This window comes from Oncorhynchus keta, chromosome 10 (assembly GCF_023373465.1).
Source record: "Oncorhynchus keta strain PuntledgeMale-10-30-2019 chromosome 10, Oket_V2, whole genome shotgun sequence".
Classification (NCBI taxonomy): Eukaryota; Metazoa; Chordata; class Actinopteri; order Salmoniformes; family Salmonidae; genus Oncorhynchus; species Oncorhynchus keta.
Window position 1 is genome coordinate 23,150,188 of NC_068430.1, and position 58,383 is coordinate 23,208,570.

Below are 58,383 nucleotides of genomic sequence, written 5' to 3' on the forward strand. Positions count from 1 at the left end.
TTGTAGGTAAGCATTTCACTGTAAGGTTTCACCTGTTGTATTTGGCGCATGTGACAAATAACATTTTGATTTGTTTAAAACTAACACTTCTCAATGTGTTGATAAACTAACACCCCCAGAATGTTGGGTCCCTAACACTGTGGATGTTGCAAATTCCAACTTAATTAACACTTTATTAGAGCTGATGCTGTTACACTTTCTCAGTGTTGGTGAATAACACATGTAGTGTTTTTTTTGGTTATTCATCTAAGTGTATTTTTCAGGTGGCAAAGCAGTCAATGACATTGTGACTTAGTTGCCCAAGAAGTTCACCTTCAATGGACATGGCTGCAAGCCTTTTCTGACCCATTGTCTTACGCAACCAGGAGTGCAGCCGGCGCAGTGCACTAAAGGACCTTTCACAGGAGCAGCTGCTCACTGGAATTGTGAGGGCAACCTGAATGATTTCCTTCAAAGAAGGAAACATATCATCATCCAGGAGGTTATGCACAGCAAGCATGTGTTTGGAAGGACATCCAACCCCCCCTTTCAGGGCAAGTAAGTTTCTGGCCACCAACATCTCTTCTCTTTTTAACATCAATACCGTAGCAAACTCAGTTAAGCATGATGTATCTGGGATGTTTATTGAGTTGGGGTTGCATGCCTGTATGCCTTTGAGCAGACTTGCGTCTACAGTCGAGAATATCTGGTCAAGCTCACAAACCATCCTGTCCAAGCAGGGGTGCAACAACTCTGTTTTCGTTGTTTGGGAACATGACAATTCTGTGCCTAAACCCAAGGAGGTCTCCACCACAAAATCTCCCATTTTCCTTTGTTTGCATTTTGTTGCTGCATCTGCCTCTGGAATACTGTGAATTTCACAGAGTGCTTTGGTTCTGTCATAAAATTATTTGGCAAATGTATCTGTGCGTTTGCCTATCAGTGTGTCACATACAGCTTATTTGCCGAAACAAGCTTCTGCCAGGTCTACAGTCTCTTTCTGGAGGAACTTATGAAGTCCCTCAGTTATAGAAAGAGGGGACTGAAACATCAGTAGCAAATACACGGTGGAGAACATATGAAGCTTTGCTCTCAGACCGACAGCCGTGGGGGATCCAATGGCAAAAAGACAATCAAAAATAGCAGTTAGTGTCCAGGACTGCATTTAAGGACCGCAGCTGGCATGCCCAGAGAGTGTTTGAGAGCTGTCCAAGTTCAGCTGATGCTATTCCAAGTTTGGACTGAGCTTCTTTGAACTTGTGGTGGTTAACTAGGGATGTACAGAAAAATGAATAAACATTCTCCAAGAAACTGAAAACTCAGCAGCCTCCAGAATAGCCCTGCATGTATGACTCAACACCAAATTAAGCTCACAAGCATAGCAATGTACATAAATTGCCTCCGGATGCAACACTCTGAATTGTGTTTGCACACCTCCATTGGACCCACTCATAACAGCTGCACCATCATAGGTCTGTGCAACGCACTTTAGGCCTGCTACCCCTCTCATTTGGAGCTGCTGTTGCAACTAATATGCTATCGATTGGGCATCAAATGACTTGATTTCTGCTAGTGCTAGTTAACTCTCCCCTCTGTCACATACCTAACACACAGAGCCAACTGTTCAGACTGTCCATCCCTGGCCTCATCCTCCATAATGGTATACATTCCAGACTTTGACATCTCAGAGGCCATGGCGTCCATAATCTCTTGAGCACAGCATTCGATCATGTCATTCTGAGATTCTGGAGAGAGAGACATCGCATTTGATGGAGTATTGTACTCCTTCAAAAGCTCTGTACATTCAAGAAAGTTCCCTCTATTTGTGCTTTCACTAGATTCAACATTGGCACGGAAAGAGAGTCCCTGTCTTCCTAACATTGAGGTGACCGCAACAATTCTCCTCAGATACTCCCTTCTCACTGCAGTGTCACTAGCATGTTAAAATCTGAGCCATGTTCCAGTGATTTCTAGTTGCCTGGTAGCTTTGCCATGCCACAATACTGTCTCTGTGTGTTTGTGCCATCTCATGTTTACCAAAGATAAACAAAGCTTTTTTCCAATTTTTACAGCCGTCACTGACAAAATAATTACATTTTATGTTTTTGCCAAAAACTGGACATGAAAGCAGAAAGCTGCGTTTTTGTGGACAGAGTACACTACCCAAATGTATTTCACAAACCATCCGTGTTGAAATGGCCTTTTCTGTGTCCCAAAACTTTTGTGTGGGTAGCTATTCAACTTCACTTGTCTGGGCCCAGTGTCTTTGTCACCTAAATCGCTCTCATTTCTGGAAGGAGTTGCTGCAGCGGCTTGATTACTTTCTTCCTCTGGATCTGTTTGTTGTCCCTCCCTCTCTGGATCTGTTTGTTGTCCCTCCCTCTCTGGATCTGTTTGTTGTCCCTCCCTCTCTGGATCTGTTTGTTGTCCCTCCCTCTCTGGATCTGTTTGTTGTCCCTCCCTCTCTGGATCTGTTTGTTATCCCTCCCTCTCTGGATCTGTTTGTTGTCCCTCCCTCTCTGGATCTGTTTGTTGTCCCTCTCTCTCTGGATCTGTTTGTTGTCCCTCCCTCTCTGGATCTGTTTGTTGTCCCTCCCTCTCTGGATCTGTTTGTTGTCCCTCCCTCTCTGGATCTGTTTGTTGTCCCTCCCTCTCTGGATCTGTTTGTTGTCCCTCCCTCTCTGGATCTGTTTGTTGTCCCTCCCTCTCTGGATCTATTTGTTCTCCCTCCCTCTCTGGATCTGTTTGTTGTCCCTCCCTCTCTGGATCTGTTTGTTGTCCCTCCCTCTCTGGATCTGTTTGTTGTCCCTCCCTCTCTGGATCTGTTTGTTGTCTCTCTCTCTGGATCTGTTTGCTGTTTCTCTCTTTCTGGATCTGTTTGTTGTCCCTCCCTCTCTGGATCTGTTTGTTATCCCTCCCTCTCTGGATCTGTTTGTTGTCCCTCCCTCTCTGGATCTGTTTGTTGTCCCTCTCTTTCTGGATCTGTTCGCTGTTTCTCTCTTTCTGGATCTGTTTGTTGTCCCTCCCTCTCTGGATCTGTTTGTTGTCCCTCTCTTTCTGGATCTGTTTGTTGTCCCTCCCTCTCTGGATCTGTTTGTTGTCCCTCTCTTTCTGGATCTGTTCGCTGTTTCTCTTTTTCTGGATCTGTTTGTTGTCCCTCCCTCTCTGGATCTGTTTGTTGTCCCTCTCTTTCTGGATCTGTTTGTTGTCCCTCTCTTTCTGGATCTGTTTGTTGTCCCTCCCTCTCTGGATCTGTTTGTTGTCCCTCTCTTTCTGGATCTGTTTGTTGTCCCTCTCTTTCTGGATCTGTTCGCTGTTTCTCTCTTTCTGGATCTGTTTGTTGTCCCTCCCTCTCTGGATCTGTTTGTTGTCCCTCTCTCTCTGGATCTGTTTGTTGTCCCTCTCTTTCTGGATCTGTTCGCTGTTCCTCTCTTTCTGGATCTATTTGTTGTCCCTCCCTCTCTGGATCTGTTTGTTGTCCCTACCTCTCTGGATCTGTTTGTTGTCCCTCCCTCTCTGGATCTGTTTGTTGTCCCTCCCTCTCTGGATCTGTTTGTTGTCCCTCTCTCTCTGGATCTGTTTGTTGTCCCTCCCTCTCTGGATCTGTTTGTTGTCCCTCCCTCTCTGGATCTGTTTGTTGTCCCTCCCTCTCTGGATCTGTTTGTTGTCCCTCCCTCTCTGGATCTGTTTGTTGTCCCTCTCTTTCTGGATCTGTTTGTTGTCCCTCCCTCTCTGGATCTGTTTGTTGTCCCTCCCTCTCTGGATCTGTTTGTTGTCCCTCCCTCTCTGGATCTGTTTGTTGTCCCTCCCTCTCTGGATCTATTTGTTGTCTCTCTCTCTGTGGATCTGTTTGTTGTCCCTCCCTGTCTGGATCTGTTTGTTGTCCCTCCCTGTCTGGATCTGTTTGTTGTCCCTCCCTCTCTGGATCTGTTTGTTGTCCCTCCCTGTCTGGATCTGTTTGTTGTCCCCCCTCTTTGGATCTGTTTGTTGTCCCCCTCTCTGGATCTGTTTGTTGTCCCTCTCTCTCTGGATCTGTTTGTTGTCCCTCCCTCTCTGGATCTGTTTGTTGTCCCTCCTCTCTGGATCTGTTTGTTGTCCCTCCCTCTCTGGATCTGTTTGTTGTCCCTCCCTCTCTGGATCTGTTTGTTGTCCCTCCCTCTCTGGATCTGTTTGTTGTCCCTCCCTCTCTGGATCTGTTTGTTGTCCCTCCCTCTCTGGATCTGTTTGTTGTCCCCTCTCTCTGGATCTGTTTGTTGTCCCTCTCTCTCTGGATCTGTTTGTTGTCCCTCCCTCTCTGGATCTGTTTGTTGTCCCTCCCTCTCTGGATCTGTTTGTTGTCCCTCCCTCTCTGGATCTGTTTGTTGTCCCTCTCTCTCTGGATCTGTTTGTTGTCCCTCCCTCTCTGGATCTGTTTGTTGTCCCTCCCTCTCTGGATCTGTTTGTTGTCCCTCCCTCTCTGGATCTGTTTGTTGTCCCTCCCTCTCTGGATCTGTTTGTTGTCCCTCCCTCTCTGGATCTGTCTGTTGTCTCTCCCTCTCTGGATCTGTTTGTTGTCCCTCCCTCTCTGGATCTGTTTGTTGTCCCTCCCTCTCTGGATCTGTTTATTGTCCCTCTCTCTCTGGATCTGTTTGTTGTCCCTCTCTCTCTGGATCTGTTTGTTGTCCCTCCCTCTCTGGATCTGTTTGTTGTCCCTCCCTCTCTGGATCTGTTTGTTGTCCCTCCCTCTCTGGATCTGTTTGTTGTCCCTCCCTCTCTGGAGCTGTTTGTTATCCCTCCCTCTCTGGATCTGTTTGTTGTCCCTCCCTCTCTGGATCTGTTTGTTGTCCCTCCCTCTCTGGATCTGTTTGTTGTCCCTCCCTCTCTGGATCTGTTTGTTGTCCCTCCCTCTCTGGATCTGTTTGTTGTCCCTCCCTCTCTGGATCTATTTGTTGTCTCTCTCTCTGTGGATCTGTTTGTTGTCCCTCCCTGTCTGGATCTGTTTGTTGTCCCTCCCTGTCTGGATCTGTTTGTTGTCCCTCCCTCTCTGGATCTGTTTGTTGTCCCTCCCTGTCTGGATCTGTTTGTTGTCCCCCCCTCTTTGGATCTGTTTGTTGTCCCCCCCTCTCTGGATCTGTTTGTTGTCCCTCTCTCTCTGGATCTGTTTGTTGTCCCTCCCTCTCTGGATCTGTTTGTTGTCCCTCCCTCTCTGGATCTGTTTGTTGTCCCTCCCTCTCTGGATCTGTTTGTTGTCCCTCCCTCTCTGGATCTGTTTGTTGTCCCTCCCTCTCTGGATCTGTTTGTTGTCCCTCCCTCTCTGGATCTGTTTGTTGTCCCTCCCTCTCTGGATCTGTTTGTTGTCCCTCCCTCTCTGGATCTGTTTATTGTCCCTCTCTCTCTGGATCTGTTTGTTGTCCCTCTCTCTCTGGATCTGTTTGTTGTCCCTCCCCTCTCTGGATCTGTTTGTTGTCCCTCCCTCTCTGGATCTGTTTGTTGTCCCTCCCTCTCTGGATCTGTTTGTTGTCCCTCTCTCTCTGGATCTGTTTGTTGTCCCTCCCTCTCTGGATCTGTTTGTTGTCCCTCCCTCTCTGGATCTGTTTGTTGTCCCTCCCTCTCTGGATCTGTTTGTTGTCCCTCCCTCTCTGGATCTGTTTGTTGTCCCTCCCTCTCTGGATCTGTCTGTTGTCTCTCCCTCTCTGGATCTGTTTGTTGTCCCTCCCTCTCTGGATCTGTTTGTTGTCCCTCCCTCTCTGGATCTGTCTGTTGTCTCTCCCTCTCTGGATCTGTTTGTTGTCCCTCCCTCTCTGGATCTGTTTGTTGTCTCTCCCTCTCTGGATCTGTTTGTTGTCCCTCCCTCTCTGGATCTGTTTGTTGTCCCTCCCTCTCTGGATCTGTTTATTGTCCCTCTCTCTCTGGATCTGTTTGTTGTCCCTCTCTCTCTGGATCTGTTTGTTGTCCCTCCCTCTCTGGATCTGTTTGTTGTCCCTCCCTCTCTGGATCTGTCTGTTGTCTCTCCCTCTCTGGATCTGTTTGTTGTCCCTCCCTCTCTGGATCTGTTTGTTGTCCCTCCCTCTCTGGATCTGTTTATTGTCCCTCTCTCTCTGGATCTGTTTGTTGTCCCTCTCTCTCTGGATCTGTTTGTTGTCCCTCCCTCTCTGGATCTGTTTGTTGTCCCTCCCTCTCTGGATCTGTTTGTTGTCCCTCCCTCTCTGGATCTGTTTGTTGTCCCTCCCTCTCTGGAGCTGTTTGTTATCCCTCCCTCTCTGGATCTGTTTGTTGTCCCTCCCTCTCTGGATCTGTTTGTTGTCCCTCCCTCTCTGGATCTGTTTGTTGTCCCTCCCTCTCTGGATCTGTTTGTTGTCCCTCCCTCTCTGGATCTGTTTGTTGTCCCTCCCTCTCTGGATCTATTTGTTGTCTCTCTCTCTGTGGATCTGTTTGTTGTCCCTCCCTGTCTGGATCTGTTTGTTGTCCCTCCCTGTCTGGATCTGTTTGTTGTCCCTCCCTCTCTGGATCTGTTTGTTGTCCCTCCCTGTCTGGATCTGTTTGTTGTCCCCCCTCTTTGGATCTGTTTGTTGTCCCCCTCTCTGGATCTGTTTATTGTCCCTCTCTCTCTGGATCTGTTTGTTGTCCCTCCCTCTCTGGATCTGTTTGTTGTCCCTCCCTCTCTGGATCTGTTTGTTGTCCCTCCCTCTCTGGATCTGTTTGTTGTCCCTCCCTCTCTGGATCTGTTTGTTGTCCCTCCCTCTCTGGATCTGTTTGTTGTCCCTCCCTCTCTGGATCTGTTTGTTGTCCCTCCCTCTCTGGATCTGTTTGTTGTCCCTCCCTCTCTGGATCTGTTTATTGTCCCTCTCTCTCTGGATCTGTTTGTTGTCCCTCTCTCTCTGGATCTGTTTGTTGTCCCTCCCTCTCTGGATCTGTTTGTTGTCCCTCCCTCTCTGGATCTGTTTGTTGTCCCTCCCTCTCTGGATCTGTTTGTTGTCCCTCTCTCTCTGGATCTGTTTGTTGTCCCTCCCTCTCTGGATCTGTTTGTTGTCCCTCCCTCTCTGGATCTGTTTGTTGTCCCTCCCTCTCTGGATCTGTTTGTTGTCCCTCCCTCTCTGGATCTGTTTGTTGTCCCTCCCTCTCTGGATCTGTCTGTTGTCTCTCCCTCTCTGGATCTGTTTGTTGTCCCTCCCTCTCTGGATCTGTTTGTTGTCCCTCCCTCTCTGGATCTGTCTGTTGTCTCTCCCTCTCTGGATCTGTTTGTTGTCCCTCCCTCTCTGGATCTGTTTGTTGTCCCTCCCTCTCTGGATCTGTTTATTGTCCCTCTCTCTCTGGATCTGTTTGTTGTCCCTCTCTCTCTGGATCTGTTTGTTGTCCCTCCCTCTCTGGATCTGTTTGTTGTCCCTCCCTCTCTGGATCTGTTTGTTGTCCCTCCCTCTCTGGATCTGTTTGTTGTCCCTCCCTCTCTGGAGCTGTTTGTTATCCCTCCCTCTCTGGATCTGTTTGTTGTCCCTCCCTCTCTGGATCTGTTTGTTGTCCCTCCCTCTCTGGATCTGTTTGTTGTCCCTCCCTCTCTGGATCTGTTTGTTGTCCCTCCCTCTCTGGATCTGTTTGTTGTCCCTCCCTCTCTGGATCTATTTGTTGTCTCTCTCTCTGTGGATCTGTTTGTTGTCCCTCCCTGTCTGGATCTGTTTGTTGTCCCTCCCTGTCTGGATCTGTTTGTTGTCCCTCCCTCTCTGGATCTGTTTGTTGTCCCTCCCTGTCTGGATCTGTTTGTTGTCCCCCCCTCTTTGGATCTGTTTGTTGTCCCCCCCTCTCTGGATCTGTTTGTTGTCCCTCTCTCTCTGGATCTGTTTGTTGTCCCTCCCTCTCTGGATCTGTTTGTTGTCCCTCCCTCTCTGGATCTGTTTGTTGTCCCTCCCTCTCTGGATCTGTTTGTTGTCCCTCCCTCTCTGGATCTGTTTGTTGTCCCTCCCTCTCTGGATCTGTTTGTTGTCCCTCCCTCTCTGGATCTGTTTGTTGTCCCTCCCTCTCTGGATCTGTTTGTTGTCCCTCTCTCTCTGGATCTGTTTGTTGTCCCTCTCTCTCTGGATCTGTTTGTTGTCCCTCCCTCTCTGGATCTGTTTGTTGTCCCTCCCTCTCTGGATCTGTTTGTTGTCCCTCCCTCTCTGGATCTGTTTGTTGTCCCTCTCTCTCTGGATCTGTTTGTTGTCCCTCCCTCTCTGGATCTGTTTGTTGTCCCTCCCTCTCTGGATCTGTTTGTTGTCCCTCCCTCTCTGGATCTGTTTGTTGTCCCTCCCTCTCTGGATCTGTTTGTTGTCCCTCCCTCTCTGGATCTGTCTGTTGTCTCTCCCTCTCTGGATCTGTTTGTTGTCCCTCCCTCTCTGGATCTGTTTGTTGTCCATCCCTCTCTGGATCTGTTTATTGTCCCTCTCTCTCTGGATCTGTTTGTTGTCCCTCTCTCTCTGGATCTGTTTGTTGTCCCTCCCTCTCTGGATCTGTTTGTTGTCCCTCCCTCTCTGGATCTGTTTGTTGTCCCTCCCTCTCTGGAGCTGTTTGTTATCCCTCCCTCTCTGGATCTGTTTGTTGTCCCTCCCTCTCTGGATCTGTTTGTTGTCCCTCCCTCTCTGGATCTGTTTGTTGTCCCTCCCTCTCTGGATCGGTTTGTTGTCTCTCTCTCTCTGGATCTGTTTGTTGTCCCTCCCTCTCTGGAGCTGTTTGTTATCCCTCCCTCTCTGGATCTGTTTGTTGTCCCTCCCTCTCTGGAGCTGTTTGTTGTCCCTACCTCTCTGGATCTGTCTGTTGTCCCTCCCTCTCTGGATCTGTTTGTTGTCCCTCCCTCTCTGGATCTGTTTGTTATCCCTCCCTCTCTGGATCTGTTTGTTGTCCCTCTCTTTCTGGATCTGTTCGCTGTTTCTCTCTTTCTGGATCTGTTTGTTGTCCCTCCCTCTCTGGATCTGTTTGTTGTCCCTCCCTCTCTGGATCTGTTTGTTGTCCCTCCCTGTCTGGATCTGTTTGTTGTCCCTCCCTGTCTGGATCTGTTTGTTGTCCCTCCCTCTCTGGATCTGTTTGTTGTCCCTCCCTGTCTGGATCTGTTTGTTGTCCCCCCCTCTTTGGATCTGTTTGTTGTCCCCCCTCTCTGGATCTGTTTGTTGTCCCTCTCTCTCTGGATCTGTTTGTTGTCCCTCCCTCTCTGGATCTGTTTGTTGTCCCTCCCTCTCTGGATCTGTTTGTTGTCCCTCCCTCTCTGGATCTGTTTGTTGTCCCTCCCTCTCTGGATCTGTTTGTTGTCCCTCTCTCTCTGGATCTGTTTGTTGTCCCTCCCTCTCTGGATCTGTTTGTTGTCCCTCTCTCTCTGGATCTGTTTGTTGTCCCTCCCTCTCTGGATCTGTTTGTTGTCCCTCCCTCTCTGGATCTGTTTGTTGTCCCTCTCTCTCTGGATCTGTTTGTTGTCCCTCCCTCTCTGGATCTGTTTGTTGTCCCTCCCTCTCTGGATCTGTTTGTTGTCCCTCCCTCTCTGGATCTGTTTGTTGTCTCTCTCTCTCTGGATCTGTTTGCTGTTTCTCTCTTTCTGGATCTGTTTGTTGTCCCTCCCTCTCTGGATCTGTTTGTTATCCCTCCCTCTCTGGATCTGTTTGTTGTCCCTCCCTCTCTGGATCTGTTTGTTGTCCCTCTCTTTCTGGATCTGTTCGCTTTTTCTCTCTTTCTGGATCTGTTTGTTGTCCCTCCCTCTCTGGATCTGTCTGTTGTCTCTCCCTCTCTGGATCTGTTTGTTGTCCCTCCCTCTCTGGATCTGTTTGTTGTCCCTCCCTCTCTGGATCTGTTTATTGTCCCTCTCTCTCTGGATCTGTTTGTTGTCCCTCTCTCTCTGGATCTGTTTGTTGTCCCTCCCTCTCTGGATCTGTTTGTTGTCCCTCCCTCTCTGGATCTGTTTGTTGTCCCTCCCTCTCTGGATCTGTTTGTTGTCCCTCCCTCTCTGGAGCTGTTTGTTATCCCTCCCTCTCTGGATCTGTTTGTTGTCCCTCCCTCTCTGGATCTGTTTGTTGTCCCTCCCTCTCTGGATCTGTTTGTTGTCCCTCCCTCTCTGGATCGGTTTGTTGTCTCTCTCTCTCTGGATCTGTTTGTTGTCCCTCCCTCTCTGGAGCTGTTTGTTATCCCTCCCTCTCTGGATCTGTTTGTTGTCCCTCCCTCTCTGGAGCTGTTTGTTGTCCCTACCTCTCTGGATCTGTCTGTTGTCCCTCCCTCTCTGGATCTGTTTGTTGTCCCTCCCTCTCTGGATCTGTTTGTTATCCCTCCCTCTCTGGATCTGTTTGTTGTCCCTCCCTCTCTGGATCTGTTTGTTGTCCCTCCCTGTCTGGATCTGTTTGTTGTCCCTCCCTGTCTGGATCTGTTTGTTGTCCCTCCCTCTCTGGATCTGTTTGTTGTCCCTCCCTGTCTGGATCTGTTTGTTGTCCCCCCCTCTTTGGATCTGTTTGTTGTCCCCCCCTCTCTGGATCTGTTTGTTGTCCCTCTCTCTCTGGATCTGTTTGTTGTCCCTCCCTCTCTGGATCTGTTTGTTGTCCCTCCCTCTCTGGATCTGTTTGTTGTCCCTCCCTCTCTGGATCTGTTTGTTGTCCCTCCCTCTCTGGATCTGTTTGTTGTCCCTCCCTCTCTGGATCTGTTTGTTGTCCCTCCCTCTCTGGATCTGTTTGTTGTCCCTCTCTCTCTGGATCTGTTTGTTGTCCCTCCCTCTCTGGATCTGTTTGTTGTCCCTCCCTCTCTGGATCTGTTTGTTGTCCCTCTCTCTCTGGATCTGTTTGTTGTCCCTCCCTCTCTGGATCTGTTTGTTGTCCCTCCCTCTCTGGATCTGTTTGTTGTCCCTCCCTCTCTGGATCTGTTTGTTGTCTCTCTCTCTCTGGATCTGTTTGCTGTTTCTCTCTTTCTGGATCTGTTTGTTGTCCCTCCCTCTCTGGATCTGTTTGTTATCCCTCCCTCTCTGGATCTGTTTGTTGTCCCTCCCTCTCTGGATCTGTTTGTTGTCCCTCTCTTTCTGGATCTGTTCGCTTTTTCTCTCTTTCTGGATCTGTTTGTTGTCCCTCCCTCTCTGGATCTGTTTGTTGTCCCTCCCTCTCTGGATCTGTTTGTTGTCCCTCCCTCTCTGGATCTGTTTGTTGTCCCTCTCTTTCTGGATCTGTTCGCTTTTTCTCTCTTTCTGGATCTGTTTGTTGTCCCTCCCTCTCTGGATCTGTTTGTTGTCCCTCCCTGTCTGGATCTGTTTGTTGTCCCTCCCTGTCTGGATCTGTTTGTTGTCCCCCCCTCTCTGGATCTGTTTGTTGTCCCTCTCTCTCTGGATCTGTTTGTTGTCCCTCCCTCTCTGGATCTGTTTGTTGTCTCTCTCTCTCTGGATCTGTTTGCTGTTTCTCTCTTTCTGGATCTGTTTGTTGTCCCTCCCTCTCTGGATCTGTTTGTTATCCCTCCCTCTCTGGATCTGTTTGTTGTCCCTCCCTCTCTGGATCTGTTTGTTGTCCCTCTCTTTCTGGATCTGTTCGCTTTTTCTCTCTTTCTGGATCTGTTTGTTGTCCCTCCCTCTCTGGATCTGTTTGTTGTCCCTCTCTTTCTGGATCTGTTTGTTGTCCATCCCTCTTTGGATCTGTTTGTTGTCCCTCTCTTTCTGGATCTGTTCGCTGTTTCTCTTTTTCTGGATCTGTTTGTTGTCCCTCCCTCTCTGGATCTGTTTGTTGTCCCTCTCTTTCTGGATCTGTTTGTTGTCCCTCTCTTTCTGGATCTGTTTGTTGTCCCTCCCTCTCTGGATCTGTTTGTTGTCCCTCTCTTTCTTGATCTGTTTGTTGTCCCTCTCTTTCTGGATCTGTTCGCTGTTTCTCTCTTTCTGGATCTGTTTGTTGTCCCTCCCTCTCTGGATCTGTTTGTTGTCCCTCTCTCTCTGGATCTGTTTGTTGTCCCTCTCTTTCTGGATCTGTTCGCTGTTCCTCTCTTTCTGGATCTATTTGTTGTCCCTCCCTCTCTGGATCTGTTTCTTGTCCCTACCTCTCTGGATCTGTTTGTTGTCCCTCCCTCTGTGGATCTGTTTGTTGTCCCTCCCTCTCTGGATCTGTTTGTTGTCCCTCCCTCTCTGGATCTGTTTGTTGTCCCTCCCTCTCTGGATCTGTTTGTTGTCCCTCCCTCTCTGGATCTGTTTGTTGTCCCTCCCTCTCTGGATCTGTTTGTTGTCCCTCCCTCTCTGGATCTGTTTGTTGTCCCTCTCTTTCTGGATCTGTTTGTTGTCCCTCCCTCTCTGGATCTGTTTGTTGTCCCTCCCTGTCTGGATCTGTTTGTTGTCCCTCCCTGTTTGGATCTGTTTGTTGTCCCTCCCTGTCTGGATCTGTTTGTTGTCCCTCCCTCTCTGGATCTGTTTGTTGTCCCTCCCTCTCTGGATCTGTTTGTTGTCCCTCCCTCTCTGGATCTGTTTGTTGTCCCTCCCTCTCTGGATCTATTTGTTGTCTCTCTCTCTGTGGATCTGTTTGTTGTCCCTCCCTGTCTGGATCTGTTTGTTGTCCCTCCCTGTCTGGATCTGTTTGTTGTCCCTCCCTCTCTGGATCTGTTTGTTGTCCCTCCCTCTCTGGATCTGTTTGTTGTCCCTCCCTCTCTGGATCTGTTTGTTGTCCCTCCCTCTCTGGATCTGTTTGTTGTCCCTCTCTTTCTGGATCTGTTTGTTGTCCCTCCCTCTCTGGATCTGTTTGTTGTCCCTCCCTGTCTGGATCTGTTTGTTGTCCCTCCCTGTTTGGATCTGTTTGTTGTCCCTCCCTGTCTGGATCTGTTTGTTGTCCCTCCCTCTCTGGATCTGTTTGTTGTCCCTCCCTCTCTGGATCTGTTTGTTGTCCCTCCCTCTCTGGATCTGTTTGTTGTCCCTCCCTCTCTGGATCTATTTGTTGTCTCTCTCTCTGTGGATCTGTTTGTTGTCCCTCCCTGTCTGGATCTGTTTGTTGTCCCTCCCTGTCTGGATCTGTTTGTTGTCCCTCCCTGTCTGGATCTGTTTGTTGTCCCTCCCTGTCTGGATCTGTTTGTTGTCCCTCCCTGTCTGGATCTGTTTGTTGTCCCCCCCTCTTTGGATCTGTTTGTTGTCCCCCGCTCTCTGGATCTGTTTGTTGTCCCCCTCTCTCTGGATCTGTTTGTTGTCCCTCCCTCTCTGGATCTGTTTGTTGTCCCTCCCTCTCTGGATCTGTTTGTTGTCCCTCCCTCTCTGGATCTGTTTGTTGTCCCTCCCTCTCTGGATCTGTTTGTTGTCCCTCCCTCTCTGGATCTGTTTATTGTCCCTCTCTCTCTGGATCTGTTTGTTGTCCCTCTCTCTCTGGATCTGTTTGTTGTCCCTCCCTCTCTGGATCTGTTTGTTGTCCCTCTCTCTCTGGATCTGTTTGTTGTCCCTCCCTCTCTGGATCTGTTTGTTGTCCCTCCCTCTCTGGATCTGTTTGTTGTCCCTCTCTCTCTGGATCTGTTTGTTGTCCCTCCCTCTCTGGATCTGTTTGTTGTCCCTCCCTCTCTGGATCTGTTTGTTGTCCCTCCCTCTCTGGATCTGTTTGTTGTCCCTCCCTCTCTGGATCTGTTTGTTGTCCCTCCCTCTCTGGATCTGTCTGTTGTCTCTCCCTCTCTGGATCTGTTTGTTGTCCCTCCCTCTCTGGATCTGTTTGTTGTCCCTCCCTCTCTGGATCTGTTTATTGTCCCTCTCTCTCTGGATCTGTTTGTTGTCCCTCTCTCTCTGGATCTGTTTGTTGTCCCTCCCTCTCTGGATCTGTTTGTTGTCCCTCCCTCTCTGGATCTGTTTGTTGTCCCTCCCTCTCTGGATCTGTTTGTTGTCCCTCCCTCTCTGGAGCTGTTTGTTATCCCTCCCTCTCTGGATCTGTTTGTTGTCCCTCCCTCTCTGGATCTGTTTGTTGTCCCTCCCTCTCTGGATCTGTTTGTTGTCCCTCCCTCTCTGGATCGGTTTGTTGTCTCTCTCTCTCTGGATCTGTTTGTTGTCCCTCCCTCTCTGGAGCTGTTTGTTATCCCTCCCTCTCTGGATCTGTTTGTTGTCCCTCCCTCTCTGGAGCTGTTTGTTGTCCCTACCTCTCTGGATCTGTCTGTTGTCCCTCCCTCTCTGGATCTGTTTGTTGTCCCTCCCTCTCTGGATCTGTTTGTTATCCCTCCCTCTCTGGGTCTGTTTGTTGTCCCTCTCTTTCTGGATCTGTTCGCTGTTTCTCTCTTTCTGGATCTGTTTGTTGTCCCTCCCTCTCTGGATCTGTTTGTTGTCCCTCCCTCTCTGGATCTGTTTGTTGTCCCTCCCTGTCTGGATCTGTTTGTTGTCCCTCCCTGTCTGGATCTGTTTGTTGTCCCTCCCTCTCTGGATCTGTTTGTTGTCCCTCCCTGTCTGGATCTGTTTGTTGTCCCCCCCTCTTTGGATCTGTTTGTTGCCCCCCCCCCTCTCTGGATCTGTTTGTTGTCTCTCTCTCTCTGGATCTGTTTGTTGTCCCTCTCTCTCTGGATCTGTTTGTTGTCTCTCTCTCTCTGGATCTGTTTGTTGTCCCTCCCTCTCTGGAGCTGTTTGTTATCCCTCCCTCTCTGGATCTGTTTGTTGTCCCTCCCTCTCTGGAGCTGTCTGTTGTCCCTACCTCTCTGGATCTGTCTGTTGTCCCTCCCTCTCTGGATCTGTTTGTTGTCCCTCCCTCTCTGGATCTGTTTGTTATCCCTCCCTCTCTGGATCTGTTTGTTGTCCCTCTCTTTCTGGATCTGTTCGCTGTTTCTCTCTTTCTGGATCTGTTTGTTGTCCCTCCCTCTCTGGATCTGTTTGTTGTCCCTCCCTCTCTGGATCTGTTTGTTGTCCCTCCCTGTCTGGATCTGTTTGTTGTCCCTCCCTGTCTGGATCTGTTTGTTGTCCCTCCCTCTCTGGATCTGTTTGTTGTCCCTCCCTGTCTGGATCTGTTTGTTGTCCCCCCCTCTTTGGATCTGTTTGTTGTCCCCCCCCTCTCTGGATCTGTTTGTTGTCTCTCTCTCTCTGGATCTGTTTGTTGTCCCTCCCTGTCTGGATCTGTTTGTTGTCCCCCCCTCTTTGGATCTGTTTGTTGTCCCCCCTCTCTGGATCTGTTTGTTGTCTCTCTCTCTCTGGATCTGTTTGTTGTCCCTCCCTGTCTGGATCTGTTTGTTGTCCCCCCCTCTTTGGATCTGTTTGTTGTCCCCCCCCTCTCTGGATCTGTTTGTTGTCCCTCTCTCTCTGGATCTGTTTGTTGTCCCTCTCTCTCTGGATCTGTTTGTTGTCCCTCCCTCTCTGGATCTGTTTGTTGTCCCTCCCTCTCTGGATCTGTTTGTTGTCCCTCCCTCTCTGGATCTGTTTATTGTCCCTCTCTCTCTGGATCTGTTTGTTGTCCCTCTCTCTCTGGATCTGTTTGTTGTCCCTCCCTCTCTGGATCTGTTTGTTGTCCCTCCCTCTCTGGATCTGTTTGTTGTCCCTCTCTCTCTGGATCTGTTTGTTGTCCCTCCCTCTCTGGATCTGTTTGTTGTCCCTCCCTCTCTGGATCTGTTTGTTGTCCCTACATCTCTGGATCTGCTTGTTGTCCCTCCCTCTCTGGATCTGCTTGTTGTCCCTCCCTCTCTGGATCTGTTTGTTGTCCCTCCCTCTCTGGATCTGTTTGTTGTCCCTCTCTCTCTGGATCTGTTTGTTGTCCCTCCCTCTCTTGATCTGTTTGTTGTCCCTCCCTCTCTGGATCTGTTTGTTGTCCCTCTCTCTCTGGATCTGTTTGTTGTCCCTCCCTCTCTGGATCTGTTTGTTGTCCCTCCCTCTCTGGATCTGTTTGTTGTCCCTCCCTCTCTGGATCTGTTTGTTGTCCCTCCCTCTCTGGATCTGTTTGTTGTCCCTCCCTCTCTGGATCTGTTTGTTGTCCCTCCCTCTCTGGATATGTTTGTTGTCCCTCTCTCTCTGGATCTGTTTGTTGTCCCTCCCTCTCTGGATCTGTTTGTTGTCCCTCCCTCTCTGGATCTGTTTGTTGTCCCTCCCTCTCTGGATCTGTTTGTTGTCCCTCCCTCTCTGGATCTGTTTGTTGTCCCTCCCTCTCTGGATCTGTTTGTTGTCCCTCCCTCTCTGGATCTGTTTGTTGTCCCTCCCTCTCTGGATCTGTTTGTTGTCCCTCCCTCTCTGGATCTGTTTGTTGTCCCTCCCTCTCTGGATCTGTTTGTTGTCCCTCCCTCTCTGGATCTGTTTGTTGTCCCTCCCTCTCTGGATCTGTTTGTTGTCTCTCTCTCTCTGGATCTGTTTGTTGTCCCTCCCTCTCTGGAGCTGTTTGTTATCCCTCCCTCTCTGGATCTGTTTGTTGTCCCTCCCTCTCTGGATCTGTTTGTTGTCCCTCTCTTTCTGGATCTGTTCGCTGTTTCTCTCTTTCTGGATATGTTTGTTGTCCCTCCCTCTCTGGATCTGTTTGTTGTCCCTCCCTCTCTGGATCTGTTTGTTGTCCCTCCCTCTCTGGAGCTGTTTGTTGTCCCTACCTCTCTGGATCTGTCTGTTGTCCCTCCCTCTCTGGATCTGTTTGTTGTCCCTCCCTCTCTGGATCTGTTTGTTATCCCTCCCTCTCTGGATCTGTTTGTTGTCCCTCTCTTTCTGGATCTGTTCGCTGTTTCTCTCTTTCTGGATCTGTTTGTTGTCCCTCCCTCTCTGGATCTGTTTGTTGTCCCTCCCTCTCTGGATCTGTTTGTTGTCCCTCCCTCTCTGGATCTGTTTGTTGTCCCTCCCTGTCTGGATCTGTTTGTTGTCCCTCCCTGTCTGGATCTGTTTGTTGTCCCTCCCTCTCTGGATCTGTTTGTTGTCCCTCCCTCTCTGGATCTGTTTGTTGTCCCCCCCTCTTTGGATCTGTTGGTTGTCCCCCCCTCTTTGGATCTGTTTGTTGTCCCCCCCTCTTTGGATCTGTTGGTTGTCCCTCCCTCTCTGGATCTGTTTGTTGTCCCTCTCTCTCTGGATCTGTTTGTTGTCCCTCCCTCTCTGGATCTGTTTGTTGTCCCTCCCTCTCTGGATCTGTTTGTTGTCCCTCCCTCTCTGGATCTGTTTGTTGTCCCTCCCTCTCTGGATCTGTTTATTGTCCCTCTCTCTCTGGATCTGTTTGTTGTCCCTCTCTCTCTGGATCTGTTTGTTGTCCCTTCCTCTCTGGATCTGTTTGTTGTCCCTCCCTCTCTGGATCTGTTTGTTGTCCCTCCCTCTCTGGATCTGTTTGTTGTCTCTCTCTCTCTGGATCTGTTTGTTGTCCCTCCCTCTCTGGAGCTGTTTGTTATCCCTCCCTCTCTGGATCTGTTTGTTGTCCCTCCCTCTCTGGATCTGTTTGTTGTCCCTCTCTTTCTGGATCTGTTCGCTGTTTCTCTCTTTCTGGATATGTTTGTTGTCCCTCCCTCTCTGGATCTGTTTGTTGTCCCTCCCTCTCTGGATCTGTTTGTTGTCCCTCCCTCTCTGGAGCTGTTTGTTGTCCCTACCTCTCTGGATCTGTCTGTTGTCCCTCCCTCTCTGGATCTGTTTGTTGTCCCTCCCTCTCTGGATCTGTTTGTTATCCCTCCCTCTCTGGATCTGTTTGTTGTCCCTCTCTTTCTGGATCTGTTCGCTGTTTCTCTCTTTCTGGATCTGTTTGTTGTCCCTCCCTCTCTGGATCTGTTTGTTGTCCCTCCCTCTCTGGATCTGTTTGTTGTCCCTCCCTCTCTGGATCTGTTTGTTGTCCCTCCCTGTCTGGATCTGTTTGTTGTCCCTCCCTGTCTGGATCTGTTTGTTGTCCCTCCCTCTCTGGATCTGTTTGTTGTCCCTCCCTGTCTGGATCTGTTTGTTGTCCCCCCCTCTTTGGATCTGTTGGTTGTCCCCCCTCTTTGGATCTGTTTGTTGTCCCCCCTCTTTGGATCTGTTGGTTGTCCCTCCCTCTCTGGATCTGTTTGTTGTCCCCTCTCTCTGGATCTGTTTGTTGTCCCTCCCTCTCTGGATCTGTTTGTTGTCCCTCCCTCTCTGGATCTGTTTGTTGTCCCTCCCTCTCTGGATCTGTTTGTTGTCCCTCCCTCTCTGGATCTGTTTATTGTCCCTCTCTCTGGATCTGTTTGTTGTCCCTCTCTCTCTGGATCTGTTTGTTGTCCCTCCCTCTCTGGATCTGTTTGTTGTCCCTCCCTCTCTGGATCTGTTTGTTGTCCCTCTCTCTCTGGATCTGTTTGTTGTCCCTCCTCTCTGGATCTGTTTGTTGTCCCTCCCTCTCTGGATCTGTTTGTTGTCCCTACATCTCTGGATCTGCTTGTTGTCCCTCCCTCTCTGGATCTGTTTGTTGTCCCTCCCTCTCTGGATCTGTTTGTTGTCCCTCCCTCTCTGGATCTGTTTGTTGTCCCTCTCTCTCTGGATCTGTTTGTTGACCCTCCCTCTCTGGATCTGTTTGTTGTCCCTCTCTCTCTGGATCTGTTTGTTGTCCCTCCCTCTCTGGATCTGTTTGTTGTCCCTCCCTCTCTGGATCTGTTTGTTGTCCCTCTCTCTCTGGATCTGTTTGTTGTCCCTCCCTCTCTGGATCTGTTTGTTGTCCCTCCCTCTCTGGATCTGTTTGTTGTCCCTCCCTCTCTGGATCTGTTTGTTGTCCCTCCCTCTCTGGATCTGTTTGTTGTCCCTCCCTCTCTGGATCTGTTTGTTGTCCCTCCCTCTCTGGATATGTTTGTTGTCTCTCCCTCTCTGGATCTGTTTATTGTCCCTCCCTCTCTGGATCTGTTTGTTGTCCCTCCCTCTCTGGATCTGTTCTTTGTCCCTCCCTCTCTGGATCTGTTCGTTGTCCCTCCCTCTCTGGATCTGTTTGTTGTCACTCCCTCTCTGGATCTGTTTGTTGTCCCTCCCTCTCTGGATCTGTTTGTTGTCCCTCCCTCTCTGGATCTGTTTTTTGTCCCTCCCTCTCTGGATCTGTTTGTTGTCCCTCCTTCTCTGGATCTGTTTGTTGTCCCTACATCTCTGGATCTGTTTGTTGTCCCTCCCTCTCTGGATCTGTTTGTTGTCCCTCCCTCTCTGGATCTGTTTGTTGTCCCTCCCTCTCTGGATCTGTTTGTTGTCCCTCCCTCTCTGGATCTATTTGTTGTCTCTCTCTCTCTGGATCTGTTTGTTGTCCCTCTCTCTCTGGATCTGTTTGTTGTCCCTCCCTCTCTGGATCTGTTTGTTGTCCCTCCCTCTCTGGATCTGTTTGTTGTCCCTCCCTCTCTGGATCTGTTTGTTGTCCCTCCCTCTCTGGATCTGTTTGTTGTCCCTCCCTCTCTGGATCTGTTTGTTGTCCCTCCCTCTCTGGATCTGTTTGTTGTCCCTCCCTCTCTGGATCTGTTTGTTGTCCCTCCCTCTCTGGATCTGTTTGTTGTCCCTCCCTCTCTGGATCTGTTTGTTGTCCCTCCCTCTCTGGATCTGTTTGTTGTCCCTCCCTCTCTGGATATGTTTGTTGTCCCTCTCTCTCTGGATCTGTTTGTTGTCCCTCCCTCTCTGGATCTGTTTGTTGTCCCTCCCTCTCTGGATCTGTTTGTTGTCCCTCCCTCTCTGGATCTGTTTGTTGTCCCTCCCTCTCTGGATATGTTTGTTGTCCCTCCCTCTCTGGATCTGTTTGTTGTCCCTCCCTCTCTGGATCTGTTTGTTGTCCCTCCCTCTCTGGATATGTTTGTTGTCCCTCCCTCTCTGGATCTGTTTGTTGTCCCTCCCTCTCTGGATATGTTTGTTGTCCCTCCCTCTCTGGATCTGTTTGTTGTCCCTCCCTCTCTGGTTCTTTTTGATCTCTGCCTTGCACAGAAGCCACTCTTTCTACATGACTCTTTAAGATATCATGAACATACTTTTGCAAGGTATACATAAATTAAAACATATGCTGTCATATGCTGTACAAATTTAACTGAAAGCTTAATCATCTACTCGTTTTTTTTATCACTAAACACCTGTCTCAATGTCAACAGTGAAGAGGCGACTCCAGGATGCTGGCCTTCTAGGCAGAGTTGCAAAGAAAAAGCCATATCTCAGACTGGCCAATAAAAAGATTAAGATGGGCCAGAGAACACAGACACTGGACAGAGGAACTCTGCCTAGAAGGCCAGCATCCCGGAGTCATCTCTTCACTGTTGAGGTTGAGACGGGTGTTTTGCGGGTACTATTTAATGATGCTGCCAGTTGAGGACTTTTGAGGCATCTCTTTCTCAAACTAGACACTCTAATGTACTTGTCCTCTTGCTCAGTTGTACACCGGGGCCTCCCACTCCTCTTTCTATTCTGGTTAGAGACAGTTTGCGCTGTCTGTGAAGGGAGTAGTACACAGTGTTGTACGAGATCTTCAGTTTCTTGGCAATTTCTAGCATGGAATAGCCTTCATTTCTCAGAACAAGAATTAGACTGACGAGTTTCAGAAGGAAGCTGTTTTTTCTGGCCATTTTGCGCCTGTAATCGAACCCACAAATGCTGATGCTCCAGATACTCAACTAGTCTCAACTAGTCTAAAGAAGGCCAGTTTTATTGCTTCTTTAATCAGAAAAAAACAGTTTTCAGCTGTGCTAACATAATTGCAAAAGAGTTTTCTAATGATCAATTAGCCTTTTAAAATGGTAAACTTGGATTAGCTAACACAACGTGACATTGGAACACAGGAGTGATGGTTGCTGATAATGGGCCTCTGTACGCCTCTGTAGATATTCCATTAAAAATCAGCTATTTTCAGCTACAATAGTCATTTACAACATTAACAACGTCTACACTGTATTTCTGACCAATTTGATGTTATTTTAATGGACAAAATAAAAAATAAAAATATAAAAACATGGACATTTCTAAGTAATCCCAAACTTACTCAGTTTCTTGGCAATTTCTTGCATGCCTTCATTTCTCAGAACAAGAATATACTGATGAGTTTCAGAAGAAAGGTATTTGTTTTTGGCCATTTGAGCCTGTAATCGAACCCACAAATACTGATGCTCCAGATACTCAACTAGTCTAAAGAAGGCCAGTTGTATTGCTTCTTTAATTAGAAAAACTGTTTTCAGCTGTGCTAACATAATTGCAAAAGTGTTTTCTCATGATCAATTAGCCTTTTAATGATAAACTTGGATTAGCTAACACAACGTGCCATTGGAACACAAGAGTGATGTTTGCTGAGAATGGGCCTCTGTACGCCTATGTAGATATTTCATTTAAAAAATCACCCGTTTCCAGCTACAATAGTCATTTACAACATTAGCAATGTCTACACTGCATTTCTGATCAATTTGATGTTAATGGTAAAAATAAAATAAAAATCTTTAAAAATCAAGGACATTTCCAAGTGACCCCAAACTTTTGAACGGTAGAGTAAGTATTCACACCCCTGAGTCAATACTTTGTAGAAGCACATTTGGTGGCGATTAAAGCTTTTAGTCATCTTGGGTATGTCTATCAGCTTTTGCACATCTGTATTTTAGGATTTTCTCCCATTCTTCCTTGCAGATTCTCAAGCTCTGTTAAGTTAGATGGGGAGCAGCTGTGAACAGCAATCTTCAGGTCTTTCCACAGATTTTAATGGGATTCAAGTCTGGGCTTTGGCTGGGCTACTCAAGGACTTTCATATTCTTGTTCCCATAGAATGATGCTGCCAACACCATGCTTCCCAGTAGGGATGGTGTTAGACGGGTTATGAGTTGTGCCTGGTTTCTCTAGACATAGCGCTTTGCATTCAGGCAAAAGAGTTCCATTTTTGTCTCGTCAGACCACAGAATATTTTGCCTAATGCTCTGCGTCTTTCACGTGCCTTTTTGCAAAGTCCAGAGTGCTATAGAGAATGTGCTCCCATCTTAGCCAAGGGAGCTCTGTAGTTCTGTCTGTGGTCATTGGGTTCTTGGTCACCTCTCTGACCAAGGTCACTCTTGCCCGGTTGCTCAGTTTGGTTGAACGGCCAGCTCTAGGCAGAGTCTGGGTAGTTCCATATTTTTGTACATTTCTGAATGATGGAAACCACTGTACTCTTGTAAACTTTCAACACTCTAGAAATGGTTTTATATCCCTCCCCAGATATATGCCTCATTACAATTCTATCTCGGAGCTCTACGGACAAACAGTTCCTTGGACTTCATGGTATAGTTTCTGCTCTCACATGCACTGTCAACTGTGGGACCTTATATACACTGCTCAAAAAAATAAAGGGAACACTTAAACAACACAATGTAACTCCAAGTCAATCACACTTCTGTGAAATCAAACTGTCCACTTAGGAAGCAACACTGATTGACAATACATTTCACATGCTGATGTTTTGGTCACTTTTGAATGCGGGCGGTGCTTTCACTCTAGTGGTAGCATGAGACGGAGTCTACAACCCACACAAGTGGCTCAGGTAGTGCAGCTCATCCAGGATGGCACATCAATGCGAGCTGTGGCAAGAAGGTTTGCTGTGTCTGTCAGCGTAGTGTCCAGAGCATGGAGGCGCTACCAGGAGACAGGCCAGTACATCAGGAGACGTGGAGGAGGTCGTAGGAGGGCAACAACCCAGCAGCAGGACCGCTACCTCTGCCTTTGTGCAAGGAGGAGCAGGAGGAGCACTGCCAGAGCCCTGCAAAATGACCTCCAGCAGGCCACAAATGTGCATGTGTCTGCTCAAACGGTCAAAAACAGACTCCATGAGGGTGGTATGAGGGCCTGACGTCCACAGGTGGGGGTTGTGCTTACAGCCCAACACCGTGCAGGACGTTTGGCATTTGCCAGAGAACACCAAGATTGGAAAATTCGCCACTGGCGCCCTGTGCTCTTCACAGATGAAAGCAGGTTCACACTGAGCACATGTGACAGACGTGACAGTCTGGAGACGCCGTGGAGAACGTTCTGCTGCCTGCAACATCCTCCAGCATGACCGGTGGGTCAGTCATGGTGTGGGGTGGCATTTCTTTGGGGGGCCGCACAGCCCTTCATGTGCTCGCCAGAGGTAGCCTGACTGCCATTAGGTACCGAGATGAGATCCTCAGACCCCTTGTGAGACCATATGCTGGTGCGGTTGGTCCTGGGTTCCTCCTAATGCAAGACAATGCTAGACCTCATGTGGCTGGAGTGTGTCAGCAGTTCCTGCAAGAGGAAGGCATTGATGCTATGGACTGGCCTGCCCGTTCCCCAGACCTGAATCCAATTGAGCACATCTGGGACATCACGCTCCATCCACCAACGCCACGTTGCACCACAGACTGTCCAGGAGTTGGCAGATGTTTAGTCCAGGTCTGGGAGGAGATCCCTCAGGAGACCATCCGCCACCTCATCAGGAGCATGCCCAGGCATTGTAGGGAGGTCATACAGGCACGTGGAGGCCACACACACTACTGAGCCTCATTTTGACTTGTTTTAAGGACATTACATCAAAGTTGGATCAGCCTGTAGTGTTGCTTTCCACGTTAATTTTGAGTGTGACTCCAAATACAGACCTTCATGGGTTGATAAATTTGATTTCCATTGATAATTGTGTGATTTTGTTGTCAGCACATTCAACTATGTAAATAAAAAGTATTTAAGAAGAATATTTCATTCATTCAGATCTAGGATGTGTTTTAGTGTTTAGTTTTAGTTATTTTAGTGTTCCCTTTATTTCTTTGAGCAGTGTATATATATAAATCATGTCCAAACAATTGAATTGACCACAGGTGGACTCTAATGAAGTTGTAGTCGTCTCAAGGATGATCAAAGGAAATTGGATGCACCTGAGCTCACTTTGGGGTGTCATAGTAAAGAGGTGTGAATACTTATGTAAATTACATTTCTGTATGTGTACAACAATATCAAAAACTATGTTTTCGCTTTGTCATTATGGGGTATTGTGTGTGTGTGGGTGGGGGGACTATTTCATAAATTTTGAAATCAGGCTGTAACACAACAAAATGTGGAAGAAGTGAAGGGGTATGAATGTTTTTGAAGGAACTGTCCTTTTAGTTTAATATAAAATAAACCAGACACTATAGCCTTCTTTTATTTCAACTTGACTGCATTCGTTACAGGGTGTGTATTTTGTTGTTCCTCTTGGCTACTCAATGAAATCCTGCCTTTACAGGATTTACCATATGCTTTTCTACATGCTAGAGTTGACCTTCCTTGTAAAATGAAGCACCTCCCTCCTGTCACTCAGGGCGCGAAATAAAGTAATTACTGAATCCTACGCCACACTGTGCAGTATGTGCAAGCCCGTTATCGGATGGAGGGAAAGCAGCTCTACGTCTGATGTGACTAGTGGTAGCGTACTCTCTGCTGAGCAGCATGTGGTCTCCGAAGACACTCACAACATGTTGACGGGATTCTTCACGGTGCATAATACTGTTGCAGGACAATCATCTCCAACACAGAGGCAACAGCGCAGCTTTTACATGAGATTGACAGGGATGTAGGCGACAACAGCATTAATATAATCACATTACATAGCAATTAAACATGATATGAAATACAACAAATAGAAGACCGAGAGCTACAAACAGGTAAGTCCTGTTCCACAATTTACCTGAGCAACTTCAAATAACATCTTAAATGTAAACACATTGCATGAATGAATAAATGTTCAAATGAATGTATGTGTTATTTTATTTACCAAATAGGTCAGTGTTTCTTTTGCATCAAATTACTTTTGAATATTGATTTGTTATTTCTAGATAATAATGTAAACTGTAGTAAGAGAAATGGGACTAATTTAGCTTTCTTGGGTTTTTGGTGGTAAGTCTGTAAGTAGGCTAAATAGTATTGATTGACTTGAGTATGAGTATGAGCTATTTTCAACCCACCAGGCTTTATTGTGGGAACATATATAGGCACAGAGGCTGTGTGTTTCTCCCACACTCCTCTGGGAATAGCTCCACTGCAGTCTTCAGAGGTCTGACGAGGAAACAATCTCTCTCTCTGCATTCAATAGGCCAATATCCAGGAGTGAATGTGTGATGTGCAGATACATCAATGATACTGGGAGAGAAGATAGAAAGAGAGGTGGAAGTGAACCTATTGACAGGGAATGGAAAGTGCAGCCAGGTCATTCAAGATTGACTTTGAAATTGAATGTCTAGCCATGTCCTGAGGATGTTGGGAAATGCCTTCAAAACCAGTACTCATTGGGGTTAAGGTTTGGGGTTAAGTTTAGGCACACATTTCAAATGGTTAGGGTAAGGGTTAAGGTCTGGGATAGGGTTAAAAACAAAAATAAGAAACCAATGTCGACAACTGGGATTGATCCAGAGTCAGAAGGTTGTGTGTGCGATCCCTGTTGTGGACACTGGATTTTTATTTTTCAGAATGAGAGCCTAACTTCAAAATTTGACATTTGGAGAATGTGAATGTCTAATTCTGCAGTGAGACTGTGAGAGTTAGTTGGGAAAGTGATACTAAAAGCTGATGAAATCCAAATTGAGAAAGGGGAAATGGAGAAGGGAATGGGAATTATAAAATGTCTATGGGGGGAGTGGTGGAGAGAGGGAAAGGTGGAAGGAAGGAATTAATGAGACAGGGGTATGGTCTTAATGAAAGGATTTGGGTATGAACTCTCCTACCTCCCTGTAGTGCCTTGTGCGAGTTCTTCTGTGAAATACTTTGATAGTGAACTGAGGGCAACCTCTTTCCAGACATACAGAGCCACATTCATAATGGCGGGAATGTTGGCAGCAGAGACATCACACTGCTCTCTGCCTCCCTGCAGCCAGAAGATTAATTGGATTAATTGTCCTCCAATTGCCTTCTGCTGTAGATAAGTAACCTCATCATTTTAGCCAAGTGGATTTATGTCCAGCATTCCTCATCCTCTGCCCCTCCCCTACACACACACACACACACACACACACACACACACACACACACACGGTATTGTACAGCTAACCTTGTGGGGACACAATTCAGTCCAATTCAAAATCCTATTTACCCGAGCCCGTACTCTTACCTCAACCTTAACCCTAAACCTAACTTTAACACTAACCCTAAACCTAACCCTAGCTCCTAACACTAAAACTAACCCTAGCTCCTAACCCTAACCCTTAATGTCATTTTAACCCTAACACTAATAGCATTTGACCTAGTGGGGCCTAACAAAATGTCCCAAGTTGGTCAAATTTAGTTTTGTTTACTATTATTGTGGGGATTTCTGGTCATCCACACACACACAAAGTCACATGCACACATGTACAGTTGAAGTCGGAAGTTTACATTCACTTAGGTTGGAGTCATTAAAACATTTTTCAACCACTCCACAAATTTCTTGTTAACAAACTATAGTTTTGGCAAGTCGGTTAGGACATCTACTTTGTGCACAAGTCATTCTTCCAACAATTGTTTACAGACAGATTCTTTCACTTTTAATTCACTGTATAACAATTCCAGTGGTTCAGAAGTTTACATAAACTATGTTGAATGTGCCTTTAAACAGCTTGGAAAATTCCAGAAAATTACGTCATGCTTTAGAAGCTTCTTGATGGGCAAATTGACCTCATTTGAGTCAATTGGAGGTGTACCTGTGGATGTATTTCAAGGCCTACCTTCAAACTCAGTGCCTCCTTGCTTGACATCATGGGAAAATCAAAACAAATCAGCCAAGTCCTCAGGAAAGAATTGTAGGCCTCCACAAGTCTGGTTCATCCTTGGGAGCAATTTCCAAACACCTGAAGGTACCACGTTCATCTGTACAAACAATAGTACGCAAGTATAAACACCATGGGACCACGCAGCCGTCATACCGCTCAGGAAGGAGACGCTTTCTGTATCCTAGTGATGAACATACTTTTGTGCGAAAAGTGCAAATCAATCCCAGTACAACAGCAAAGGACCTTGGGAAGATGCTGGGGGAGACGGGTACAAAAGTATCTATATCCACAGTAAAATGAGTCCTATATTGACAACCTGAAAGGCCATTCATCAAGGAAGAAGCCACTACTCCAAAACTGCCATAAAAAAGACAGACTACGGTTTGCAAATGCACATGGGGACAAAGATCATGCTTTTTGGAGAAATGTCCTCTGGTCTGATGAAGCAAAAATAGAACTGTTTGGCCATAATGACCATCGTTATGTTTAGAGGAAAAAGGGGGAGGCTTGCAAACCAAAGAACACCATCCCAACCGTGAAGCATGAGGGGGGCAGCATCATGTTGTGGGGGTGCTTTGCTACAGGGGGGACTAGTGCACTTCACAAAATAGATGGCATCATGAGGTAGAGAAATGATGTGGATATATTGAAGCAACATCTCAAGACATCAGTCAGGAAGTTAAAGCTTGGTCGCAAATGGGTCTTCCAAATGGACAATGACCCCAAGTATACTTCCAAAATTGTGGCAAAATGGCTTAAGGACAACAAAGTCAAGTTATTGGAGTGGCCATCACAAAGCCTTGACCTCAATCCCATAGAAAATGTTTGAGCAGAACTGAAAAAGCATGTGCGAGCAAGGAGGCCTACAAACCTGTTTAAGTTACACCAGCTCTGTCAGGAGGAATGGACAAAAATTCACCCAACTTACTTTGGGAAGCTTCTGGAAGGCTACCCAAAACGTTTGACCCAAGTTTAACAATTTAAATGCAATGCTACCAAATACTAATTGGCTGTATGTAAACTTCAGACACACTCGGAATGTGATGAAAGAAATAAAAGCTGAAATAAATCATTCTCTCTACTATTATTCTGACATTTCACATTCTTAAAATAAATTGGTGATCCGAACTGACCTAAAACAGGGAATCTTAACTAGGATTAAACGTCAGGAATAGTGAAAAACTTAGTTTAAATATATTTGGCTCAGGTGTATGTAAACTTCCGACTTCGCCTGTACATGCACTAATGCACACGTGCGTATACACACACACACACGCACACAAACAAACACACACACTATCAAAAGGCTCTTCTTCCTCTGCATCTCCTCTTGCCCTCGTTCTCGTTCTCGTTCTCTTTCTCGATCTCTCTCTCTCTCGCTCTCTCTCTCTCTCTCTCTCTCTCTCTCTCTCTCTCTCTCTCTCTCTCTCTCTCTCTCTCTCTCTCTGTCTCTCTCTCTCTCTCTCTCTCTCTCTCTCTCTCTCTCTCTCTCTCTCTCTCTCTCTCTCTCTCTGTCTCTCTCTCTCTCTCTCTCTCTCTCTCTCTCTCTCTCTCTCTCTCTCTCTCTCTCTCTCTCTCTCTCTCTCTCTCTCTCTCTCTCTCTCTCTCTCTCTCTCTCTCTCTCTCTCTCTGTCTCTCTCTCTCTCTCTCTCTCTCTCTCTCTCTCTCTCTCTCTCTCTCTCTCTCTCTCTCTCTCTCTCTCTCTCTCTCTCTCTCTCTCTCTCTCTCTCTCTCTCTCTCTCTCTCTCTCTCTCTCTCTCTCTCTCTGTCTCTCTCTCTCTCTCTCTCTCTCTCTCTCTCTCTCTCTCTCTCTCTCTCTGTCTCTCTCTCTCTCTCTCTCTCTCTCTCTCTGTCTCTCTCTCTCTCTCTCTCTCTCTCTCTCTCTCTCTCTGTCTCTCTCTCTCTCTCTCTCTCTCTCTCTGTCTCTCTCTCTCTCTCTCTCTCTCTCTCTCTCTCTCTCTCTCTCTCTCTCTCTCTCTCTCTCTCTCTCTCTCTCTCTCTCTCTCTCTCTCTCTGTCTCTCTCTCTCTCTCTCTCTCTCTCTCTCTCTCTCTCTGCTCTCTCTCTCTCTCTCTCTCTCTCTCTCTCTCTCTCTCTCTCTCTCTCTCTCTCTCTCTCTCTCTCTCTCTCTCTCTCTCTCTCTCTCTCTCTCTCTCTCTCTCTCTCTCTCTCTCTCTCTCTCTCTCTCTCTCTCTCTCTCTCTCTCTCTCTCTCTCTCTCTCTCTCTCTCTCTCTCTCTCTCTCTCTCTCTATGTCTAACCTGCTCAAGTTTTCACAATCGTTCTATTTCAGGTCCATATTTCTGTAAAAGCCCAACCATAAATCATTCAGGTGAAAGGGCAACACAATGAACACGTGTCTCTGCCCCTCAAAGTCCAACCTTCCATCTGACCAACATGCTGTTTGGACAGTTTTCCCGCAAAAGCTTCACAATGTTTACCTAAACTAGAGGAATCTTATAAAGATAAAGCACATTTAAAAAATACAACGACTTTTAACGACTTTTAATAGATTGTTTGACCTAGCTATATTAAATGTTACTTTTACAGAAGGCCTTATCTTCGACATCTCTGTCACACCACCAGTACACCATCTTCGTCTTTTCCTGCTTTCATCCGCTTGCCTCTCCTTGTGCTCCTTGTATTTTCTACCAATTCATGCAACCTCACTTTCAACCAGAATAGTTGTGGTTCCAACTGCTCCTTAGTGCCATTTTGAAATTAACAAAACTATTTATGACCTGGAAAGAAATGGTAATTGGATTTCTGAAATAAAAGAAAGGATTGGTCCGTAACACAGAATTGAGTGGCTGTTAAAGTTCCAAACAGATGGTCAATAAGACAATCACAGTTGAACAGGCCCTGTAGCCCTCGATTGGCTATGTTTTGTATGCTATTGATGAAGGTCAGAGCACTAGAATAGACAGATAATTCACATTTCAAGTCTTGGAGTTAATGAGTTGAAAATATGGCTCTCTAAGTGTGTTACGGAGTTGGTCACATGACTAATTAGGAGACCGTTGCCAGTACCTCACGATATTCCATATTCAGCCATTTCCTATCTGTTTACAGGAAGCAAATATTTTATACCAAAAGGAAGCACTCGTAGTGACCAAGAAAGCTGAAACAAGTGCAAGGGACTATACATGTATGTGTACAAAACATTAGGAACACCTGCTCTTTCCCATGACATAGACTGACCAGGTGGATTCAGGTGAAAGCTGTGATCCCTTACTGATGTCACTTATTAAATCCACTTCAGTCAGTGTAGATGAAGGGGAGGACAAAGGTTAAAGAAGGATTTTCAAGCCTTGTGGCAATTGAGACATGGATTGTGTATGTGTGTCATTCAGAGGGTAAATGGGCAAGACAAAATATTTAAGTGCCACCGGTTTCAGTATGTCAAGAACTGCAAAACTGCTGGGTTTTTGACGCTCAACAGTTTCCCATGTGTATCAAGAATAGTCCCCCACCCAAAGAACATCAAGTCAACTTGACACAACTGTGGGAAGCATTGGAGTCAATATGGGCCAGCTACCCTGTGGAAAGCTTCCGACATCTTGTAGAGTCCATGCTCCAACAAACTGAGGCTGTTCTGAAGGCAAAAGGGGGTGCAGCTCAATATTAGGAAGGTGTTCCTAATGTTTTGTACACTCCAGTGTATGCCACTTTATATAACACTCTGTATAAATTAATTGTCCATGTATTAATTTAGTAAACGTGTGTGTGTGTGTGTGTGTGTGTGTGTGTGTGTGTGTGTGTGTGTGTGTGTGTGTGTGTGTGTGTGTGTGTTGGAATCCGCAGTTGAAACTGGGGACAGCAAGGAGTCATCAGGCTGAGAGAGAGAATTAGAGAGAGGGGATAACTTAAATTCACACAGGACCACGGAAAAGACAGGAGAAATACTCCAGATATAACAGACTGACCCTAGCCCCCGTGACATACAAACGATAGCAGCATAAATACTGAAGGCTGAGACAGGAGGAGTCGGGAGACAATGTGGCCCTGTCCGACGATACCCCCGGACAGGGCCAAACAGGTAGGATATAACCCCACCCACCTTGCCAAAGCACAGCCCCCACACCACGAGAGGGATATCTTCAACCACCAACCTACTACCCTGAGACAAGACCGAGTATAGCCCACGAAGATCTGCCCCACGGCACAAACCCGAGGGGGGAGCCAGCCCGGACAGGAAGATCACGTCAGTGACTCAACCCACTCAAGTGACGCAACCCTCCTAGGGACGGAAAGGAAGAGCACCAGTAAGCCAGTGACTCAGCCCCTGTAATAGGGTTAGAGGCAGAGAATCCCAGTGGAGAGAGGGGGACCGGCCAGGCAGAGACAGCAAGGGCGGTTCATCGCTCCAGTGCCTTTCTGTTCACCTTTGCACCCCTGGGCCAGACTACACTCAAACATTGGACCTACTAAAGAGATGAGTCTTCAATAAAGACTTAAAGGTCAAGACCAATTGTGCGTCTCTCACATGGATAGGCAGACCATTCCATAAAAATTGAGCTCTATAGGAGAAAGTACAGTGCCTTGCGAAAGTATTCAGCCCCCTTGAACTTTGTGACCTTTTGCCACATTTCAGGCTTCAAACATAAAGATATAAAACTGTATTTTTTTGTGAAGAATCAACAACAAGTGGGACACAATCATGAAGTGGAACGACATTTATTGGATATTTCAAACTTTTTTAACAAATCAAAAACTGAAAAATTGGGTGTGCAACATTATTCAGCCCCTTTACTTTCAGTGCAGCAAACTCTCTCCAGAAGTTCAGTGAGGATCTCTGAATGATCCAATGTTGACCTAAATGACTAATGATGATAAATACAATCCACCTGTGTGTAATCAAGTCTCCGTATAAATGCACCTGCACTGTGATAGTCTCAGAGGTCCGTTAAAAGCGCAGAGAGCATCATGAAGAACAAGGAACACACCAGGCAGGTCCGAGATACTGTTGTGAAGAAGTTTAAAGCCGGGTTTGGATACAAAAATATTTCCCAAGCTTTAAACATCCCAAGGAGCACTGTGCAAGCGATAATATTGAAATGGAAGGAGTATCAGACCACTGCAAATCTACCAAGACCTGGCTGTCCCTCTAAACTTTCAGCTCATACAAGGAGAAGACTGACCAGAGATGCAGCCAAGAGGCCCATAATCACTCTGGATGAACTGCAGAGATCTACAGCTGAGGTGGGAGACTCTGTCCATAGGACAACAATCAGTCGTATATTGCACAAATCTGGCCTTTATGGAAGAGTGGCAAGAAGAAAGACATTTCTTAAAGATATCCATAAAAAGTGTTGTTTAAAGTTTGCCACAAGCCACCTGGGAGACATACCAAACATGTGGAAGAAGGTGCTCTGGTCAGATGAAACCAAAATTGAACTTTTTGGAAACAATGCAAAACGTTATGTTTGGCGTAAAAGCAACACAGCTCATCACCCTGAACACACCATCCCCACTGTCAAACATGGTGGTGGCAGCATCATGGTTTGGGCCTGCTTTTCTTCAGCAGGGACAGGGAAGATGGTTAAAATTGATGGGAAGATGGATGGAGCCAAATACAGGACCATTCTGGAAGTTAACCTGATGGAGTCTGCAAAAGACCTGAGACTGGGACAGAGATTTGTCTTCCAACAAGACAATGATCCAAAACATAAAGCAAAATCTACAATGGAATGGTTCAAAAATAAACATATCCAGGTGTTAGAATGGCCAAGTCAAAGTCCAGACCTGAATCCAATCGAGAATCTGTGGAAAGAACTGAAAACTGCTGTTCACAAATGCTCTCCATCCAACCTCACTGAGCTCGAGCTGTTTTGCAAAGAGGAATGGGGGAAAAAATCAGTCTCTCGATGTGCAAAACTGATAGAGACATACCCCAAGTGACTTACAGCTGTAATCGCAGTAAAAGGTGGCGCTACAAAGTATTAACTTAAGGGGGCTGAATAATTTTGCACGCCCAATTTTTCAGTTTTTGATTTGTTAAAAAAGTTTGAAATATCCAATAAATGTCGTTCCACTTCATGATTGTGTCCCACTTGTTGTTGATTCTTCACAAAAAAATACAGTTTTATATCTTTATGTTTGAAGACTGAAATGTGGCAAAACGTCGCAAAGTTCAAGGGGACCGAATACTTTCGCAAGGCACTGTACCTGCCTCCAGTTGTTTGCTTAGAAATTCTACGGGACAGTAAGGAGGCCTGCATCTTGTGACCGTAGCATACGTGTAGGTATGTATGGCAGGACCAAATTGGAAAGATGGGTAGGAGCAAGCCCATGTAATGCTTTGTAGGTTAGCAGTAAAACCTTGAAATCTGCCCTAGCCTTAACAGGAAGCCAGTGTGGAGAGGCTAGCACTGGAGTAATATGATCACATTTTTTGGTTCTAGTCAAGATTCTAGGAGCCGTGTTTAGCACTAAACTGTAGTGTTTTTAGTGCTTGTATCCGGGTAGCTGGAAAGTAAAGCATTGCAGTAGCCTAATCTAGAAGTGACAAAAGCACGGATGAATTTTTCTGCAACATTTTTGGACAGAAGTTTCTGATGTTTGCAATGTTATGAAGATGGAAAAAAGCTGTCCTTGAAATATTCTTGATATGTTTGTCAAAAGAGAGATCAGGGTCCAGAGTAACGCCAAGGTCCTTCACAGTTTTATTTGAGATGCCTGCACAACCATCAAGATTAATGGTCAGATCCAACATAAGATCTCTTTGTTTCTTGGGACCTAGAACTAGCATCTCTGTTTTGTCTGAACTTAAAAGTAAAAAAAAATGATGCCTTATGTCTGAAACACAGGCTTCCAGGGAGGGCAATTTTTGTGCTTCACCATGTTTCATCAAAATGTACAGCTATGTATCGTCTGCATAGTAGTGAAAGTTAACATTATGTTTCCAAATCACATCACCAAGAGGTAAAATATATAGTGAAAACAATAGTGGTCCTAAAACGGAACCTTGACGAATGCCAAAATGTACAGTTGATTTGTCAGAAGGCAAACCATCCACAGAGTCAAACTGATATCTTTCTGACAGATAAGATCTAAACCAGGCCAAAACTTGTCCGTGTAGACCAATTTGGGTTTCCAATCTCTCCAAAAGAATGTGGTGATCAATGGTATATAAAGCAGCACTAAGATTTAGGCTCACGAGGACAGATGCAGAGCCTTGGGCTGATGCCATTAAAGGTAATTTACCACCTTCACGAGTGCAGTCTCAGTGCTTTGATGGGGCCTAAAACCGGACTGAAGCATTTCGTATACATTGTTTGTCTTCAGGAAAGCAGTGCGTTGCTGCACAACAGCTTTTTCTAAAAAAATTGAGAGGAATGGAAGATTTGTTAAAGGCTGATTTAGTTTTTAAAAATATATTATTTTGCAAGGTTTGGCTTTTTCCAGAGAGGCTTTTTTACTGCCACTTTTAGTGAGTTTGGTACACATTCGGTGGATAGGGAGCCATTTATTATGTTCAACATAGGAGGGCCAAGCACAGGAAGCAGCTTTTTCAGTAGTTTAGTTGGAATAGGGAATAGGGATGCAGCTTGAAGGTTAAGAGGCCATGACTATTTTCATCAATGTGTCAAGAGATACAGTATTAAAAAACTTGAGTGTCTCCCTTGATCCTAGGTCCTGGCAGTGTTGTGCATACTCAGGACAATTGAGCTTTGTGGGAAATACACAGATTTAAAGAGGAGTTCGTAATTTGCTTTCTAATGATCATGATCTTTTCATCAAAGAAGTTCATTAATTTATCACTGCTGAAGTGAAAGTCTTCCTCCCTTGTGGAATTCTGCTTTTTAGTTAGCTTTGCGACAGCATCAAAAATACATTTTGGATTGTTATTTTTCTCCTCAATTAAGTTGGATGATCGAGCAACACTGAGGGCTCTTCGATACTGCACAGTTGTACCAATCAGTTATGTTGTGACAAGGTAGGGGTGGTATACAGAAGATGGCCCTATTCGGTAAAAGACCAAGTCCATATTATGGCAAGAACAGCTCAAATAAGCAAAGAGAAACGACAGTCCATCATTACTTGAAGACAGGAAGGTCAGTCAATAAGGAACATTTCAAGAACCTTGAAAGTTTCTTCAAGTGCAGCCACAAATACCATGAAGGGCTATGATGAAACTGGCTCTCATGAGGACCGCCACAGGAAAGAAAGACCCAGAGTTACTTCTGATGGAGAGGAGACATTCATTAGAGTTACCAGCCTCAGATTTCAGCCTAAATAAATACTTGTTCATTTCTATTCCACCAATTATAAATGGAGCAGAACCCGCTTTCTTCTCCAAACTGACCCCACTTTTATGAATACCACAGCCCTTATGATTCAAACATGGTCTCCCTCTGTCCCTTAAGTCGGGATTTTTCATCCCTGGCAATATTATACACTTTCTTTTTCCCTCCCTCTTCTCTCCCTTAAACTCTCAGTAGGTAAGTAAGTCAGTCTTCATTATAAACTCAGCAGAGTGCAAGTAGTAGTTATTGTATTCAGGCTGCTGACTCAACAGGTGCCCTGTTGGGCATTCATGAGATCCTGCTATACCGGGCTCTTATGAATTCCGTTGTTCTTGGTGGAGCAGAGCTTCCCTGTGGGCCTCCTCCTCTAGCAGCAACAGAGGTCTTAATTAGGAAGTTAGCTCCATAGCTGCTTCACCTGAGTTCACACTATCCAGAGCTTGGGACTGACTCTGAGGGTGCAGACCTGCGGAGCATGCTGATTATTCACTGCTGAGTGATCAGGATGGACAGCTCGTAGCTGGACTGGTGCCAAGTTGAAATCTGGTAGAGCCCTTGTTGCGCTCTCTGCAGTGCTTTCATCACTGACTGTCTAGACACTGATCTAACAAGGGGAACTATTAACACTTTTCTGGTCTGCCAGATGGGAGCTCTCTCCCTTGAGATGGGAAAAACACTTTGACACTATTGTAACCAAGGTCTTCCACATGCAGGGGGTGAGGCTCCCCTGTGTTCAGTGATCAGACATGCGGCTGTAAAGGCCATGTGACCCTGTAGCCCTGTGTCGAGGTCAAACCAAGGTCATATTGAATGGTCTTTAAAAAATCAAAACACCTTCTTGAGTGTCAATGTCTGCTTTTGCTCCTGAACCTATAATTTGCAAGGACAACGCAGGGCGACATACCCTAGTTTTATTGTTCAACGTGGTGGTGGGGGTGGGGTCCGTGAAGCACAGCCATGCAAGAGAACAACAAGGTATTAGAGACAGTACAACAGGATTCCACTCTACATCGATCCACTATCATCATCACAGAGACTGCAGTTCCTTACACTTTAGGTAGGAATGAAGATGTCTCCCCCTATCAAGAGAGACAATAAGTGTCCCACCTGTTATCATGCAGCTCTCAACACAGGGTGGATGATCTGTGTGTGTAAGGTGAATGATGTCCGTGTAAGGTAGATGATGTGTGGAAAGGAAAGGGAAAGGGGGATGCCTAGTCAGTTGTACAACTGAACGCCTTCAACTGAAATGTGTAAGGTAGATGATGTGTGTGTAGGGTGGATGATGTGCGTGTGTAAAGTGGATGATGTGTGTGTGTGTGTGTGTGTGTGTGTGTGTGTGTGTGTGTGTGTGTGTGTGTGTGTGTGTGTGTGTGTGTGTGTGTGTGTGTGTGTGTGTGTGTGTAAGATGGATATGGTGTGTGTGTAAGGTGGATGAACTGTCTGTAAGGTACATGATATGTGTGTAAGGTGGATGATGTGCGTGTGTAAAGTGTACGTAAGGTGGATGATGTGTGTGTGTGTGTGTAAGGTGGATGAGGTGTGTGTAAGGTAGATGATGTGTGTGTGTGTAAGATGGATGATGTGTGTGTGTAAGGTGGATGAACTGTGTGTAAGGTACATGATATGTGTGTAAGGTGGATGATGTGCGTGTGTAAAGTGTACGTAAGGTAGATGATGTGTGTGTAAAGTGGATGATGTGCGTGTGTAAAGTGTACGAAAGGTGGATGATATGTGTGTGTGTGTAAGGTGGATGAGGTGTGTGTAAGGTAGATGATGTGTGTGTGTGTGTGTAAGATGCATGATGTGTGTGTGTAAGGTGGATGATGTGCGTGTGTAAAGTGTACGCAAGGTAGATTGTGTGTGTGTGTGTGTGTGTGTGTAAAGTGTACGCAAGGTAGATTGTGTGTGTGTGTGTGTGTGTGTGTGTGTGTGTGTGTGTGTGTGTGTGTGTGTGTGTGTGTGTGTGTGTGTGTGTGTGTGTGTGTGTGTGTGTGTGTGTGTGTGTGTGTGTGTGTGTGTGTGTGTGTGTGTGTGTGTGTGTGTAAGGTGGATGAGGTGTGTGTAAGGCCTTTGAGGAAAACAGAGAGTAGAGGGAGCATTAGAGCAGGCAGGAACAGGGACATGCTGATGGGAGAGATTGGAGTGGAAAAAACACAACTCCATCTTCTCTCCCTGGGGCATCTTGTTTACCTGCGCAGCATGATTGCTATTCTTGCCTCCCTTCATCCCTCAATCCTTCTCTTAAAGCATCCAAGTGAGCGAAACAGCAACCCTCTGTCTCAGAATGTGTAGAGGATGTATCTGATGCTGTCTGGAAAATAATTGTATGGCATGTCATACTATTTTTGGACAGACAGGATCATGTACATGGGCTACATATATTAAGACAGAGGGGTGCTGTTTGGCTCGCTCAGATGACTTCTCCAGCAGAGAGGAAGAGGCAAAGCGAGAGGGCTCACTCTTACCAAAATCTGTCCAGAATAAGCCCAATGTGTTTTTATGGGCATATCATCCAGACCTAAGCTTGTAGCCTGCCTTCCCACCTTTGGGACAACGACTCCCATTGTTAGGCCAGAGACATGAGCATCTCGTTACTATATAGAGATCTCTAGTTTCAGCCACTTGCGAACTGGAAAGAATATTTAGCAATTGCATGGTGCACTGTTCAGATGCTGGCTTCCCCTAAAGTAAATTGATGTTTTGCCCAAATTGTATTGTAACTCCTGTCTAAATAAAATCATTCAAAATACTTCACCAGAGAGCTTGTTTAAATAGCTGTGGATTGTTTCAACTCACAAGTGTGTAGGCTTACAGTATGCCTATTTTGGAAGCCCTCAAATTGGGCAGCGCGTGTGGCAATAGGCCGAGCTGATTGAGTTGAGGCTGTCAGTGAAAAGCATCTAAAATATGTGTGAAGATAATGTGTCTTGAGTATAATTTCAAATGTTGCAACAAGAAGAAGGGGAGGGGTGTGTGGCGAAGATATGACCTGTCTCTCTCCAGAATACATGCACTCAGCTCTCCAGAATACATGCACTCAGCTCTACAGAATACATGCACTCAGCTCTCCAGAATACATGCACTCAGCTCTCCAGAGTACATGCACTCAGCTCTCCAGAATAAATGCACTCAGCTCTCCAGAATACATGCACTCAGCTCTCCAGAATACATGCACTCAGCTCTCCAGAATACATGCACTCAGCTCTCCAGAGTACATGCACTCAGCTCTCCAGAATACAGGCACTCAGCTCTCCAGAATACATGCACTCAGCTCTCCAGAGTACATGCACTCAGCTCTCCAGAGTACATGCACTCAGCTCTCCAGAATACATGCACTCAGCTCTTCAGAGTACATGCACTCAGCTCTCCAGAATAAATGCACTCAGCTCTCCAGAATACATGCACTCAGCTCTCCAGAATACATGCACTCAGCTCTCCAGAATACATGCACTCAGCTCTCCAGAATACATGCACTCAGCTCTCCAGAATACATGCACTCAGCTCTCCAGAATGCACTTAGCTCTCCAGAATACATGCACTCAGCTCTCCAGAATACATGCACTCAGCTCTCCAGAATACATGCACTCAGCTCTCCAGAATGCACTTAGCTCTCCAGAATACATGCACTCAGCTCTCCAGAATACATGCACTCAGCTCTCCAGAATACATGCACTCAGCTCTCCAGAATGCACTTAGCTCTCCAGAATACATGCACTCAGCTCTCCAGAATACATGCACTCAGCTCTCCAGAATACATGCACTCAGCTCTCCAGAATGCACTTAGCTCTCCAGAATACATGCACTCAGCTCTCCAGAATACATTCACTCAGCTCTCCAGAATACATGCACTCAGCTCTCCAGAATGCACTTAGCTCTCCAGAATACACTCAGCTCTCCAGAATACATGCACTCAGCTCTCCAGAATACACTTATCTCTCCAGAATGCACTCAGCTCTCCAGAATGCACTCAGCTCTCCAGAATGCACTCAGCTCTCCAGAATACATGCACTCAGCTCTCCAGAATGCACTTAGCTCTCCAGAATGCACTCAGCTCTCCAGAATGCACTTAGCTCTCCAGAATGCACTCAGCTCTCCAGAATGCACTCAGCTCTCCAGAATGCACTCAGCTCTCCAGAATACATGCACTCAGCTCTCCAGAATGCACTTAGCTCTCCAGAATGCACTCAGCTCTCCAGAATGCACTTAGCTCTCCAGAATGCACTCAGCTCTCCAGAATGCACTTAGCTCTCCAGAATGCACTCAGCTCTCCAGAATGCACTCAGCTCTCCATATTCACCAAGCCTCGGTGTGAAAGAGAAACATATCATGATCTGATGATCCCATATATCCAGTGAAAATGCCATGAAAAAAATCTGCATGTCCCAAGCTCTCTGGTGCCAGAAACTCAGGCAGAGTTTTCATCAGGGTATTTTCTTCTGTTTTTATTTGTCGGGTTTAGGCCTATGCATTTTACTTAGTTGAAGATGGAAGTTATAGATTACTGCTGAATTTGGCCTATAGGCTATCTCTGAATTCAATGCGGTTTCTTTAGCCGCTAATGGATCACAGTGTAGGCTATCAATGTGCCCATATGGTAGAGGCTGGTGCTCTCATCTTAGTTGTATTTTGTTTTTTTAGATTTATATATTGTTTTTATAATTAACCACGTTACACTGATTATGAGAAATGAAAACTTTATTATAGAAATGAAACTGAACCACAAAAATGTGCATATAAAGTAATAACATAACTCATGCAGATAGATGGTAGGATAAATAGTAAGCTCCCCCTGCCCCCCCACAAAAAAAGGTGTCCGCCTATGGAAATCAAAGGCCCGTCCAACTGATTCGTTCAGCCGCTGTCCCTGTCTCACTGTATGTATCTCTATCAACTCATAGCCTAGTGGTGATTAGCCAGTCTGCCCACGAGCCCAGCCAGCTGGAAATCTCTTTAATAAGTGAGCGTAGGACTGCAGTCCTCCATACACATCCCTCCCTCCCTAGTCCTACCCATCTAATTCTCACCTCATTTTCCCCTCTTTCCCCTCATCCCTTTCTACCTGACCTCTCCTTATCTCTTTTCACTATAGGTTCATTGTTTTCTATTTTAGAGTATACTGGCAAAATGCCTTGGCATTTATCTCATCATGTCTTAATTGATGTTCTCGCGCACATTCCAGTGCTGGAATAAACTCTACAAGTATTGCCTGTTTCTAGAACCCCAACAAGGAGGCTGTAACTGTAGCCTATCGTGGGTCGTTTAACACTGTCACCAACATGGTGTCACACAGTAGCTCCGTAGTACTACAGCATCTGTGTTCCCTGATTAATTTAGACCCTCGCAGCTCAGTTGCTATGGCAATGACAACATGAGAGATTAGGTCCATCGTTCAATCCAATGTGTTATTTCTAGAGTAGTGCAGAGGGGGTTGGGATCTGCCGCAATTTCCTGATTGGTCTGATTTCCTGATTTAGAGCAAAGATTGGAATTTCGATTAATCAATTGATTGCCCTCAGCAGCTGGCCCCTAATCAATGTTTGGGAATTGTGTCATGGACATCACCACTGGTATGCTGTCAATACAGCATGGGGTTATAGTCTGGCATGTAGACACTAATCTGATTACCCACGAGCACCTCAGTATAGAAAATAAATTATCCATTTTATCTCTGAAGGCTTCATTTCACTGACACACATGGCTTAGCACACTACTTTGTTTGGCTGTTTGTGTTTCTGCGGGTGCATTGTACACAGCGTATGTGAGAGACTGTGCAGTGGATCGGTGCGTTGGTTACATCTTTATTGTACAGCAATGTGAAAAGAGCTTGCAATTACTTACTGCAGTTGCATTAGTATATTTAATAATTCCTCCCATCTCTTACACACAAACATGGATTCATCAGTTTCAAGTGGGAATGTCAGGAAATGATTGTACACCATGAATAACAAATGATATCCTATTCTAAAATATGTGTAGTTCATGCATGTTTGTCTGTTTTGCTGCGTGTCCTGATGTAACACTGTAAATACTCTCTTACAGTAGCTCTGTGAATTGTTTAGCAAAGCCACCTTGACTAATGCTGACATTTAGTCAATCTCTTTGAGGAGATGAAAGAGGCCGTATCTGTCAGAGAGCCCTGACGTAGATTTCTCCTCCAGGGGATTATGTAGACGCTTCTAGATGACCTACTGCCGTTTCTCTGAATTTATTATGATGCCCTAAAATGTATTTAAAGAGCTGTCAATTCTGACAAACTGCTCAATAAAGTGTAAGCATTTTACGCAAAAAATATATGCAAAAACTATCATTTTAAAAGCCTCTTATATTCAATGAAGGGCCATTTAATATAGACCATATGGAAAATTCAATCAATCAGATGTTTTGTATAAATAAAGACTTTGACATTTCCCTCTGTGGACCCTCTGTGACTTCTAGGGAAGATTTGAACCCACGTCACCTCTACATTTCTCCAGGTTTTCACCATCATTGTAAAGCCCTAGTTATTTTGTTGCTTTGACAAAGTAATTTCTGAGTATGATTATTTAGTTCATGTGATTAGTGATTCATTTACATCTGTCCCTCATTTTAAGGTCAGGCCTGTTATGTGAACTGAACTCGTTTGAATATGGTGAAACTATTCCTTAATAAATATTTTTTTTGTAAATAAACATTGAACATCTAATAGTAAAATCATAATGTAAAAGCAGGTGAGCTGGTTCAACTATTTTAGGCCATTTTCTGGTGTTTTGTGGTGGAAAACTGAGCAGGTCGAGCATAACGTCAAATCTGTTACCCATAGACAACAGGCTAGAATGTGAAGGGAATAAATGGTGGACCTTGCATTCAATTAACAATCCCTGTTGCACACAACAAGCTTCCATTACCCCTGTCACAATGGGATTCATGGCTGATTTAAGATGAAATCATCAACCCTGTTACGGAAATCCTGTTACTTTATTTGGCACTTAATAGGCACTTAGGCACAGTGGAGCAAAAAAGTATTTAGTCAGCCACCAATTGTGCAAATTCTCCCACTTAAAAAGATGAGAGAGGCCTGTAATTTTCATCATAGGTACACTTCAACTATGACAGACAAAATGAGAAAAAAAAATCCAGAAAATCACATTGTAGGATTTTTAATGAATTTATTTACAAATTATGGTGGAAAATAAGTTTTTGGTCAATAACAAAAGTTTATCTCAATACTTTGTTATATACCCTTTGTTGGCAATGACAGAGGTCAAACGTTTTCTGTAAGTCTTCACAAGGTTTTCACACACTGTTGCTAGTATTTTGGCCCATTCCTCCATGCAGATCTCCTCTAGAGCAGTGATGTTTTGGGGCTGTTGCTGGGCAACACGGACTTTCAACTCCCTCCAAAGATTTTCTATGGGGTTGAGATCTGGAGACTGGCTAGGCCACTCCAGGACCTTGAAATGCTTCTTACGAAGCCACTCCTTTGTTGCCCGGGCGGTGTGTTTGGGATCATTGTCATGCTGAAAGACCCAGCCACATTTCATCTTCAATGCCCTTGTTGATGGAAGGAGGTTTTCACTCAAAATCTCAAGATACATGGCCCCATTCATTCTTTCCTTTACACAGATCAGTTGTCCTGGTCCCTTTGCAGAAAAAACGCCCCAAAGCATGATGTTTCCACCCCCATGCTTCACAGTAGGTATGGTGTTTTTTGGATGCAACTCAGCATTCTTTGTCCTCCAAACACGACGAGTTGAGTTTTTACCAAAAAGTTATATTTTGGTTTCATCTGACCATATGACATTCTCCCAATCTTCTTCTGGATCATCCAAATGCTCTCTAGCAAACTTCAGACGGGCCTGGACATGTACTGGCTTAAGCAGGGGGACACGTCTGGCACTGCAGGATTTGAGTCCCTGGCGGCGTAGTGTGTTACTGATGGTAGGGCTTTGTTACTTTGGTCCCAGCTCTCTGCAGGTCATTCACTAGGTCCCCCCATGTGGTTCTGGGATTTTTGCTCACCGTTCTTGTGATCATTTTGACTCCACAGGGTGAGTGGTCTTATATGTCTTCCATTTCCTAATAATTGCTCCCACAGTTGATTTCTTCAAACCAAGCTGCTTACCTATTGCAGATTCAGTCTTCCCAGCCTGGTGCAGGTCTACAATTTTGTTTCTGGTGTCCTTTGACAGCTCTTTGGTCTTGGCCATAGTGGAGTTTGGAGTGTGACTGAGGTTGTGGACAGGTGTCTTTTATACTGATAACAAATTCAAACAGGTGCCATTAATACAGGTAACGAGTGGAGGACAAAGGACCCTCTTAAAGAAGTTGTTACAGGTCTGTGAGAGCCAGAAATCTTGCTTGTTTGTTGGTGACCAAATACTTATTTTCCACCATAATTTGCAAATAAATGAATAAAAAATCCTACAATGTGATTTTCTGGAAAATAAATTCTCATTTTGTCTGTCATAATTGAAGTGTACCTATGATGAAAATTACATTTGCCCAACTGTATATATTTTGATATTTAACCTCTTGAAATGGGAAAACATGTTTTTTATGAAGTTGAACATGTGCTCTTTATGACAAAATGTTACAATTAGGTTAAATTACATATCTCAAAAATCACCAAATTGGCAGAACGATCTAGCAGATGATCCAAGTTATAGCTTACTGGCCAAAGATCAGAACCCATTTCTAAGTTGTTGAATGTGTCATTTCTGAGAATCCATTAAGAGCAATTGATTGCCTGTGTGTTTGATCACTTATCTTTGCCTTATAGCTTTTACCATTTCAAGACCCCCGTCAGACACACAATTTATCCCCCGTCTCCCTTTCTCTACAGGACTGTTACTGCGCTGTTCTCCATCACCATCATCATGGAGCCAGTTTGCACAATGGGAACACATCATGGCTGTGACGGTTACTACTACCCCTGACGCTTGAGAAGTCACCACCATGGAGACGGACAGCTACACCCCGACCCCAGCCCCGAGCGACTGGGCTGGGACGGTGGTAAGTGTGGGGGCCCTGGAGGAGGTCTCGGGGGAAAGTGTCTCCTCCAGCACAGCCTGGTACATGCCCTACCCCCTGGGCTTCCAGGTGTCACTGACCGCCTTCCTCATGCTAGAGCTGGTGCTAGGCTTCAGCAGCAACTTGACCGTGCTGGTGCTCTACTGCTCTCAGTCCAACCTGGTCGACTCAGTCAGCAACATGGTCACGGTCAACCTGCATGTGCTGGACGTGATGTTGTGCATGCTGTGTCTGCCTCTGACCCTGGTGGTGGTGCTTCTGCCCCCAGGGCCCAACCTGGCCCTGCTCTGCTGCTTCCACGAGGCCTGTGTCACCTTCGCCTCCATCGGCACCGCCATCAATGTGCTGGTCATCAGCGTGGACCGCTATGACATCTCTGTCCGACCCGCCAACCGGTTGCTCACCCCGCAGAGGGCGGGGCTACTGCTGGCTGCCGTCTGGGCCACGTCTCTGGCCGTCTTCTTCATCCCCTTTCTGGAGGTGGAGTTTCTCACCGGAGGGGCAGAGAGTAGACAGCACAGCTCCACCTCCTCCCCCGACACCCCCCTGGCACTAGTGTGGCGTAACCGGACGCTGCTTTGTGTGGGTGGACAGGGCTACCACACAGGCCTGGCCATGTACTACCACCTGCTGCTGCAGGTGCCCATCTTCTTTATCACAGTGGCAGTCATGCTGTTCACATACTCACGGATCCTGCGGGCCTTGAACATTCGCATCGGCTCCCATATTAAAAAGAGCCAGCGCTTCAGGGCACCCTCCTGCAGGGGGCGACGTAAAAGACAGAAGCAGAAGGCAGGCCTGGGAGTGATAGAAGGAGGAGAGCGTTGTACAGACACAACCAAGCACCTATCTCACCCTCCACTCATCCCATCCCCCACAGCCACCTCCCCCCCAGCCCTGTCCTCAGCCCCTGTGGTTAGCTCAGAAGGCGCTGCTGCTACTGCTGCCCCTGCACCTGCTGCCCCTGTCACCAGTCCCACTGTTCAGGCATCTGTGTCGGCCATCATTGCCTTGCGGCGGGCCGTGAGGCGTCACCGGGACCGGCGGGAGCGCCAGCGGCGCGTCTTCAGGATGTCACTCCTCATCGTCTCCACATTCCTAGGTTGCTGGGCTCCTCTGTCCGTGGCCAACGTGTTGATCCTGGGCCTGGGCCCCAGTGACACCCTGGTCAGCCTGCGCCTCTGGTTCCTGGCCCTGGCCTATGGCACCACCATCTCCCACCCACTGCTCTATGCCTTCACCAGGCAGAAGCTGCGGCTTGCCCTCAGAGCCAAGGTGAAGAAGAGGGTGGTGTCACTACTGCAGGTGGACCCCTCGCCAGGAGAGACCGTCACACACAACTCCTGGGTGGAGCCAAGGAAGGGACGACAGTTACAGCTGGAGGGCAGCGAAACCATTGACCGTTGCCTGGTAGAGCCCCTGAAGAATAGCACACACTATCTGCACCCCCCCCCCCAGGTGCAGGACCGGTATATCACTGAATGCAAACACTAAGATACTTATGTAACTTATTTACAGTAGCCTATATGAGTGTCTGTTTGGCCAGCAGAGGATCAGAATTCCACCCACTCAAGCATTGGAAGGCAGCTTCTAAGACAACACAAAAACATTGGCACCCATGTAGATACACAAATACATATTATTTTGGATCTGCTAAATACAGATGTAGGACCTTAATTGAAGCCAGTTCATTTCAAAAGGAAAATAATCCTGCATCAACAGGAAATGTGAATTATTATGTGGATTATAATTAATGGACATTTTTTATACGGTTTGTTAAAAATTGTTTAGGGTAAATCAAGTCTGACATTTTAAAGTGGAAATTATAAAATATAGATGCCTTTTTAAAACGTGAATGCACAGCAAGATTGCATTTCCTGCTGAGCAGGAAAATTGTCAGCAACAAAAGAGTGATCAAATGAAGATCCTACATCTGTATTACACATGCCTTAACTATTTTAAGAATGGGTTTAAAGGTGTTATTGATTCTGAACAAGAAGATGTATATATCCTACTGATATAATATAAGATGGAACTATGTACATAGTGTACACTATTATCTATTCATATATACAGTGACTTCAGAAAGTATTCAGACCCCTTGACTTATTCAATATTTTGTTGAGTTACAGATTGGGTTGAATAGAGTTTTGGGCTCACCATCTACACACAATACCCCATAATGACAAAGTGAAAACATGTTTTTAGAAATGTTAACAAATTTATTTAAAAAATAAATATTCACACCCCTGAGTCTATACATGCTAGAATCACCTTTAGCCGCGATTACAGATGTCATTCTTTCTGGGTAAATCTCTAATAGTACATCTCACCATAATTTGCAAATAAATAAATTAAAAATCCTACAATGTGATTTTCTGGATTTTTTTAACTCATTTTGTCTGTCATAGTTGAAGTGTACCTATGATGAAAATTACAGGCCTCATCTTTTTAAGTGGGAGAACTTGCACAATTGGTGGCTGACTAAATACTTTTTTGCCCCACTGTATGTGACTTATGCACATTTCTACTCCTTAACTTATTTGTTGTTTACTCCATGTGTAACTCTGTGTTGTCTGTTCACACTGCTTTGCTTTATCTTGGCCAGGTCGCTGTTGCAAAGGAGAACTTGTTCTCAACTAGCCTACCTGGTTAAATAAAGGTGAAATAAATAAAATAAATAAATATTTTTTTATTAAGCTTTCCATAACAAAGCGGTTGAATATTTATTGACTCAAGATCTATCAGCTCTTCATTTTTTATGAATTTGTAAAAAAATATATAAAATCATAATTCCACTTTGACATTATGGGATATTGTGGGTATGCCATTGACACAAAATCTCAATTTAATTCATTTTAAATTCAGACTGTAACACAACAAAATGTGGAAGAAGACAAGGGGGCATGGATACTTTCTGAAGGCACTGTAAATAGAGAGAGGAGGGGAGATACAGAGAGGTTAAAGATCTCCCTATGTAATAGACTGTTGCATTGGATAGTTTGTAGTAAACAGATGACTGGCAATGTTTTAATGTTGACAGATAAACTTCCACAAAGCTCATAAATGTGTCCACAAATCAATAAATGCCGATCTACAACTCCTCTCTCCTCTCTCTCTCTCTCTCTCTCTCTCTCTCTCTCTCTCTCTCTCTCTCTCTCTCTCTCTCTCTCTCTCTCTCTCTCTCTCTCTCTCTCTCTCTCTCTCTCTCTCTCTCTCTCTCTCTCTCATGCTGTTTAATCAGCTTCTTGATATGCCACACCTGTCAAGTGGGTGGACTATCTTGGCAAAGGAGAAATGCTCAACTAACAGGGATGTAAACAGATTTGTGACCAATAAGCTTTTTGTGCGTATGGAACATTTCTGGGATTTTTTATTTCAGTTTATGAAACATGGGACCAACACTTTATAAGTTGAGTTTATCTTTTTGTTCAATATAGGTTGACAGCAATTCTGATGCTAATAAATGTCTGTGTGCATAGAGAGAGAGAGAGAGAGAGAGAGAGAGAGAGAGAGATGTAATATACCGTGTTGTGTTGGATAGTTTGTAGTAAATAGATGACAAACCATGTTTAATTGTTGACAGATAAACTTCCACAAAACTCATAAATATGTCCATAAATCACTATTTGGCACTGAATTTGTAATCATGTATTGATATTCATCTGTTGTGATGTATTGTATATAAAATAGACATTGTAACTTATTCAATGTGATTTCCACCTTGTCGGTTGGTCCCCACATCATTTGGTCGTATTACAAAGAGTGATGTTGTTATAGTAGAGGACATCTGTCATGGCCATCTTGTCAACCCTTGTGTCAAACCAATTAAACACCTTTGTACCTGCAAAAGTCCCCAGAGCCGGGCGCAAATGAACAGGACCGTGTTTTTGTAATAATTTGCCTGTAGGAATAATTTGCCTGTAGGAAACACAGCTAGGTTTGTGTACTACTGGTATATTTAGGGTTAGTAAGCAAGCATTCTATGGTAAAGTCTACACCAGTTGTATTCGGTGCATGTGATAAATAAATATGCCGGTGGTAGATTTGATTTTAGCCTACATAGTTTTTAAAAATGTATTCGTTATTTGCGCATACGGGTAAAAAAATAAGATGAGAAAATAAAGGACTGAAAAAATAAGTTAAACATGTGTATGCCACAGGAGGTTGGTGGCGTTTTAATGGGGAGGACAGGCTCGTGGTAATGGCTGGAGTGGAATTAGTGGAATGGTATCAAATACATCAAACACATGGCCATTCCATTTTCTCCATTCCAGTCATTATATTATGAGCCATCCTCCCCTCAGCAGCCTCCACTGGTGTAGGCGAGGTAAAAAACTAAACAGAACACTATTGGCTAATTGTTTGATTTCAGCACCGTACTGTCCTGTGGTGCACACACAGACCTTCAACTCCCAGTGGGACTGTGTCTTATAGACTTATCATCATAAAACCTGAGACAAATGTGATGGATTTATGCTAATGAATGTTCATACCTGCTTTATATACACACATGCATCACATGTATTCATTGTATAAATTCCCATTGGGTTCTTTTCTTGTATCTAAATATAGAGAGAGAAGACAATGAAAATATATATAAATGTGACTATTGTATTGGGGCTTGTGTTTGCAGTCAATCACCTTTAATCTGGCTTCTATTTTTCTGTGTTCTTGTTGTCATCTATAGGTTTTTCAATAACAGGCACATTTTCCATGAATAAAGATGAGTACCACACAGTGCTACATGAATACAGCCACTTTAGAATACATGGTTTAAAATTGCTTGGAATTGAAGCCTGGGGAGCTACAGTGCTTCATGAAAGCCTTTCCTTCAGTAGAGAAATGTGTTAAGGGGAGGCCTGCTGTGAGGGCTGCAGCTGGAGGCAGATGAAGAAGAAGTTAACAACTTTATCATGCATGTCCACACACACTCATGTACACAGCCACACTCACTCACGTACACAGCCGTGTGTGTGTGTGTGTGTGTGTGTGTGTGTGTGTGTGTGTGTGTGTGTGTGTGTGTGTGTGTGTGTGTGTGTGTGTGTGTGTGTGTGTGTGTGTGTGTGTGTGTGTGTGTGTGTGTGTGTGTGTGTGTGTGTGTGTGTGTGTGTGTGTGTGTGTGTACAAATTATGGGTTCTCTGTTGCTATGAGCACACTATCTACAGTTTGAGTACAGGCAAAATAAGTTATATGTGTGGGCTGTAGCTGCAGGACATGCAAAGTACAGGAGCAATAGTTCAACACCCATCAACAGAGCGAGCTGCAGGCACTACTATCAGATTATAGATTTTTTTAAATGTTTATTTCACCTTTATTTAAATAGGCCATGGTGGTGAAGTAATTACAATATAGCAATTAAACACTGGAATGGTAGAATGTGCAGAAGATGAATGTGCAAGTAGAGATACTGGGGTGCAAAGGAGCAAGATAAATAAATAAATACAGTATGGGGATGAGATAGATTGGATGGGCTATTCACAGATGAGCTATGTACAGGTGCAGTGATCTGTGAGCTGCTCTGACAGTTGGTGCTTAAAGCTAGTGAGGGAGGTAAGAGTCTCTAGCTTTAGTGAATTTTGCAGTTCATTCCAGTCACTGGCAGCAGAGAACTGAAGGAGAGGCAGCCAAAGGAAGAATTGGCTTTGGGGGTGACCAGTGAGATATACCTGCTGGAGCGCGAACTACTGGTTGCTGCTATGGTGATCAGTGAGCTGAGATAATGTGGGACTTTACCTAGCAAAGACTTGTAGATGACCTGGAGCCAGTGGGTTTGGCAAGGAGTATGAAACGAGGGCCAGCCAACGAGAGCGTACAGGTCGCAGTGGAGGGTAGTATATGGGGTGTATTTCATATTGTTGTTTTTTGGGGTGTATTTCATATTGTTGTTTTTTGGTCAATATAGTATTTTGTTTACAATGTAACACAATGTAATACAATAATATTCAACATAAATTATACCAAACGTTTGCGGTACAGAAAGACAATTCTAAACCATCTTTGGTGACACTTCACATTACAATCTTTAGCCTTATGGCGACCTCTGCAGGTGTATCTGTCAAATTGCACCGAAACTAACATATCCCACAAGGCATTGGAGTTGTTCAAAATGTCTGTTGGATTCGTTCATAGCATGTCTGCCGAAATAGCTCAGTTGGGAGAGCGTTAGACTGAAGATCTAAATGTCCCTGGTTCGATCCCGGGTTTCGGCAGAGACTTGAAAGTCATTTTTTAATTTTCAAGGAAAATACACGCTCGCATTTTTTAAAAAACACGAAAGAAATTATACGTCAGTCGGATAGTAGCCTATGACATCTAATGGATAGTAAATAAATTGCAGTAGCCTAACTGTAAAGGTGGGCTATTAGTGACGAAATTGTAGCCTTCCTACGTATGTAGCAATCTACAAGATGCGAAGATACGTTTACTATTGTGTTTAAAATGTAAAACCACTGAACTGGCATAATATAAATATATAGTGGGACTTTCATTTGTTTTTCAACAGGACATGTCCAGGCTGTGTTAGGTCTATTTTACCAAGGAGAGTGGTGGTGTGCTGCATCAGATGACCGGGCCTTCACAATCCCCCGACCTCAACCCAAGAGATGGTTTGGGATGAGTCAGACCGCAGAGTGAATGAAACGCAGCCAACAAGTGAATGAATAAGTGTTCTAAAACTTTTAACCGGTAGAGTATATTTTTTTATTTCAGAAAAAGGATGTGCTTATTTCAGAGTGCTGGACATGTCAAAACCGAGAAGCAGTTTTAACAGCATGATTACCTTTGTTGTAACTTCAGGTTTCAAAAATAAAACAGGGAAGGCAGGGATCTCACCATTGTTGAACTGGCAAGGTCATAAGATAGGCAGTAGTAAAATATAATTTGAGTTTATTAGCTGTTAATAAGCTCTGAACCTATTGCATTGACACATTGTGATGATAGGGTTGTTCAGTGACAGCCCATCCGCTCAGCCACTGCATGGCATGGAGGGTCAATGTGTTCCTCCCTTTCCTCTCCTAACTTGTGAGTGTCACTTTACTTGATACAAGTGTTTCTTAGCTAGTAATATATGCACATCAGTTCCATAGTTCCCTGTTTGTAGGCCTCTGTAGTGCAATGGTGGAAAAAGTACTCAATTGTCATACTTGAGTAAAAGTAGAGATGCCTTAATAGAAAATGACTCAAGTAAATGCTCAAGCTGTAACTCTGTATGTCAGCTTATCACATGTGACTGAATAACTGGACCCTCCTCCTGTGTAAACTTCCATTTTATCCAGAAGTCTGAGTCACACCGTGGCAGTAAGTCCCCTCTTCTCCATGGAGAACGTCTTGTGATTGATCCCCACGTTGTGCAGGGTTGTAGAGCCAAACTGCTGAGCCAACAAAGAAGGAAGCCACACTCATCCTGATGTAACAGTATACTTTTAAACCGTCCCCTCGCCCATACCCGGGCGCGAACCAGGGACATTCTGCGCACAACGACAACAGTCACCCTCGAAGCATCGTTACCCATCGCTCCACAAAAGCCTGCAGAGCAAGGGGAACTACTACATCAAGGTCTCAGAGCAAGTGACGTAACCGATTGAAACGCTATTTAGCGCACACCGCTAACTAAGCTAGCCGTTTCACATCCGTTACACTGAGGGTCTGGAGAACCACCTGTCTGCGGGCCTTGGAATGTCAGTCGCCAATGAAGAAACAGAGGCCAACTTCCACTTGAGGTGGAAGAGATTCTAGCCTTTGTGAATGATCAACTGGCCCAGCGCTCTGACTGGTCGAGCACAAAGATGATCCTTCAGTACAATGTCTCCTCTAAGAGCCAAATGGTGTCCAGAGACATTGCCTGCTTGATTGTGAGAGCCATGATGTAGCTCTTTCCCAGTGTGTACTCTCAACGGTACCCTGTGAGACCTGGTGACTGTGGAGAGTACTGCAGAGTTTAAGAACACAAAGCTGTGAACTACTGGACCCTAATGTCCACTGGAACTATGCCTAATTCACAATTTCTGCACATCTTTTCAATTGACCCCGTCATGACTATGATCGATAAAGACATGACGACGCACTTTTGCTTTGCAAATCAGCTTTGGTTCATAGTCCAAAACGAGTTTGCCAAAGCTCCAAAGAGCAAAGCTCTGCTGAGAGCCTTGAATATATTACCTGGCTGTGAAGAGAACCTGGGTAAGGTCGACTCTGATCTGAGAGATATGCTCTACTCTGGGTACATTTCAGCATTCCCTGCAAACCAACTTCATATTGATGCCTTCATGGAGGACAAGGAGCTGTGTTTTATAGTCTCCAGAATGGTTGTGGAAAGGTTGATAGGTCACTGAACCCCATCAGTGTTGTTCTCGGATCCCATTGTTGTTGGATCAGGGTTAATCAGCTACAGAGTAAGCTCTCTCTATGAATACAATTAAAGTTTTTTAGTCACTCAAATATGCTGTTTACAATGTGGACTAGTAGACTATTCAGCCTCATACACTCTTCGCAGATCATTGACATATGAGGACCTTTCAAGTGTGTCAACAAATCAATGTACAGAACATGGTCTGCAAAGAGTACAGTAGATTTGGAGGTGAATACAAATATGACTTCTTCCTATCTTTCAGGTGACAGTAAATTGCCCCAGAAATAAGGGAGGATTCCTCCGCCATGTTTGGAGAGCAGTGAAGCGACTCACCTGTGGCTGCTGCCGACATGCTAGAGCTTGACCAAGCCAGGACTAAAATACATAGCCTAGACAAGTAGTCATTGTTATATGATCATGTGCAAGCCCTACCTTTTCAAAATCAGTTATTTCATTATTAAAATCGTTATTGTATTGATATGAATAAATTGCTTATTCATTAGATCGACTTGTCCCTATCATTAATTTCAGCTAGAATGTTTTGATGTCCAACAGACCTATTCTGGTGTATAAATGAAGCAACATTTCAAGCAAACATAGCCCTGTTTCTAGCATTATCAGATATCCTTTGGTCTTAGACAGAGCCCTATGCATTATTTGGTATCAGAGGAGGCTGGTAGGAGGAGCAATAGGAGGAAGGGCTCATTCTAATTGCTGGAATGGAATCAATTGAACGGTATCAAACATATGAACACCAGCCATTACAATGAGCCTGTCCTCCTATAACTCCTCCCATCAGCCTCCTCTGTTTGGTATTTACAGTAGCGTCATTAAAAGTGTTTTAAAAAACGATTTATATTGTCAAAAGGTGCCTCGATTGAACACAAGGTGGTGCTGTTATATAGTTTGACATTTATCCACCCTGGTCTTTGGCCTGGGCCCTGGCCTGTAGTATAGCTTCAAACTACTCTAATGATCAAAAATATAAATAAGAAAATATAATACCTACAGCACTACGAAACATGTATAGAATGGTTCAAATATTCTCAATTGGTTAATTAGTATAATTGGCTTATTGAATAATTAGTGTTAATGATTGGCATTGTTTATGTTTGAGATTTGAGTCATGATACAGAGTCATGTCAGGATAGCATTGTTGACAGTGCCACATATGCAACCTACGACCCTATGTATCCACCTCAGAGAAAGTGTTTTCACCACCAGCAGGGGTATGACAGACAGACAGGAATATTGGGCCTGGTCCAGTCCAGTTCACATAGGGATTCTGGTCCACTCATAATTAGTTTGTCTGTCCACCTGCCAGCAAGGTCAAGATTTGTAAGAACGTTGGTCGAAGAGAGCAGGCCCAGGATTTCGGAGTACAAAACAGGTCAGGGATTTGCGTCATCTCCATTGAAACACGAGTGAATGGTGCACTCCCTCTCTACCTCTCAGTGGCAGTGTTCTAAACAGCAGTGCATTCTAAATGAATGGAGCAAGAGTGTTTTAGAGCGAGAGAGCGGAGAGAGTGAGGCGGGAGATTGACAGGGTCAGAGTGAGGCGCACAATTTTCTGGGTACTGCTAGGCAATGACAACTATGTAGAGGAAGAGGTTGATAGTGTGTGTGTGTGTGTCTGTGTCTGTGTGTGTGTGTATATATGTGTGTGTGTGTGAGATCATCAGAACACTCTGTTCATTCCACGGCCTTTCATTTTCATCCCTTCCCACACAATGTCAGATAATATGTTACCGTATATGTATCATCTCAACAAATGTATTCACGTGTTACTAGGTTATTTGTGGCAAGGTGTGATTATGCAAGACGCTGCTAAACAAGGCAGCTACTGAACGTTTCTTTAAGCAACAGTCCTCTCTCACTCTCATTCGTTTGTTCTCCATGCCTGCCAGCTGTGTGTGACTTGGAAAGTCCAGCAGACTGTCCAAGTCTCTTTGTTTAGGCAGCTCCTCAAAAGGAAACTGCCTGAACATGCCAATCAAGCCACTTACTGATTCAATTTGGTAATAGAATGAAACATTAAGGCAGTGGGAGGAACATGAACTGTTTTTGCTCTAATGAATCCAACCTTCATTCAGTCCTGTTTCAAACCGCTCCCACAAGTATTCTGGTAAAGTTGGCATCAGTTGAAGGCTTGAATAACCTGAACAACAATGACTTCTACAGGCTCGGTAAACACCCTATGTCCTGTCCCTTAGTTCCTGGGCCTTTTTAAACAAGCACTGAGCCGGACAGACAGACTAACAGACACAGGAGGCAGTTACAGAAAGACAGAGTGAGGGGTAGAGAGAGGGTGACAAGGCAAAAGAGTGAGAGTTGGTCACATAATAACTTGTTTACAATACAAAGAATGATTAGGGTAAACAACCATTAAATGTGAGAGAAGTGGGATCTCTGACAGTTGCTACTGGTAGTAATTATTTGTGTGGTCAACTTCATAGCTAGCCCTTGGTGGGTTAAAGAGATCCTAACAAACCACAATAAACAACAACAATAAAAACAACTAACCTTTTCCTGAAGTTGCTTTGGGTAATATTGTTCTATAACACTAAATTATACTTTTGAACCATTAGTAGTTTAGTATAGCCTATTAGTATAGCCTAGTATAGCCTAAGATTATGACAACACTATATAGCTCAGAAAGTCTACATAATTGCATTGAGTGAAAAGTGTTCCTCGGTTGACAATTTCCTGCATGTTGCACTGATGCTTATAGGTGTTTCACATTATGTGTAATTATTGTTTTATCCCCTTTCAGCACATTGGCTAATATTCTTTCCATGGTTCTGTACACTACTGTACTATGTTGTCTTATGTTATGGGAGCTGAAACAGCTTTATTCACCATTTTCAAAAATGTTCAAAAAGCACAAATAGCTAGATTCCTTTTAGACACATGTCCGTACACAATAAAACATGTTGACAGAATTCAAATGGACTGCTAGCCCTAAAACACAAGGACAGTTTGCATGTGTCACAGCACCTGTCATGTGCTTCTTGTTTTCCATTTTCAATTCCGTTACCAATCATAATAGACGGCCTATTCAATTGTCGCTCTACAATTTGAGGAAATGTTCTGGCTACATCAGGAGAGAAAGAGTGATTGACATGACGTATTTGTGACTATCCCACTCCATTATGACATAACAGCATTACCATCAAAAAACATTTCTTTCTTCACAAAATGTCAAAGCAGTTTTGTCCCTGGGTAAGGGGATAGAATGTGCCTTATCCCTGTCATTGTGTGGGGTGTAAAGCGCTCGGTTGTCCCTGCTGTGTGATTGAGCAGAAAATAACTAACCCACGCATGTTCCCTCCAACCAGCTCTGGGCTAGGGAACAACCGGGGGATTGTTCTGTGTGTAATTTATACACAGGGTTGGGGAGTAACTGATTAAACTATTAAATGTAATCAGTAACATGTAATCTGATTACAAAAACTATAACTGTTACTTTACCAGCAACAACAAAAAAATGGATTACTTTTATATTCAGAATGGATGTTTGCAAGAAGAAAAAAATAATAATTATTACATTATGACACCCTTCTGTTCAACATTGAAAAAAGGTGCAAGTTAAAGTTTGTTCCACCTGAGAAAGTGTCATAGACAGCTATGATGACGTTCAAAATACATTTGATGGATATTTGTCTTCTTCTAATACCTGAAAGGAAAACTCCACCCAAAAACTATATTTTGGTATTTGTTTCATTGGTCCATTGTTGGCATAGTCCCAAAATGTTTTTCTTCTCAGCAATCAAGTTTTCAAGATAAGTAACTTTCAAAATACAGAAATTATCCCATATTATGATTATTTTTTAAGTAATCTAAAAGTCACAGAACGTAATCATATTACGTACCGAGTTTAGGAAATCCAAAAGTTATGTTACTGATTACAAATTTGGACAGGTACTCACTGTAATGAATTACATTTAGAAAGTGACCTACTGTCATAACTGTCCTGTAAGGATCCAAATGGGTCAGATTAGCTTTGCAATAAATAACTTCAACCAGATCCCCTTTCACCCGCAGAGGGGAGAGAAGGGAACTGGTGGGGGGTTGACAGCTCACGCCCTGTTGTAAATCAATTTCAGAACATTCAGCTATCTCCCTTTCCAAATTCACCCAAGGAATGTGACTTTGTCTACAGAGACCTTTTTCCACCAAAACTCGAACATGTTCTGAAGCAAATATTGGAACAATATATCTAACAAAGAACATGGGGAATGGTCAGAGGCAATATGGAGAACACTGGTGATGTTTCAGGTGTTGTTTTGTGATGTCATTAAAAATGTTATAAAGGAAATACTGTAACTTGAAAAGTATACACACTATTTGTGTGAAGTGTCCGTCCGATGCGCTGTGCATGAAATATGAAAAATTATGAAAGTGTTTTTGTCGAGAGATGGATACGATTTTAGTAGCCATAAGAGATAAACGTTTCTATAACTTTATACAAGTAAGTAGTCACAGTCCCCTTGAGGTCACATAGCGTGTCAGCCTGAAGGACCCCCCCCCCCCTTTTTGAACGAACAGTATAAAATGATGGGTTAACAATTAACATGTCACACCAGAAAAACATCAAGCTGCAGCTCACATTTAAAAGGTGGTTGGAACTTTGAATCTCAACACAAGATAGAGATAAAGTCACCACCTGGACAATCACTAGTATTGCTGATTAGCTGTCCTAAATATCTAGAAAAGCTCATTTAAGTAGGACCATTCTACTACTCTCTTCAAACCATCGTATTCTACTACTCTCATCACCCCATTGGGAACCATCAACACAGCTGGCTAGCCTATCTTCAAAGGAGCATCTTCCAGAGTGGATGAAAGTAGAATAAACTCTGTAGTTCTGTTCAGGACTACACAACAAGTCACCGGATAACGGACGACAGCAGAGAAGAACAACAGTAGAAGACGGGTGGGGACCCCTTTTGGACAATCAGAGCCTTACAAGCGTGCCGCAAAAAGGCCCAACACCCTTTCCAAGAAGGCCTGGTTCTGACAAAATACACAAAGAACCAAGATATTTCACATAAATACATTCGTGATTTCTTACTCATGTTCATGTGCAAAGTCTATGATTACTGTGTGAGTAGTTTCCAAATGTACCAAAGTATTATGTCCCTGTCCCTCAGATATTGGCAAACTGCTTGCTCTATTGTACTTATTGGAGAAAATGTAAGCTGAGTCATACATTCAATGTGGGGCGGCAGGGTAGCCTAGTGGTTAGAGCGTTGGACTAGTAACCGAAAGGTTGCAAGTTCAAACCCCCGAGCTGACAAGGTACGAATCTGTCGTTCTACCCCTGAACAGGCATTTAACCCACCCAGGCCGTCATTGAAAATAAGAATTTGCCTGGTTAAATAAAGGTAAATAAATAAATAAAGGTTAAAAAAAAATGTGTTATGCAATCAAGCATACAGGTGGCTAGGGTTGCACATTTTGGGGAATATTCAGAGGGGGAAACTTTCCGTGGGAATGAACGGGAAAATATGGGAATTGTAAGGGGTGCATACTGGCGACAGAAGTCAGACACAGGAGAGCAAAAACTGTGTTTCCAAACGGCGCAGTTTAATAACAAAAGAAAACACCTGAAAACAGAACAATCAAATAATGGGTACATAACCCGACGCACACCAGGACAGACGAGCACAAGCACTTACAATAAACAATCACTGACAAAGACATGAGGGGGAACAGAGGGTAAAATACACAACATGTAATTGATGGGATTCGGAACCAGGTGTGATGGAAGACAAGACAAGACCAAAGGAAAATGAAAAGAAGATCAGTGATGGCTAGAAGGTCGGTGACTTCGACCGCCGCCCGAACAAGGAGAGAGACCAACTTCGGCAAAAGTCGTGACAGTACCCCCGGCCTCGGGATGACACTGGCCTCGGGGACGATCCGGAGGGCGAGGCACAGGGCAATCCGGACGAAGACGGTGGAACTCCTGCAGCATAGATGAGTCCAACACGTTCTCGACCGGAACCCAGCACCTCTCCTCCGGGCCGTACCCCTCCCACTCCACGAGATACTGAAGACCCCTCGCCCGGAGCCTCGAATCCAGTATGGAGCGAACGGAGTACGCCGGGGCCCCCCTGATGTCCAGAGGGGGCAGGGGAACCTCCCGCACCTCAGACTCCTGGAGCGGGCCAGACACCACCGGCCTGAGACACATGGAACAAGGGGTTAATAGGGTAATCGGGTGGAAGCTGTAACCTATAACAAACCTCGTTCACTCTCCTCAGGACTTTAAATGGCCCCACAAACCGCGGACCCAGCTTCGTGCAGGGCAGGCAGAGGGGCAGGTTTCGGGTCGA

General features: G+C 45.1%; 1 protein-coding gene, 1 long non-coding RNA gene and 1 other non-coding gene across 3 annotated transcripts; all 3 read left to right on the forward strand.

Moving 5' to 3' along the window:
- Positions 1 to 24,048: 24,048 nt before the first annotated feature.
- LOC118389464 (G-protein coupled receptor 22-like) lies at positions 24,049 to 45,183 on the forward strand. Its single transcript, XM_035779370.2, has 2 exons — positions 24,049 to 24,354; positions 43,502 to 45,183. The coding sequence occupies exon 2, from the start codon at positions 43,615 to 43,617 to the stop codon at positions 45,181 to 45,183; it is 1,569 nt and encodes a 522-aa protein (XP_035635263.2). The 5' UTR covers positions 24,049 to 24,354; positions 43,502 to 43,614.
- Positions 45,184 to 49,812: 4,629 nt separating this feature from the next.
- On the forward strand, positions 49,813 to 52,544 carry LOC127932167 (uncharacterized). Its single transcript, XR_008144409.1, has 3 exons — positions 49,813 to 50,046; positions 50,196 to 50,377; positions 52,303 to 52,544. It is a non-coding gene; the product is annotated as an uncharacterized LOC127932167 (long non-coding RNA).
- On the forward strand, positions 49,830 to 49,902 carry trnaf-gaa (transfer RNA phenylalanine (anticodon GAA)). The gene has a single exon. It is a non-coding gene; the product is annotated as a tRNA-Phe (tRNA).
- Positions 52,545 to 58,383: the final 5,839 nt, after the last annotated feature.

What these genes read in the sequence shown, in the direction of transcription:
- LOC118389464 (XM_035779370.2), top strand. Translation starts at nt 43,615, where the DNA reads ATGGAGACGGACAGCTACACCCCGACCCCAGCCCCGAGCGACTGGGCT.